Below are 61,936 nucleotides of genomic sequence, written 5' to 3'. Positions count from 1 at the left end.
ATACAGAATATGTACCTGAGAAAAGACTTCGACTCATCAAAATCACATATAGAATTACATCTAAATTAGGTATATAAAATTGATTAAGTGGTTAAGAAAGAAAGGAAAAAAAATAAACAAATTAACATTTATGGATAAAAAAAATTACTTCTAAAATTTTTTCTAGAAAAAAAAACAAAACTAATGGTATCCTTGAAATTTTAAGGAGTTTGATATTGCTAATGAGAAACTATATCCCCCTATCTCTTCTTTGGTATGCCTAAACTCATTCAACTATTGTTCCAAAAAATAATTATATCAAAATCCTTATATTTCTGAGTAACATAATAAACATTGTTTAAATTAAGTTGGTCTTGAAGAAATTTAAGGTCGATTCTGATGCGCCTAGTACTAATGCATCATATAGAAATATATGTACAACTTTAATTTTTCTTAGCAATATATGTACAACTTCAATGAAAATTATACAAGATAGCAAAATTAAGAGTACAGTTTTGATATAGTATTATTTTTTATCAGTATAATCTATATTTTTTTTATCAATTTTTTATATACTATTAATATAAAGATTTTTAAGTTGAGTACTATTTTTTTGGGTATAAGCTATAATTATCTTTTATTGATTTTATTCTAACTGAATTAGCTAAAATCATTATTAACAACAAAGCTATTCTAGATATGACTTTTAATTGCGACGAAAGTTAATAATTTATATTTACATAACAATAACATTAAATGATAATGTAAAAAAAATTAAACTGTTATATTCTGATTAAATTAAAAAAAAAGTTAATGATCTTCTATGTCTAAGTTTCATTGTAATTAACGGGTCGGCAGAAAATTTACCAAATGGGCAGATATGAGATATTATATTAATTAGCCTATTGTCAAATCCCATAATTCATTGGACAAAACGAAAAAAGAAAAAAAAAAAACACTCCGCACTATATATGTTCCATGTATCGTAGTTTAGAAAAAGGAGTGGTAGTAAAACAATATATTATTCATTTGGAGACGAATTTTTATATTTATATTGTATTCTTATTTATATATAAATTATTAATGTAGGCTGATACGCCTAGGAGGAAAAAAGGAAATAGTAGCAAAGCTTAAAGAATTTAGTTCCAACATATTTGGAAGTGCATGCAATTATAGTACTTAGAAACTTCTGTGGCGAATTTTAAAAGTTTACTAGTAATAAAATTGAACTTTGTTGGAGCTTAGGGAACTTACAATAAACGCTATATATTATAATAAAGGAACGCTTCTGTGACACATTGGTGTTTGATATCTATGAGAAAAGGAATTGTCTTTAATCAAATACACTTTGAAAGAATGATTACTTAGAAACATGACTCGGCAGGGTTCTTTAATACATTCTAGTTTAACTTATCAATGAAAAAGTGTTTTTATTTTTATTCAATAATTCGTTTTCGCCATTAAAATTTCTATTTTGGAAAGGAATGATTGTTGGTAGAACCTAAACAACTCAAATAGATTAATGTCTAAGATACTAGTGAAAGTGTCACAATGTCGATCGGGTATCTGCTTTAGGTAATTACTTAAAAAAGATGTCGATTAAGCCACTTGAGATATAAAATCCATCGTTAACAGAGTATGTTTATTTGGTTTCATTTTTTATTCTTTGATTTAATTAAAAACTGATAGATTGCAAGACAGATATAGTCCTTTGGTTTTATATATCACTCTCGTCCTTCGTTGTCCAATCAAAGCAGCTTAAAAAAGTAAAATTAAGGGTTCGATTAGTTATTAATATTATCATATTATTATAATTACTACAAAAATATTATATGAAACAAAACTCATGTCAGGATTGAGATGTATGTACCTGATCATGCAACGTTTGTTTCATTTATTTATAGAATTAATCATATAAAGATTTTTTCTTTCTTGCGCACGATGGATTAGGCTTCTAAACAAAACAACTTACCCAATTCAGGGAATCTGAAAGATGCAGTTAAGTGTGTTGATGAAATGATTAAAAACTAACTATTTAGTATCATGGACATCAGCAAGGTTTGGTTGTAAGTTTACAGGTTGAGCAAAAGTGCAAGACCTTTTGATAAGATTTTCCAAATGCTTAAACCCTAATTCCGAAGTGTCTGGATTAGATTATATAAACTTATAATTATAATAATAATTTTATTGAGGGAACTTTTGACCAAACGAAAAATAATGTTTTTCCAAATTAATCAAAACTACTAAACACTAAACAGACATATAATCTTTCAAGGAAAAATAAAGAGCACCGTATTTATTTAACAAGAATTTCAAATAGAAAATTTTAATATATTTCAAAATAGGGTACTATTAAGAAAATCTTTACAATTTATTAAATATTAATCTTTTAAAAATAAAATAAAATTCGAATTATTAATTCAATTGAAGTGCAAGTGTGCAACTAGCATCACTCAAGTTTTTGTTCTGGTCATCGGTACAACAGAAAATGGGCCAACTAAAGCCCAGCTAAAGAGAGAAAGGCTCGTAAAGCATGGCCCAACAATACAGATAAATCTAAAAATACAACCCAGTACACCCACTGAACAAAAAAGGAGCCAAAGTTTAGCCTAAAAATACAACCCAGTACACCCCATAAATCTTCTGTCAACAACCTCTTTTATTACAGAAAGGGTGATCCAGAATGTAAAAGGGGGGCATTGATACTACAGCAAGTAAACCACAAAAAAATAATCCAATAATTGTTAGCACAAATGATGGAGATTTGTGTCCCTTAATCAAGTGGTTATGAAGTAAACTATGCTGAGAGATGAATACTCATCTTGTGTGCGCTCACAATAGCTAACGAATATTAATCACTGCTTCTAGCATAGCTATTTCATGTCAATACCATGATCAAAAGAAATAAAAACAGTCTAAAAAGTTAATCTGACAACTAAAACTTGGCTAAAGCTTTCTATAACCTATAAAAATCAAGTAACACCTGCTTTTACATTTTAATTGGTTGGGCTTTCTGAAATATAAAAGGAGGTGTTGCTTGATTTTTATGGGTTAGAAGAAACACCCCTAAAACTTTTACATTTTGAAAGCATTTTGAAAGCCTTTTCCAAATTGGTCCATGTCATTGTCACGCACGAAAAAATTAATTGTAAAAATAAATTATATTTCTTATTTGAATTAATTTTGATATAAATTATATTAATGACAACACATATTACTTTTTTAATAGTAATCGAATTAATTATTATATAAATTATCTTTTTATATAAATTTAAATTAATGATGAGATAAATTACTCTTTTTCACTGTAATCAAATTAATATCATGAATTGATTTGGTTACTATTAATAAAGGTAATTCTTATAATAATTAATTTGATTACCTTTATAAATAATAACTTGTATCCAATTAATTTAATTTTAATTAAAAAAGATATTGAGTACTATTAAAAATGGTAAATTATATCACAATTAATTTAATTACTTTAGAAAAAGGTAAGTTTCATTTATAATTAATAAAAAATCATTAAAAAACAACAAAAATATGAATTTGTTGTGTGTCTCAATGAAGATCACAATCAAATCATGATTTTGTTATACAGTTTTTCCATGAACCATTATGCATGTGAGGAAGGTGCCAAAAATAATACAATGAAATCAAAATTTTGTTATATACTATAAAACAAAATCTTGATTATAGTTTTCGCACCCCCTAATGTAGCAGAAGCGTGATTCCATTGTGTATTGTGTGTAAGGGTAAATTTGGAGTTTTGGAATGGTGGTAAGGGCTAATAACACTTTGGTTGGAGCCAATAGCAACTGCCTATTGCAAATGATGAGTGAGTTATAGGCCCAATAAAATTAACTCATCAAGAAAGAAATCACTACATCCATAATATTGAAGAATTCTTTTTATTATGCTATTGGTACGAAATATTTATTGACTTTGTTGATAACTAATCTTTATCGAGAAATCTAGCTAGTCGCCTTTGGTGAGATCTTGCTTAAAGATACCGAATCCAGTACTACTTAAACCAACAACTTGTTGGTATCTATATATTGAAGAATAACATTGACGTTATCAACACTTTTTAAACGAATTTATCGATTTCAATAATGGATAGATTTAATTGTTGTGTCGTAATTATAAGTAGAGCTAACTCAAATTAAGTTGAGCTACATCTAGCTAGACTCCACTTGATAAGAATTAACTTGACTTGAAACTTGATTTGAGTTCAATATGAACTTTTTTTTAGTTCGAACTCGACTTGATACAAGCTCATGAATCACTTGATTCTATTTTAATTATAATTATTTTATATTTATTTATTTCATACAAAATTAAAAATAATATAAAACTAATTTAAAAACTAGTTATATGAATTTAATAATATAAATATATTATTGGCTTAATTGCAAAAATAGTTTTCCTATTTTTTCTAACTTACTAAATTGGTCTTTCTATATTTTAATTCACTATCAGAGTTTTCTATTTTTTTTCAAATTGACCATTTGTGTCTTCAGAGCAAAAATTAGATGTTGACTGTTAAGAGAAAACGTTAACGATCAGGTGTCATTATCTAATTAATGACACATGTCAATCAACGAACAATTACATAATGACATGTGGCAAACAATATTTTTTGTTAAGAGTCAACATTCAATTTTAATCATGAGAATTCAAATAGCCAAATTTTTTTTTAAAAAAAAAAGACTCTAATAGTGAATTAAAATGTAGGGAGACCCACTTAGTGAGTTGGGAGAAATAGGATGACTATTTTTACAATTAAGCCATTTTATTCAATATATATTGGATTGATTCATGAAACAATTGAGTCAAACTATACATGACCGGAGTAAACTCAGCTCATTTATTATATGAGTTTAGTTTTTAAGATGAATTGTGAATATTTAAATAATTTTAATCTGTATAAATGAAATATCAAATAACTTTGTATTAGTATAATATTTATTTGTATGAAATGAACTTTGAATCTAACCATAAGTTTTTTAAAAAAATATTATTTAATTAAAAATTATTGAGCCATATAATAGTTGATAAATATTATACTGTATAATTTGATTTCATCCTTTTCTTAATTTATTTTCTAACCAGTGAATTCTTCACTATAAATACCCTAAAATAACGTGATCTATTCATGCTTGCCTAAGCTACAGTACATAATGATCTATAAAGATGATAAGTTTCACCATGAAAAGATTTTTTTCCATCAATAATAATACCGAAGCTTAATTAAATGATTGGCACGGAGCATGGAAAAACAATTCTCTCTTTGTCCCAAAAATAATTGTAATTTTAACTTTGAAAAAAATTCAAATTAACTTATGCTCTTACTTTTTAATGAGATATTTAAATATCTATTTCAATTTTTTCTTATAATAAATAATATCATTTTAAAATACTTAATAATATGTTTATTGAAATTAAGAGAGAATAAAGATATTATACTAAAATTATTCCTCTAATAAATATTAATTCTCTTAAAATATTTATTTTCTTAATGTGTAAAAAAATCTAAAATATCAATCATTTTAGAACGATTGGAGTATAAAACAGAATTCACAATATTTGGACAATATGCATTCACAGAACACAAAAGAAAAATAAAGACATCCCATGATAAAAATTCATGCTCATTTTCATTGACATCGATTGAGCTATTGAGGACTCCACCAAAGTTCCACGTTTCCTTGGCATGTTGTGAAAAGTGTGGTATCCAATATGACTCGTATGTACTCTTTCAAGGCACAAGGATAGCCTAACAAATTGACATTTTCTTTTTGAGGAATAGACAAAAGAGTCAAAGAGAACAGTGTCCATAACTCTCTCTCTCTCTCTCTCTCTCTCTTTGTTAGATCAAATCATCAGAGTGGGGAGACAGTTTGATAGTGTGAGACAAATTCATCAAATGACATCCACTTGATCACAAAAAAAATCCCAAGGAAAAGAGTGCACATGAAACCGAGATATGAAATCAGAGACACGTGTTCATTCTTCTGTGTACTTGTGATGTCACCCTATAATTTTCCTTGCTCAAAAGGCATTATCTATCTCACCACAAAATGCTTGTTTGAAAAGTAATCTCCTAAACAGTTTATATACAATAATTGTCCTCTAAAGTATTCAATCAACTTAATCAAAACGAAATTGCGTTGCTTAATCAGTCATCTTGCTATTTGACACTCCTATGCAGTACTTCGTGAAGTAAAAGAAAAAAGCAAACAATACTTGCATCCCTTAAGTTTGACATAATTATACACCATAACATAATACTATGCATCTCTCCATTAATGTACACATTTTCTATTTTTTTACATTATTATATTAAATAAGGAGTTCGGGTTTTTTTTAATCAGTAAATAGATAATTATGGGATATCATATATAACTAAATCGTAACTAAAACTAGAGACCAATTCCTTAAAGTATTAAAATTTGTTTAAGCTGATAGTTTTTTTCAATAGATGATTTTACATATACATAAACTTGATAAACAAACCTTTAACCACATACTTAAACAGTATCATCATCTGGCAAACATGTCACATTATGCTATCTTAAGATATGTTGTACAGTGAAAAAAAGAAGAAAACAAAGGAAATAATATTGAAATACAGCACAAACCCATTTCAAGATCTAATTGGCAAGTCCACTTTGCATCATGGATCGAAATTCTTCAAAATCCACGAACCCATCTCCATTTTTATCAACCCCTTTGATCATGCGCTTGCACTCTCTAAGACTACAATTATCACACCCTAGATTGATCAGAACTCTCTGCAGTTCCTTGGCTGAAATTAGGCCATTCTTGTCAGTGTCAAAGATAAGAAAAGCATCCATGAGGTAACCACCACCATGCTCCATGCCACTTCCAAATTTCTCTTCTTCTTCTTCTTCTTCCATGCCATTCATGACAATCATCAACTCATCCAAGTCCACAAACCCATCTCCATTGAAGTCCAACACTCTCACCATGCCTTCAGCTTCCTTGTCAGCAGTGCACTTGTTGTATCCAAGGCATGAGAGCACTTCACTGAGCTCAGTAGCTGATATCTTCCCATCCCCATTAGTGTCGATAAGCTTGAAAACTTGATGAAACTGAGTAGAGAGCTCCATGTGAAGGAAAGAAGAGGTTGACAAGTCAGAACTTGAAGTGAATTTTCTGTTGGATTGTCTCCTCTTGCGGCACGCACTCATCATGTCCTTGATTCTTGGTTTATTGAGGAAGAATTTGGTCTTCCTATGAAGAAAGGTAAAGCAAGTAGTGAAGGGTTGCAACATAATTAAGGGAGATTGAGAGTAAGAACTTTGTTGAGCATGTGTGTAGCTTTAATCTATGACATCTCCTTTACCAGGAGGTCTTGATTGAGCAGGCTGTTGTAAATTACCATACTTGTCTTCGATTTTATAAGGATAAAAAAATCTGACATGCACTTTTGTCACCTTGAAAATTGTAATAATTCTCCAAGTTTTATTCCGAGGTGATCTCAACTCTGGAGGCACTTGGCAAAAGGCTGAACCCTTTCTGAGACATGGCTCTTCATATTATTCTCTTCTCTTTCTTCTTAGTATCAGCTGATTATGAAATTCTGTTGATTGAATCATACACAAACAAGTAGATAAGGATGGATTTAGAGAGACTGATTCATTTTGGATTTGATTAAGGTCTTAATTGGTGGCTGGCGTACAAAAGTCAGAAAATATTTCCCATACTATGTGCTAGCAATTAACTTTCGCTTTCACAGGCCTACAATTATTTTGTTATCTATATGTTGTGATCTCCGCATGGACTGCATCAATGAAATTGACAAAGCAATTCTCATTGGTGGCTGTGTGTTTGGATTTTGTGAACAATAGACAATCCTGTTTTTTTTAGGAACTTCGGTTCCATTATCAATCCTTGTAATGGCCTTGTTATATAATATCCAACCTTGTAACGAGATTGGATGGCATGACACATTAATAATTTAATGTGTAAATAACCACTTTAGTATCTGCATTTTACAAATAGTGACAATTCCGTGCATATATTATGAAAACGATCAATTTAATCTACAAAAATATAAATGTAATGTTAATTTAGTTCAACTATCAAGTTGTATCTATTTTCGTTATTATTTTTTACGACGTGACAAGTAAAGGACAACGTGACAAATACACATGTCAAAAGTGATTTTCCCGCTTTAGGTCAAGTAACTAGGTATCAATTTGTCAGTTCTATCTTTTTGAAGAAAATATCTCCCTTCTTTTCCAACAATCCTTCCATTGTATACCACTTGTGGCGGCTTCATCAAGATGTATCCACCATTGTGGTCACCCACCCACCAACCCTCCTCCACAACTCCACTTCCCTTTCCCCCTTCATCCTTCAATGGTTGAGGTGAATGTTGAGAGTTGCTTGCACACATAGCTCCATTCCAAAGTCTTGAAGGTCTTGACTTAGAGTGAGTTCAACTAGGATAAGCTAGAATTGCAACAAAATTGGGGTTTGAAGAATGGCGTTGGGGGTTATTTGCCGGAATCAATACTTCTTACCGAGTTGTTTGTCGGAATTGCTAAGCCATTGAAGGCAGAATCACGAAGTCATCAAAGAGTGGTAATAATGAGAAAAAATCACTGACATTTTAGTTCAAAACACTATTGATTGATGTGGAATGTTTCCTGCATACGTGCATTTGCCTCGTCATCAATGACATGCCACATCTACCGTCAATGTTAACTAAAACAAAAATAACTTGGCGGTCGAACTAAAATATTAGTACATTTGCATATTTGTGAACCAAATTGATCATTTTTATAATATAGGGACAAAATTATCAGCACCTACAAAATAAGAACTTAAGTGACCATTTACACTAATTTAATATTAGCATTTACTTCACGTATTGGACACTTAGCTACATCAAATTTTAATTGGTTTAATTTCTTTTTTTATCCCTATAGTTGCAATAATATTCTTTTATAGGGAGTCCTCCTAGTTTTATCTCCTTGGAGACTCCTCCTTTCTTATGTTACTGTTTTTTATCGTATGATGTAGTACGCTCTATGCTTACTTAGTTTTCTTTATGTTTCTGTTTTGGGCATTTTGCTCTATAAGCCGTAAAAAAAAAAAAAATCTTTTTTAGTTTTTATAGATTAAAACATGTTTCTATAGTTACAATTTTTTTATCCTTTTGATTTTTATCATTAAGTGTGACTAATCTCATTTGAAACTAACATAAGGTGATTCATTTAATCAACATTCATTTCAAACAAATTTTAGATGACAAAGATCAAAAGGATAAATAAAATAAAGAATAGGAATATGTTGGTATGCTTGCCACAAGTGTGTAGATGTATGAGATTGAGAGAAAATGGATAAGGGAGGGAGAGAGAAAATAGTATGTTGTCTTAATATGATATTAGTTAATTTACATTTGTGAAGAATGTAAATATTTATACAATTGTTAGGGGTCTAAATTGGTGGGAGAATATGTTATGGCACGTGTCATATGTTGATTTGCGTTGGGTATCCCACACTCCCCGTTTTCTTACTCCAATTTTGTATCTTATAACGGTTTGTATTTTATGTTTACTTTAGTCATTCTCGTTTAGTATTATTAGCCGGGTAACCCCTAGAACATGATCAAAATGAGATGTTTTAAGTTAAAAGGAATTAAAATAAAAATTTGTTGTAAGAGAATTAAATAGGTAATTAAACTATTTTAATTTTAAAGGAGATCACTTTATATTTTCTTTTTTTGATAAAATATTTTATGTTTGTATTTTGTTGTGCACAGGTGTAAAATATAAGTATATTTTTGGTGGTTCCATCTCAAAACTTAATTGAGATTGACATTTAATTACAGATTGATTACACCCAAGCACCGGAGGAATCCACCCTTAAAAGCTACCTATTCAAGTGGGGAGAACCATGCAATTAAATACTCCACTAAGCATCTCATATTCATCGATGTGGGACTGAGCATCTCATATTCATCGATGTGGGACTGAGCACCACACAAAACCCAAGTCTCTATCATAGCACTATTCTTGAGAGCCGACTTTTTTTTTAATGTAGAAGGAGAAGAATTACATATTTTCTTTTACTTAATTTTAGAGAAATGATTATTTTTTGCAAAATTTGTGTCAAAAAATTTTAAAAAATATTTCTTCAAGAATTTATTTAAAATATATTAATAATGTAATATTTTTTATATTATATATAAAATATCAATGAGGAATCTAAGTTATTTTGAGAGTAATTTTAAAATGTTAATCCTCATAGTTAAAGAGAACTCACATTTAATCATTATATTACAAGAAAATAAAGAAAAAAGAATGAAAATAAATTGAGGAAATTTAGTTCAATTGATTAAATAATATGTGAATTGTTATAAACTTCTAAATATTTCTCTTCTAAATATTTCTCTTCTATTTCTATGAATAAAAAATAACTTTCTCAAAATTACTCTTTAGAATAACATATCCCTCTTCATAAGTAATTTCTAATTAATTAATAGTATAAAAATCTTTACAGGGATAACACTAAAATTAAACTTTCTTAAAATCATCTTCAGCAAAAACATTATTTTACTAATTAAAACGAATTCAAATAAAAGAACAACTTTATTAAAGTCCATTTAGATCAACTTTTTTTTATAAATAATTGTAAAAGGAAAAAAAAAACTTCTCTTATGAGCTAATTTGTAAAAATTTCCTTATATTAATCTTTCCAAAAACTGATTTTTACTTGTATATAAATTAATTTTAACTTATGAAAGAAATTTATTTCATAATTCCTTATTTTCTTCTCTTATAAATATACATGAAGAAATTTATCCAAACATACCCTAATTAAGACTAAAGCTCTTTTTTTTACAGCAAGATTAACGCTTTACAACCAGAAAAATAAACACCACAGAACAAGAAAATTCCGATAGACTAATCTTTACAGAACATAATGCTGCAAAACTAATTCTTTTAAAAAGAAAAATGAGTAATAGACAAAAATACAACATTCAGCCTTACGGTAATACATATCAATTCTGACCGGGAAAAGCTAGCTTCTAAACTACAGTAGTTAGGAAGGTGTAGCTAAGACAAATTCACTACCAACTTTTCATACACTGACAAAGTATATTATTGACAAGTAATCCAAGGCAGAGGAGAGGAGAAAATTATGAACAAAAAGATTTAAACAAAAAAATATCCTACATCTCAAAATGCAGGGTTAATCTTTACCCAAATCATCAACATGACTGTAACAAAATAGGACCAACTGATAAACTAAGCATGTCACTGAGAGCAACCTGGACATCCTTTGACCCATGTTCACAACGTACCAAGCTAGAAATGAGAGGGAAGAAATGAGACAAGTTCTTCTCAAAAGAAGTATCTCCCAAACTACAAATAGCCTGCAGAGTAGCCACAATGAGAGGTGAACGTGCAGCCAATTCTCTCCTCTTCCCAGTGCCTAAGGGAATCAACCAGTGTTGCTGTCTACCATGAGAAGATTCAGATTTTTGTTCAAAACCTGCAACTTCAATATAAAACTCCAAAACCTCCTGACAAAGCCGGATGAGATGTGATTCAACCTCATCCACCTTGTAACTAGGAGGCTTGTCAATGACAAGGTTTTGTAAAAATGTAAGGCAGGTCTGGTACGATTCATTCTCGAGGCGTAACAGTGGAGGGTCTTGCATTTGGGTCACAGAACCAAACTCTTGAAGCTTTGAACGTAACATAGTATTGCCGTTAATCTGGTGTGCATGTATCGCAACATCGTGCAGAGCATCAAACAGGACTAGCATGGCTTTTGCTGAAAGGTGAGGGCGATACATGTTATAGATCTCCATCACCGCCTGCCAATTTCAGAAAGAGAGTTAACATCATTTTGCAACATCACATGCATCTAATTTGACAGGGAAGAATAAAAGTGAACACCAATGCACGTTGGAATGAGGTGCTGAATAGGAAAGACACGTCTGCTCCCATCAGGTGCATATTTTTAATATTATACATTATTTGAGTAGTGCTAAAATAATAAGAATCTAGCTTAACATAAAAATAAATAAATAAAGGATCTTAATTTTCTGAATAAACTAAATGCAACAGCTACCGTTCTTGGGCTCCTTCATAATTTCTTTCAACAACAAGGCAGATATTTGGAGTAACAGAATATAAAATTACCTGAATCAATAAAAGTTGAACAGCAGCTCGGCATTTTGCGTCAGCTAAATGAGCATAAAGACGACGAATCCTCAAGCTTTCTAAATTATCTGGGGAGCCAGACTCGGCACGATCTCTATCATCTTCAGCTGTTGAAGCATGTTCCTGATTTTTAGTAAAGTCCTCACTTTCAACAAACAGAAAGTTAGGAAGTGTTGCATTTGCTACTTCTTTTAATGAGAAAACCACTTCTAACCACTTTTCATCAGAAAACAGCTCCCCAGCATTACTCATCAAACGAACAAAAGCAGCAATACCAATGCCAGCAAGGCTTTGATGAGGGCGCTTTATAAAGCTAACCAGGAGCATCAGCACCTTTCTTAAAAGTGGATTGACAGTGTCATAAAAGTTAACAAAAAGATCTACAACCAATTGGAGAGCCAATGTGCATGTTTCGTAAAGCCAAGCATCTTGATCAAGCTCACCATCAGCCTCTACTTCATTGATCGGTGAACTACTCCCTGAAGGATCAATAGAATGCCGAACATAATCGAATATAGGAAATAGGATAGACTCAAATACTCTTTCCCATAAAGGTAGTGAAAAAAGATGCCCATGGTTACGTAAGGTTTCAAACAGGACTTCCAAGGCACTCTTCCTAATCTCAGGTCTTGGGTCAAAGCTAAGCTCAGATAAACCTGCAGAAAGTAGACAAATAAGTATATGTACATTTGCAACATGCTAAACTTCTTAAGACATGAAGCAAGATGGTAGCAAAAGAAGCACTAATCATTCGAAAAAGTTAAGAAACATAAATTCATAACTTTTTCCCAAATATTCATGTCTAGATAAACTTTATATCATGTCTTCACCTGCCAATAAAGGAAACCAGAAATAGAGATGATCATCCTTGTCAATCACCTCTCCGTTATCTTTTTTCCCCTCCTTTCCTGTTTGAGGTGAAGATGAAGAAATCTTTCCAGTAACTTCCTTATCCTTATTCCTTGATGATGAGCCAAGGTCTCCTGCTGCTAGTTTTGTTGCACAGAACCGAAGAAAAGCAATGGCATTTAGGCTAATCTCTTTATTGAATCTACTATTGGTGAACGCAATTAGGCAATTCACACAGTCTGTGAAGGTTGTGGTTTCAGTCTCAGTGATGTATGGAAAGTAATCTCGAATAATCTTCTCCATAATTTCAAAAGATAAGAGTACAATGTTTTTGTGGTCATCATAAGCTGCTGTTGTGAATACCTGAAATCAGATCTATGAGCAGTAAGTAGAGGAGAGAAAAAATGAACAAACATATGCATTAATTGAAGCTCTCTATAGACAATAGGAGTTTATCAGCTCTACCATGAACATGCTCTTCCATCCAGATTTGACATTGTTGACACGAGATAGAACCATTTGAGAGACACATCTGATAATTAGTTCTCTAATTTCAACAGCACTACTCTTTCGCATAACAATAACAAAAGGCTTCATAAATTCATTTTGAAAATTATAATTAGCCAGTTCTTCCCGCTCTAGAAATTTCATTGACAACTGACGCAAGGAATCCATTGCAAAAATTGCAATTGAAAGGTTTGCCGAACAGCCAATAGTTACAAAGAAATCAGAGAGAACATGCCAGATGCTTGACCACACAAGCCTGATGCGGTTCATATTATAGTGCCTGTTACATAATATTCGAGTCAAACAACAGGTAGTAGCATATAAACATCAATCAATCATGCAACATAATCATATGCTTGATGCTCTGCCCAAACATTTGTTTTTCAAATGAATTACACTTTCCCACCTTAATTCTTGGGCACACTTGTAATGTTCTTCTCTTCAATAAAATTAAGCACTTTATCCCTTGTCTTACCATCTGAACTGAAACTGGGAGTTAAAAGAAACAGGTGACCCTTTCACATGCAAACATCCTGATATTTTACCGGAGTTGAACAGAAAAAAGAGTTCAATTCAACAATTTCCTCAGACTACAAAAAAGTGAGCATGAGAGTTGGGGATATAGAAGGGGCAATGGCAATCAACCAAAAAGGAGAAAAACAGTTGTGTCAAATCAATTTATAAACAACAAAGCTTGTCAAGTGCTATTATGTATGTTTGTTTTGTAAAAATCCCCAACCAATGAACCACAAGAACCATGAGGAAAAAGAAAAATTCAGAGGGAAGGCAAAAAGAGGTAGCATGTTTGAAGTGGTAGGTGAGTAATACATACGCAATCTCAACAATCTTTGTAAGGCTGAAAACACGTGGATCAGATGGAGACCTCAATTCCTCCATGGAGACCTTGCATAGAGCCTTAACAAAATCTATTATGGCCTCACTGTTCAACTTCTGGCTCCGAGTGAATATGCGATTCATTTCAGAGCTTCCAACTTGTTCCAACATATTTAAATTAGAGACTAGATTGTTCACCTGTTCTGATGTGACACCAGAACCATTACTGCCAATTCCAGCACTATCATATGAACCCCGCATCAAAGTAGCAGCTGCATACTGCATCCTCCCAGGTCCCTTCTTCTTCAAAACAGGAAGAATGGTTGACTTTGCCGGCTTTGTTTTTTCTGAATCATTCTGAGGAAAGGCAAAGAATGTGGCATCTGGTGGAGCCCCCTCTCCAAGAAGATGTAGATGCTCAAACCGGGAAACACAAGTCAAGATATGTTCCCAAGCTTCTTGTAAGTAATTTCCATCCTCATCAGCAATAACAACTATTGCCTAGTAATAAAACAGATGACACGTTCAGTCATATAATGTAATCAACAAAAACTGAACACAAAGTTCAGGTACCAAGAATACACTACCCAAAACTTAAAAAAGATCCAACAAATAACTACTATCATATGCCTTCAGATATTGTTCCAAGAATCATTTTCAGCAAATGCAGCAAAACTCCCCAAAACCACTACATTAATTTGGTAATTATTATATTTGTAGAAGGGAAGTCCAAACTAATTTTGTTTATATTGGTATGCATGTAGCAATGAAAGCACTTGCAGAGAGTGTAGTTTCGGATAGGATAAAAACATCCATTAAAGGAAAAATGTATATGTGAACTTGAAATGATAAAAGATGCCATGGGAATGCAATAATACACAGACAATGAAGCATTTTGAAAGAGGGTATTAACATTATGAGTAGGAAGTAACATAACACAGAATAAGAATTGCTAATTGATAATTGATAATCACTTCAGCTTATATGATGTTCATAAGCCAGGTAGAAGAGAAGTTAAATTTGACTAACCTTAATTGCATCGACATTTTTCTGCTTAATATCTGCTGGTGAATGTAGTGAGGTAAACTTTGCTAATGAAGTCACAAAAGCATCTCTATGAGTCTTCATCGACATTACAGAAGTAACATGAATAGCATAGCGGAAGCCTTCAAGACACAGAGATATTACAACCTCATCATCACTTCGATCAAGAGGAACACTGAAAGCGACTAACATCGGTGCCCAACACACCTCAATCATGAATCTCAGGATTACAACATCTGTTGCTGCATAATAGATTGACCTGCAAATTGCAAGCAAATGCATATCAAGAAAATAAAATATCTAGGAACTATTTTTCTTTGACAAGTCACTTAAAAAAACTGCAAACTAGTGTGAACATTTTTAGATCGATACCCATCACACTTCAAATGGACAAGGATCATGTACAAAGCAGATAAATACTAGTAGACATGGTAGGATCTATAAACAGGATGAAGTCAACATAAGATTCTTCATGCCAAAAACAACATCAGGTAAAATGTTTTCAGCAACCCAAGAAATAAATTTGGAAAGGAAATTATCACTTCTAGAGAATGGAAAAAATACATACTCAGATTTGCGAGCTTTTTCTTTGAATTGTTCTTGCATATGACGGATAAGATCATCACTGGTCTCCATGTTCCCTTCCCCGCGTTTACGGATCACAATATTCAATATACTATCCAAGCCTGAAAGTCTATTAGGGTTCACAGCCTGTTTTTGTTGAGGAGCCACATCATTTTCTTTCATTTTGATCTCATTTCTAGATATTCTCTCAAACAAGGCCCTCAAGTATTCCTCAGGCAAATCTTTTCCATCATCAATGCCACGATTGTTTCTTATGAAATCATCAGCAGACATCTGCATAACTCAACAACCAATAAGAAAATAAGTCATCATTTCTATCATAATTATTTGTAGGCTTAAATATGTTTTTAGTCCCTGTAAGTTTGTACTTTTTAAATTTTGGTCCTTGTAAAAACATTTGTTCATTTTTAGTCTCTATAAGTTTGCGCTTTTTCAACTTTGGTTCATCTAAGATATTTTGCTCATTTTTAGTCTTGCAAGTTTGCATAATTTTGATCCCTGTAAGCGTGAACTTATGAGGACTATAAATGAAAAAATTAAAATCTTAAAAGGACTAAAAATGAACAAAAAAAACTTACATGAACCAAAATTGAAAAGGCACCAACTTACAGGGACTAAAAATGAAAAAACACTAACTTACAAGGTCCCAAAACATATCAAAGCCTTATGTGTACATCAATTTACAGAACTATAAGATTGTGAGCACACCTTATTCTTCACCATAGGATTGTGAGCATCTGTATTAAGCATTATAACAGAATAGGCTAGGACATATGCAGTGTCAGCACTAGAAAAGGCCTTTGGATTACATTTGCAATAACGTTCAGCAAACTTTTCCATGATCCTATCAATTTTCTGCGCCTCACCAGGCAGTCTGAATCCTTGAAGAAAGACCCTGATTGCCTCATCAAACTCCATCCCTTGAAAGTTAAAGGAATCCACATAGGCATGCATTACCTTCAAGGATAACTCTTCCCTTTCTCCCAGATAATCACCAATCAAAGTCTTGTTCAACCCAGATGCATCTTTAAGAAAAGCAGCTATTTCCTCTGGCGAATCACCCACCTTCTTGGCATTGATCAGAAACTCAATTCCTTTCTTAGGCTTCCTATTAAAAAGTGATATACCTTCCTGCCATACACTTGCATTAGCTTCATTGGTAAAAAAGCTACAGCAAAGATATACTTTATTAACAAAACCTTGTTCATTTGTTTACCTGGAGTTCCAGTTTATAAGCCCGTCGCTGCTCAATAGTTGAAACATCAGATGCATCATTGGAGACTTCCGATTGGGAGTCAGAACCATCAACAGGGTCTTCCCCATTCCCATTTACCATGGTAAAACCTCCACTTTCAGGGCTATTATCTGTTGCTTCAACTTTCTTGGCTGAATGAGGGTCAGGAATGCGCAATTGTTTGTTCATCCAGTCTCCCATTGATTTTAGAACGGCAACCAAGCTTTTCATGGCCTCAAGTTTTAATGTTGCTTCTTGAGGTGGCAAAAGTGTGGTCATTACACCAGGAGGGACACCTTGAGCAGTTTTAAGAAGTCCATTGACCATCTTATGAGGAATATAACAATTAGATATAAAATATAAAGAGTATATTAAGTGACAATCAAGACAGCCTCAGCCACACCAGTATGAATGCTGTATGAAAAACACTCCAACAAAATGGAGATGCTATTAAACTTAAGATCCATATTCTAAACATGAAACTGCACATATTATTTATACAGTAAATCAAATAAAATAACTATAAAAAATTAAATAAAATAATAGCACACCTCTCAAATATATTTGATGAATTGACATCACAGTCATAGTTGATAAATATGTCAACCAATATCTGTGAATCAACACAAAGCTTATCCAGAAATCGAAGCACTGTCATCTTCTGCTGAAAATTAGGTTGAGAAACATTTTCTAGGACCCTCAGAACAATCATAGGGAAAAAAACCCCAATTTCTGCCTTCAATCCAGCTCTAAATCTTGACACCAGACTGATAAAAATGGAGCATGACAGCTGAAACACAATCAAAAGAGTTGAAGCGCTGTTCTTCAACAAGGATAAACATAAGTACTGCTTGATGGCACCTAAAAACCTGCTCATCCACAACCAAATTTAACCATCAGTACTATTTTTGTCATCTGGCAAAATTATGAAGTAAATAGTGTCAAGTGGTGTATAGAACAAAGGAAGAAAATGTTACTTTGCATTAATGATGAGGGACAAAAAGTCATATGTTAAATTCAAGAGACAAACACAAAATAAATAAATAAAAAATAAAACACAGTAATAGTCCACACTAAAAAAATATAATAGCAGAAGATGAAGTACATTCAATTCATAGATAGCAGGTTCACATAATTTAATCAATTACTCTACCTGTTCCAGCTGAATCAATTATGAGGACAGAAGCCAGAAGGGGTATTCAAACTTGTGTATGGCACAACTAAAAATGCTAAACTAAATTAGTAAAAATAATGCAAGATCAAAATTATAATTTTGTGCATTCAATTATTCATTTAATTTTAGAGGAAGCTCCAAATAGGAATACCTTGCTAAGACACAGGACTTTCATGGCCATGTTAGCCTAGGAATAATTCTTAAGCTGGAAATTCAAAAACCAAGACATGCATAACATAATTTATTGTGAAGGGAAACAAAACCCTGACATAGTCATGTAACCTTGTTGTTATAATTTGCAAGAAACTGTAAGGTACAGAAGAATCCAAAAAAACCAGAAGCTAGTATCCAGAGTAGGTATTTCAAATGGCTCCTAAATTTCTAACAGAAAATATTCTTCCTACTTTATATGTCAAATAATCCCAAATACCTAGGAAAGACAAACAAATCATGATTACCAGACTAACTTAACTGCCTATCTACAAATTGGAAATGGGGGAAGGGGGGGATTACATTGTCAGTGACAGTGCATGCTAATTGCATCTACCTTAAAGTTCTGAAATTCCAGATTGCAGGTTCCCAAAGGCACAAAGGGCAGGGAAAGGAACAACTAAATAAAAACAATTTCATCTACAGCTGAATCCAGGAATAGCAAAAAATTGACAAGTCAAGATTAGAACAAAGTTTTTACTACAAGAATGGCATTGGTATTCACTCCCATCAAGATTGAAAAACTCCAAGAGTGAATACTGGAGAGAATTATTCTTCAATCCAAATAAAATGGAAAAATGAAAGCCAAAAATTGAACAAATATTTTCAACATGGAAAAAGGACCTTGAATATTGTAGTTTGCATTGGGATTCAGATTATAACCTCTAAAGTAAGGAGGGGAAGATGCAGAAAAGATCAAGATGTCAACAGCAACAAAGAGCACAGTGCACATACAACGACCAAATTGCTTTAAATTTTAAAATGAACAATGGCCACTGCCCTTATAATGACCATATCAATCAGCTTTATTTTATATATAGTTGGGTATCCAGCAAACATAATATTTTTCAGACCTAAATTAGTTCTCAAAGGAAAATGTTTAATTCTAGTAGAAACCATATAATATCCTGCCCAAAGGAATTGCTGAGACTAGACTGGTTGTAAAGATAAAAATATTCTCAAACTTGTGAAGCTTAATCTAACAATTCCCAAACACATCATTATTGCATTAACATATTTCTCTTTAGATTATCTAATAGATAACTTTATGTGTGTGTAATTCAAATTTATTCTTATTTCTGCAACCGTTGACACCAACATGATTAAATTCATTCTTACCCTGGAAAAAAATGGTTTTTATAGGACGATTACTTAACAAAAGCTGCCACTAGATGAAAAGTATACTTCCAGCATATCAAGCCTGAAATGTTTTACCTTAGTCCAAGATTTTTTTTAATGTTACCTTATATTAATATGAAGGCATAAACTGATTCCGAAGAAAGTGAAATATGCGTGATGCCTGGGTATATCAGAATGGTCAGATTGGCTAAAATCGTTATCTACAAGGACAAGTTGTAACATGTAAGTAAGCTAATTCTTACATCAGAACTGCTTAATAGTGTAAATTGATTATGTATGAAATACATACACATTATCACTACCACATGTATCTTGATGTCCCTTTCTTAAATCTACTTTGGGTGAGTATAAGTATTTTTATAGTGCATGTTTGGAAAGCCAGTGAGCAGCCTCCAAAATTACATTTGGGACAAAAGTAACACCTTTGTTACTTCCAGCAGCCTACGGTGGCCACCCACAATCGGTTTTCCAAACAAGCTGATAATCTGCCATGTCAAAATTCTAAAAGACTATTTCATCCCATATAGCACGTCTGTTCTTACATTAGTGTCGTCAAATTCTAAATCCCTAGCCATATAAAATATAATGTACAAGTGAGAAAGTAATAGTTATGACTTATGAGTTAACTCCTAGACAGAACATCCAGACAATGCAATCAAGTCTACCCCACCTTCACTACTATGTTTAACTTAGAAACTACACCTTCTTGTCATCTACCAGCAAAACTAAAATAGCACACATCTTCTCCCTAACTGGCAACAATGCCAAAGTTTAAACTTCAACCTAAAGAGGAACATAGTAAAACATGATACCTTTCACTAGTCTTGAACACAGCTCCAGCATTCTCCAGCAAGATCTTCAGCAACTCCAGAGCCACAATCTTCCCCTTCATCAGCTGCGGGTCCCCGGCCGCATCCTTGGGCGGTGTCTTCATGGACAACTTACAAAGCGCCCTAAACACCAAGAAAGCATCCCTCCTCAACTTGTTCCCAATCTGAACCTCCAAATCATCGTCCCTCTCCACCACTTCCCCATCCACAAGCTCCCCCTTCCGTCCCTCCAACGCCGTCTTATACATACTAATCTCCCAATACTTCTCATCCAACATGTCCTTATCAGTAGAATCCAACAAATCGGTAGGGTTCGTAGTCTCAACCGTGGTTGTCTCAAACGCACCGTCGTGTCCACCTAATAAAGAAACCTTCCCACTCGGCGTCGTAGGGTTCAAAACTCCGTCAATGTCCTGCATTATCTTCGTTATGAAACCTTGAACGAACTGCGTCATCGAATTGTCCACGTCGGATTTCTCCACCGGCTCCATCAATTCCGCCACCACAATCGGCTGAATAGGCACCGTGGAGGAATCCGCCTCCATTCTCCGGAACACGATCACCAGCATTTGAATCAACGAAGCCTTCGCCGTTGTTTGATTCACAACGTTTTTGCTGACCAAATATATGTCGTAGCAGGTTCGCACTATGAGGAGCAATGAATCGCCGTGGATTCGCAGCGAAATCGACGTCACAGCGGAGAGTAAGGTTTTCAAGACGAGCAATTCCATCGCATCGTCGCCGAAATCGTGGCATTTGCAAACCGATTCGATTAGGCTGGAGAGTAGCTTGGCCTCCGGCGCGGCGGCGCCGGAGTCCGGGTCAGCCTCACCGCGGAGGTAGCCGTGCGCGATGAGCTTCTGGATGGCGTCGACGGCGGGATCGGCGATCTTGAGAACGCCGGAGCCGGCGGCATTGATGAGCGGCGCGAGGATGGACTCCGACTCCGCGAGCGAGAATTCCACCGGGCCGCCGTCGTGGAGCGGACCGGGGGCGGCGGTTTCCGGTTCGTTGTCCGACGGAGATCCCGGCGGCGGCGCTTGCTGGTGGTTGAGGCTCTCGATCACCGATTTGCACTCGTGCGCGAGCTTCGCGTGCTTCCGCCACGACGCGTTCTTGACGATCTTCTCGAGCGCGGGGACCACGACCTGTCTCAGCCGGGAATCGGCTTCCGAAGAAGCCATTCCCGAGTTCGGAGCGAGTTGCGACTCGGCAACGCGGCTGAAAGTGAGATCTTCGGGGAAAATCAAATGCGGGCGCGTCTACGCTAGGATCGTGGTGCCATGAGCTGCGAGAGGAGCGAATTGACTCGGTGAATTTTCAGTTTTTCACTGAGTTGAGAAGGGGAAGAGAACGAGTTAGTGAGCAAGGTTTGAGAGGGATCAGAATTGCAGAAAAAGAAGGTTGCTGGAGTTGAGTTTTCTGAGATCGCGTTTCCGGGTTTGGCACTTTGCTCACTCTGAACGTGAATTGACGCAAGAGCCCCTGCATTAGTTGTGAAGTGACGACGTTACTGGATGTAATGAAATGGATAATGTAGGGGTAGTTACGGTTTTAAGTATTGCAAACGCCGGAGAAGTAGAAAAGCTTTTTAATTATTGTTCTTCTTTTCTTTTTTTTTCATACTGATAATATTTTAAAAAAATTCATTACTTTAAAAAAATTTCATTAGTGATTTAGACTTTCGGATTCATTACTTTAAAAAATTTCATTACACTCTCTCTGTCTTTTTTTTTTTTTCTTATCAATACTGTCTGTAAAAAGTTTAACATTATCGATCAATTAAAAGTTATTATAAATATAAAAAGTGAGATCTTTGACATACGATTTTTTTTATTGAAAAATCGTATATCAAAATATGATTTACTCATTTTCATACTTTTTTTAAAAAAAAAATATTCATTATAGTAATTTTTTAAAATTCTAACCATTTCCATAATTAACCCGTAAATAAGTTCCCTTTAGAGACAAGCTATTACGACACAGTAAATATAAATTAATGTTATAAAGATATTAATTAAGAAATATAAATCAGAAGTCTTTGTTAATGAATATCACCCGTTAATCGTATTTTGATTTCTATTTTTAATGGGATTTGCAATGTTTTTATTATTGATTATTTAGCTGATATTTTTAAGACATTGGTTATTTATTTAAAAATAAGTTATTTTGACAGTTGTATTTATTATGTGGAGTACAGAGTAAACATGAAAATTTTGGTTCTTATTCGTAATGATTGCCAAACTATCCTTGTATTAAAACTTGAGGGTCACAACATGGCACTTTTATTTTGTCATTAAAGCAGACATATGTGGGCTACCTCTATGGTTTTTCATAATTCTATCCTTCATAGGATTTAGTACGTGATGACAGAAAAATATCAAATAAAAAAAAATTCAAATGACACTTCTGTCTTTTATCTTTTATTTTTTTAATTTCATCTTTTATCTTTTAAAAAAATTATTTTAATTTTAAAAAAAAATAATTCAAATTGATCTGTATTTCCCTCAAAATTAAAGTCGTTAATAATTTTAAAAATATCAACAACTAAAACTTACCCCAAAACGGGTTTCTCTATTTTTTCCATCCCCTTCCCTTCTTTTCTCCTCAAACCCGCTCCAAAATGTGAACTTTATGCAATTCCTCGGTACCCATTTCCCTTTGCATTAAGTATGGCTCCCAAAACCTCTACTTTTGGGCACTACCCCGCCTTCATCCGATTTGATGGAAAATTTTGGCTTTGATCCGAAATAGGTACGGATAGTATTTGACTTTTGTAATCGGGTACAGGTACGGATAGTATTCGATTTTGCATATGCTTGTTCAAAATAACACATTTTGCAAAACCCCCAATTGTCAAAAACTAAAATAGAACGCATTTGTAATGAGTAAAACTTACGATTTTTGTTGAAAATGCAATGTCTCTCGATCGAAGAAAGTAACCATGCATTTATCCGAGAAACAAGAACAAGTGGGAAGGAAGGTGTGCGCGACATGATGATTGAGGCTGTCTCCAACGGTGACCTCCCTCCACCGCCGCAGCAGCACCACCCTCTGTCGTCGATGCCGATTATGCTCGGCGAGGACCCCGAGGTCGAGATCAAGGCTCTGAAGAAACTTCTTTCTTTTTTATTTCTATCTATTCATATATTAAAAAATTTATATTTTTTAATATTTTTTGTCTTATTTCTTTCCTAATTCATTTCTCAAAAAGAGAGAACGAACACTCTGCAATAATATTTACCTTCAAAGAGAATTATTGCATAATACATTTAAAAAGTACACACTCTTGAAGAGTAATGCTTGGTTATTAAAAAAAATTGCTAGCAACACACTTCTAATATACATTCTAATATTGGTTAAAATCTACTAAAATTATAAAATTAAGAATCTAATATATCTATATGAAAAGAATAGTTTAGCGAAAATCCCTTTTTGCCCTTTGCTACTTTGTTGACACGTCGCACATTTTAGGGTTTTATAGTCTTTGCGCTACTCCATTTTTCCCTCCATTCCCTACTGATAGCTAAAGCCACCTGTCGTTGCCTCTAATCTCGTTCGATCTTTTCAGCGTCCACGTTGCAGTTGCAGACAGTGGCGGTGGCAGAGAGAGACCCAGTGGCATGGCGCCTGCACTCTGCGGCATGCCTATTCCCACTTCCTTCCTGTGCTCTCCACCGAATTGTCCTTTCGAAGATGCAGACCAGGACGAAAATAAAGGTGTGGCCTGTGTTTCTCTGAGGTAAGAAGAAAACCCCATTGCTTCTTGAGTTTTGGATCTCTGCAATAGCCATTTTAATTTCCTTCAACAGCGAAAAAGAATCCAGCGCCCACGGCTTTAGTTTGTTAACAACCTCAGTTTTGGCCTATAATACGGTATTCTTTTGTCATTCAATGTTCTTCTCTTGATTATTTTTTTGGTTTTGTTGTTCGTTTTAATTTTTTTTTGCATGTTTACTCAACAACCATTGCTTATGTTGTGATTTGATCATGCTAAATTTGGCTTGCTGTGTAGCTAGTGATAAAAAAGATAATCATTTTCCTTTTAGAAAACGTTAACTGTCATGTGGTTACATTGTTGGTGAAATAGGTTATAAGTTATGTGTTTGCTGAAATGTCTAAATGAAGTTTTAGAAACTAGGCAAATTGTTCACCTTTGTTGGTACAGATCACTATAAATGATGAAAAAATTATGAAGTTGTAATCACAATGACTGGCAAACACGTCTTGGGTGAGGGTATAGTGTACAAAGTAAATAAAAGCGAAACTTGATTAGATTGTGAATAAATATGCCTCCCATGGCCTAAACATAAAGGTCCATCTAAGAAAATGGGCAAATATTAAAATATCTTCTGTTTTTTGGCTTGATCCATCTTGTTGTTTAAAGTGTTAAAATATGTTTTGCCTAAATGAAGTTTTAGAAACTGGACAAATTGTTCACCTTTGTTAGTACAGATCACTATAAATTATGAAAAAATTGTGACGTTGTAACAACTATTGAGATTCAATATCAGCTATGATTGAGTATGCAATGATGGGTGGCCCTTGGCTTAGTTCCATTGGCTGTTGTTTTATGTTTTTGCCCTTCAAATCGTGTAATGCTATTCTGTCTGTCTTTTTGATAAAAGAAAAATTGTTGCTTCTCATTTTTACATGCTACAGTGTCAAAGAGAGAAATAGAGAGAAAGAGATAGACACAAAGACACAAGTTTTGCAGGAATAAACAAGTAAATTCAAGAAGTCACCACTGTTCCAATCAGCCCCTTTCATTTTGCAGTTCCTATTTATTTTTTCGTGTTTCCATTCACCATTCCACAGAAGGGAAAAACATTGCTTTGTTCCATCTTTTTCTGTGGTGTGTCTCAAGATTGGTGTGTGTCCTCAAGATTAAAGTTCACTCAACCATAGCAGCAACAACCCTTTTACTTAACTCTTGAAAGTTTGTTTAAAATTTGGATTTTCAGTGATCATGATCTAATGAAGGAGTCTCAGGGGGCAAGGAAGAATAAGAGCACACAAAGCAAGTGTTGTAAATCACACTTTGTATGCAGAGTCAACAGAGAATGATGATTCAGACTCAATTTTAAAACACAATCTATACCATACGTTTTGCAAAGGATCATTATTGTTGATTTTTTGTACTTTAGCACCCAAAAATAGTTTATCCCTTGACTTAGTTCCACTACCTACTGTTAGTTGTTATCGTATTATCATCCGGACTCAATATTTAAACACACAAATACCAGCCGTTTGGAAAATGACCATTATTCTAGATCTTTTGTACTTGAGGTTACATATATTTTTCTACATTTTTTCCACAAAATGATGGCTCGTATTCTAGACAAGATACAAGACATAAATGGATCCAAAGAAACCCTGAAACTTGCTGTCAGGATAACTGATCTTTGGTTTGTGGGAACACCGAACAAGCCTGAGCAAGCTGAGATGGTTATAGTGGATTCCAACGTATCATTACTATTTTTTTTTTGGGGTGGGTTTTGTCTTTTGTTAATTATTTTCCTGACTAACCATTTGTTACATTCTTTGCCATAACCAGGGAGACCAAATTCATGCGGTTTGTAAGCGAGACCAACTCAAGTCTTAGAAGCCGATTTTGAAAGAAAAATGCACTTATATGATGCACAATTTTAAAGTGGTCAAGAATGATGGTCAATAAAGAGTTTGTGTGCACCCGTATAAATTAGTATTTACTGGAGTTACTATTTTTAGACAAACTAATTTGGTTAATGTGCCTTTAAGAATACACAATTTTATTCAATTTACCAATATCATTGCTGGTGACTTTTAGTATGGCCTGCTAGTAGGTCCAACTATCATTTTACCTTCCATTTTAAAAAACTTTATTCCAACCATTGCAACCATCTTTTTATAACATGTTTTCATATTTTATCCTTCATTAGACATTATTGGTGTCATTGATGAGGTCGTCTTCCAACAAGTTTCATCAAAGAGTACAAGGATTGTTTTTAAGCTGAAGGACTTGAGGTTGTCTTATTCATTTTGTTCCTTCATTTTAAATTGTGGTTGTATGTATGTTTACAAACTGCATAGTATATGGTTGACTGATATATTTCTATCATCTTTCTAATCTTATGACCGTCTTGGATTATATAATAATGTTATGAGTTTCATTTGTTTATGATAGTGGCCAATTGTTATCCTGCACTCTGGGAAGATTATTGCTTGCAGTTCTTGGAGTACTTAAATGAGTGTGAAAGTCAGGGACCAATAATTATTTTGTTGACCCATGCTAGGATTAAAGAAGCCCAGTGTATTGTGTCATGTGCAATTAGTCCATTATTCTACTGCTTAGATCTCATCTTATGTTCCTCTTTTGCCATTTGTAGGATCCTACCCACCAAGCATAAGTAACTCTTTAAAAGCTTCATAATTGCATAGAAATCAACCAATGCCAGAAATTGAAGAATTCAAACAAAGGTATTGTGGTTTAATGTTTCCTTACTTTGATTATCTTTGTCATGGTCTTTCATATGAATTCTTGATGTCAAGCTTCAAAATTGCATAAAAATCAAACGATGCCTTAAATTCAAGAATTCAAAAATTCCGGTTATTGTGGGTTTAGGGTGGCCTTGGTTTGATTATCTCTGTCATATGGATTTCCTTTATGTTCTAGGCTTACCGAATTAGGCATTAAAGTCCACTCAGTTATAACACCTCACAGTCAAACAACTTCACAAGTTTCAGGTTCTAGCCAATTGTCATCAAAGGATGCATTTTTTTTATAAGGCTGAGGCAAAGAGCCTTTTTGAGATTAACATGTTAGAGGTACTGGTCTTATTTATGTTTTCTATTAATTCATCACACCAAGCACTTACTCATCAATCCAATTACTGTGTTGTTTTGGCTAGGAAATTGTTTGTGTAACAGTGGGTACCATTACCAAAATAGTAATGGAAAATCATTCATGGTGTTATGTAGCTTGCATCCATTGTTACAAGAAAACTGATGTAGACACCATTCCTTTCACATATGCATGCGGTAAATATAATCAACAGGTTGTGCTAAGGTCATTAACAGTCTGTTTTTACTTTATATTTCTTTAATTTGCATGTCAATTTTACATTGTTATTTATGTTGCCAAGTATAGACTTGAGGTCATGGTTACCCACAAGGAGGAATGCACGAAATTTCTGCTCTAGGACCGTGAATGCACTGAGTTAATTGGCCAATCAGCTAACGAAGTTAATAGGTTAAAGATAGCAGAAAGTTCCTACATAATCAAACTTCCAATTTAAATGTTATTTTATCTGGATTTTTTGCCATGTGGTCAATGAATTCAACAATTAACCTATCTTACATGTTGTATGCAAGGATGGTGATGTTGATTTGAATGCTTCACCAGAAGCACTTGATAAGCTCCTGGGATATTCACTTGCGTTTAAAGTGAAGGTTTGGCCAAAGTTTAGGAATTTTGTTGTTCTAAAATACTTATCTGACTTAGATTTAATTAAGACCATAGTAGACTTACTAGTCGATGCCGAGGTATAATTTTGTGAGCCATATTTCAGCACTCATTGGGATACCCATATATTGTACCTATGTTCATTTGATTTTTTTTGTTCCCAATCTATTCCCATATATATGATGCAGGCATCTTGCAAGATCCATATTCCACTCCCTGATTTCAATGATCCTTCCTACTATGAGACTGTGACTGCAAAATCTGATGTTCCAGTTTTTAGCTCATATTTGTTGAATGCACCAATGTCAACTTTGAATGCAACTAATTAATTGCTCGATCTTTTATGCAGAAATCCCTATCTGCAACAGCAGATCATGATCCGCTTCTCAGAGCCCCCTTTACACCAACGAAGTGACAGACACTTTAGGGATGTGACGATGAAGCACTAAGTTCTCAGATTTCACCTACTCAGCTTTCATCTAACAAATTAAGAAAACATGCTAAAATTGAATGAAGGTGGCTACTTTCAAGATGTCCATACACTTTCTAAGGAGCCTCTTTTTGTGTAGTATGCCCGTCTATCGTTCATGAAACCTTATCATATACTGCCTTTACTAATTACTATGTGACTGTTATGCAATTTAAATTGTATTTTGGATACCCTATCAAGTTAATTATAGCAGTTCATCACCAAATTGTGTTGGATTTGAAACCCATAACTATACATTCATTTATCATTTGGGTTGTTGTCATGTTCAAGATTATGTTAAATTTGGTAAAATTTAATAGATTGATTACCTCAAAATTGAAAAAAAAAAACACAGGAAAAAAATGCCAACAGATTCCACAGGGATATCCTTATATGGTTTTTTATATATTTAATTAGTGCAATCATACGCAACAAAAAAAAATAGCCATTTGCAACTGAATTAGTCAAATAAATTGAGCAATGTTATGTTTTAGAAAGTAAAAAATTAAACTGCATAAATTTTATGTTGAGTATTTCCGTTAATACAATTTTTCAAAATTACAATTTCTATATTTAAAAAATCTACAAAGTTTGATAACAGAGTATGATAAATAAATTTATGGCTTTTTGGAAGTTTATTGTTAAAGAAAAAAGGCACAATGTCTCTAGATGGAACACCTACTCCTGTCATGCGCAACACCTGACATATCAGCTTTTCTTTCAATGTCAATGTCAACAATCCAATGCCTATACATGCTTATGTCATTACCAAAATGTATAATGCATTAAATACCTGTCCATTCTCTGCTGTAGCTACCTTTACCTATGCACTAGCCTCATATCATTTCACTTTCCCTTATCTTCCTTCCTTTTGTTCCATACGCAATTGCAGCAACAAGCCATCATTAGCAAAATGTATAGTGCATTAAATACCTGTCCATCATCTACTATAGCTGCCTTTATCTATGCAATAGCCTCATATAATTTCCCTTTTCCTTTATCTTCCTTCCTTTTAATCCATGTTTTTCAAATCTTCATCTCCCACATCATTCCAACAGCCATAATCTATCGACCTTTCAACATGCAACTGTAGCAATAAGACACATTATGACCATGGATGACCACGAATATACAAAGAAGTCAAATGCAGCAAATGCCAGAATGAAGAGAAAATGTATCATGCAGCAAAAACGCCATACTTATTACTGGTTCCCAGTACAACCAACTATAACCCTACTCCACAAAACCAACTATACTCAGATGCGAATCTATGATCAACTAACTTTGATATAAATAGAAGCACAAGTACGCATCATTTGCCTCCAGCCACAGAAGAACAGAGTAAGAAACTCAATATACCATTCTAAATCAAATATAAGCTTACATTACCTAATTACTATCTTTTAAAATGTTTTTATTTGGGTGGAATATTTCTTCTATCAATCTATTTGTACAAATTCAATCAAATACAACCATAATATTAAGACACAGTACAAATCTAACTGGGACTTGCATTAAATTAAAAACCTATATTATTATAAACAAAATATTGATATTACATATAGGTAACAACATATGATTACTAACTCTATTTCATTTATGATTATATATTGTATTTAACTTTAATTTATTCCTATTCCTAAGTGATTGATTTTGATTCATCAGAGAATAGCAATTCTAATTCAGCAAAAGGTACTACTAAAAAACTTCTCAAATCCTATTTGCTTCGCTGCATTATCATGTAATAGTTACATCTAACTACAGCTTTCACAGAATCAGATTCTACTGCTTTTGTTAGGGACAAACATTGTCACATAAAAATTAATGACCCTACTATTAACACACAAGGTAACAATTCTAGCTCATATCATTTGTTCCCAACTTTAGATAAAATTACGACTAACTCATAAAACAATTTCAGGATACTTTAAACTTGGCGATCAAGTCATGCAATGTAGACACTGTAATGCAAAGATGTGGTATGATGAAAGAATATCAAAACATAAGGATAGCGCAAACCCAAAGTTCAACTTATGTTGTAGTGATGGTAAAGTTAAACTCCCATTATTACAAAATCCCCCCAAACATCTACAACATCTTTTGTTTGATCACAATGTAGTTGATAGTAAGAATTATCAACAACATACGCAAACATATAACATGATGTTTGCCTTTACTTCTGTGGGTATTAAAATAGAAAAATCAATTAATAATACAAAAGGACCTCCTACAATTAGAATCCAAGGACAACCATGTCACATGATAGGCAATCTATTACCAATGCTTGGAAAAGAACCAAAATTTGCATAATTATATATCTTTGACATAGATAATGAGGTGCAACATAGAATTAACACCATGAGGTACTGATTAGTTTTTTAAAAAAATTAATTCCCATCTTTTTTTTTTACTAACAGTGGTGCATTCTAGCTTTTTTCCTTAATGTTCTCTAAATTTGGAATTTTGATGTTCCACTTTACAGCCAACATTCTGGAATTGAAGCAAACATCGTTTCAAATTTAAGTCAAATGTTAGATGAACACAACACTCATGCAAAAAGTTTTAGAATGGCAAGAGATAGACTAACACAAAATGAAGTACATGATATCAAACTGAGATTGATTGCTAACCGTGAAAAGGATGGTCGCATATATAATGTGCCTACTATTCCTGAAGTTGTTGCCCTTATTGTAGGTGATGTTGATACACATTCAAGAAGAAATATTATTGTTAAGACTCACGGTGGTCAATTACCGAGGATTGATGAATTACATTCTAGCTATCTAGGTTTACAAAACCCTCTATTGTTTCCTTATGGTGAAGAGGGATATAGACCTGACATACTTCATCGTGCTACATCAACTAGCCAAAAATGAAAGAGGAATCGTGTTACAATGAGAGAGTGGTTTGCTTTCAGACTACAATGCAGATCAAATGAAGCCCAAACTCTGTTGCACTCTAGGAAATTATTCCAGCAATTTGTAGTTGAAGGATATACTATGGTTGAATCAGAAAGACTTTCCTTCATTAGAAACAATCAAAACAAACTTAGAGTTGACAACTATTGCAATTTACAAGAGTCATTGGATACTGGTTCCACCAGAGGCTTACATAAAGGTAAAAGAGTCATTTTACCTTCAACATTTGTTGGACATTCACGATACATGGATCAACTCTACTTTGATGGCATGGCCATATGCAGCCATGTTGGCTTCCCAAATCTTTTTATTACTTTAACCTGTAGTTGCATGTAAGTTGCTCCAGATTATTTTCAACCCTGCTTACATGTTACAATCTCACTGCTTTTAGTACATTTTTCCAGCCAAATGGTTTTCTAATGATTTTTACCAAGCTAAACAATTTGTTAATCTTTTTTTGCAACTCATGTAACATCAAGTCTCAATTTTGATGTGCAATTTTCGATACTTAACACATAAGGCCCAAAAACACTTTAATAGTTGTCTATTAACCTTTTTTTTTATGCCAAATATGTATACAATAGAATTCCAAAAGCGAGAACTTTCTCATGTTCATTTATTGTTGTTTTACATCCCAACAATAAATATCCATCTTCAGATGATATTGACCAAATTATATCAGCAGAGATACCTTCCAAGGAAGATGACCCCAAACTATATACGTTAGTATAGAACCATATGGTTCATGGCCCATGCGAAATACTACGAAAAGAATCTTCATGCATGAAAGAAGGAAAGTACAGTCGTTTCTATCCTAAAATGTTTCAACCTCATACTTTTCTAGACGTGGATGGTTATCCAATCTATCACAAAAGAGACAATGGTCAAACAATTTCCAAGAATGGGGTTATAATTGATAACATATATATTGTACCTTACAATCCAAAATTGCTAAGAAAATACCAAGCATATATCGATATTGAATGGTGTAACCAAAACACTTCTATCAAATATTTGTTTCAGTATGTAAACAAGGGATATGATAGAGTTACTGTTGTTATAGTTGATGATGAAAATGATGCAAGCTTGCATGTTGCAAGCCATCATGATGAGATCAAAGAATATCTAGATTGCATGTATGCTTAATTTGTAATATCTAATTTATATCAACTATATAATTTTAATTGATGGTTGTCTTAATAACAGATACATTTCTCCCTGTGAAGCTACTTGGAGGATCTTTGGTTTTCCAATTCATGGCAGGAAGCTTGCTGTTGAAAGACTGCATTTCCACCTTCCAGGACAACATGCTGTTTTTTATCAAGACCATGATGATATTGACGATGTTCTATCCAAGCCAAGCATTTTCGATTCAAAGTTCATTTCTTGGATGAACACTAATAAAAGTTTTCCTGAAGCAAGAAATCTTACTTATGCTGAATTTGTTTCTAAGTTTGTCTATGATTGCAGAAAAAGACATTGGAAACTCAGGAAAAAATGATACACTATTGGGAGGCTAATATGGGTTGCACCAACTACAGGAGAATTGTTCTATTTAAGGATGATGCTTACTATTTGCAAAGGCCCAACCTCATTTGAGGATAACAAAACAGTTGCTAATGTTCAATATCCTACATATAGAGAAGCATGATTTGCCATGAGTTTTTTACAAGATGATAAAGAATTTGTAGAGCAATCCAAGAAGCAAAAGACTGGGGCACAACATATTATTTGAGAAAGCTATTTGTTTTGATGCTTTTAATAGGTACTATGAGCAAACCTGAAGAAGTATGACAACAAACTTGACATTGGTTAGCTGATGACATTAGATATCATCTAAGAAAAACAACAAGCAATGCAGGTTAGTACCATCACATTTTTATATCAATTCTAATGAATAATAATCATAATCTAACCAAATACTATTTGCCCATTAGAGATTCATCTTAATGACGAATATTTGAAAAATTTGACATTGCTTGAAATTGAACAACTGTTGCAAGCCAATCAAAAGACACTTAGAGACTATCCTTCATTACCATTTCCTAAAGAAGGAAATTGGGCAAACAAACTAGACAATAGTCTAATATTATGAGAACTCAACTTCAATACTGATGAGCTAAAATCAGAATTTTGGCAACTTTTTGCTAAAATGACAGGTAATGTACCTAACCATATGTTATCCCTATATTTGACCAATAAACATTTAATATGCTTCTTACAACATATAGAAATAAAAAAACAATTATACACTTGACTACATTTGCTTTGCTTTAAAATTTTAAATATTTTAAATTGATTAAACTTTCATCACTTATAATATGCATATCTATAACTACATATCAGCAAGCATCAATTTTCAAAACAAAATTATTCAAGTTGTCAACAAACAAGAAGGTGGAATGTTTTTCCTATACGGATATGGAGGTACAAGAAAAAACATTCATTTGGAAAACGCTGGCCAGTTCATTAAGAGCAAACAAGAAAATTGTTATTATGGTTGCTTCTAGTGGCATAGCTTCTTTATTATTTCTTGGAGGCAGAACTGCACACTCCAAATTCAAGATCTATGTTCCTATTTTTGAAGACTCAACATGTAATATACACCAAGGAAGTCAACTAGCTGATTTATTAAATGAAGCAAGTCCAATCATCTGGGATGAAGCACCCATGACTCACAAATTATGTTTTGAAGCACATGATAAAAGTTTGAGAGATATCATTACAGGCAAATCAAGTTCAGATCATATCTTTAGAGGTAAGGTCATTGTATTAGGTGGTGATTTTTGACAAATCCAACCGGTCATTCCTAGAGGCAGCCACTCTGACATTGTTCATGTAAAAATAAATTCTTCTTATCTATGGGATAACTGTCAAGTATTAACTCTTTCAAAAAATATGCGTTTACAAAGCAACATGCAACCAGCAGATAAGGAAGAAACTGCCAAATTTGCACAGTGGATTTTAGACATTGGAGATAGAATTATCAGACATCCTAATGATGGTTATGCCACAATCAAAATCCCACAAGACCTACTAATCACAAAATATGATGACCCGATCCATGCTATAGTGAATTCCACATTTCCAGATTTATGCCAACACCACAACAACACAGAATTCTTCCAATCTAGAGCTATACTAGCTTCAACAAATGAAACAGTCCAACAAGTCAACGATACATACTATCATTGATTCAAGGTAATAACAACATTGCTTTCAAAATCAGGTTAATTTTAACCTAACTAACTCCACTTCACTTATTTAGATATCAATTATATCTCAATATTTGTACGCTTCATTAACATTTGATTTACAATTATACAAAACTAGCATCGATGTTTGGTTCACCTATTAGTTTAATTTATATTTATCTTTTTCTTCATTGATTAATTACTAACATGACGCTAGGTGAACATATGGAATATCTAAGTTCCGACTCAGTTGACAAATCAGACACCATAGAAAGTTGTCATTTCAACTCATTAACTACTGAATTTCTTAATTCATTGGCAACATCTGGCATGCCTAATCATTCTATCAAACTTAAGATTGGATCACCCATTATGTTGTTAAGAAACTTAGATCAAACTCAAGGACTTTGTAATGACACTAGATTAATTGTTACAAGACTAGCCAACCATGTGATTGCAGCTGAAATTATTTCTGAAAAAAATATAGAACACAAAGTATATATTCCCAAAATATCCCCATCTCAATCGCCATGGCCCTTTAAGCCTTTAAGGAGACAGTTTCCAATAATGCTCTCTTATGCAATGACAATTAATAAGTCTCAAGGGCAGTCACTATCTACTATTGGACTTTACTTACCTAAACTAGTGTTTAATCATGGCCAATTATATGTTGCATTATCAAAAGTGAAATCAAAGACTGGATTAAAAGTTTTAATACATGATATAGACAAGAAAAACTTGACCTTTACCACCAATGTGGTTTTCAAGGAGGTTTTCAAAAATCTTACAAGGTAAATATAATAACTATACACTAATAATTATCATTCCCCATTATGATGTATTTATCACTAATTCATTTACATTCTTATATGCAGCTAAAATTAAAATCATGTTAGAATATGTGGAGTGCGGGATTTTCCACCGCTCACCTGGCCTTTAATCGTCAACTCCCCTATCATCAGGTTAACATTTTTTCTATATGTTATGCTATTGCACAAATCACTAATTACCATACTAATTTAGTTTTTAATATTTTCCCTTATATTGTGCAAAACAAAATTTGTTATTACATATTGATTATTTTAAAACTTACTCATTACTTATACTAAAATAATCTAAAATTATACTAGCTTATCGATTTTACTGGAAATTCCAATATTCAAAAATTATTATCCTAATTCTATACATTTTCAACAAGGAATATTTAATATGCAAGCCCAGGTTATATAATAGATGGATAGTAGATTCATTACTATTTAATTTTTAAAAAGAAAGTTGACTTGTTATTTTTCCATAACATTAGACAAGATTTACATATGTATTTATTTGAAAATCAAGATATCAATTTTACTAATGGATTATAAAATCCTTCTAATGCGATCTAAATTAAAAACCTACATTTTCTATTACTTATTCGTATGCATTATATAAAAATACATGCATATGCATAACATAATTTAGTATCTTTAGCATAACTGAAAATAATGGTTGAACAAGTATATATTCAACACTTACTCTTTGATATTAATATTTTCTTGCCCCCTTTAACAACATGTACAAGAAACAATGAGTGGAGGCCTAAAGATAAAAATTAAATGTATTTTATTTTTAAGAAAAATATGTTTTATTTTTTTATAGGAATCAAATTAATATAATTTTTTTTATGAAGACGAAATTAATAATTTTTCAAATTTTACAAAGACTCCAAATATATTTTACAATATAGTTTATAATGAAATTTTAATGAACTACGTCAATACACAATCAATTTTTAACATATTTTTTAAAAAATAATTTAAAACACTTTTATAAAGATAGTATTATAATTAATTATGTTAAAATTTATGAAATACTTATTGAATACTCTTTTAGTCTCTAATTATAAGTCATTTTTTATTAATTTACACCCCTTAAGAAAAGTAGTTACTTTAGTTAATCATATTAAATTTATCAATTTTCTGCACTATCATTTTCTTATCTTTCTATCTATTTAATTGTTTCTCATAAATGTTTGAGGAGAGAATAATTAAATAAGGGTATGGAGAAAAAAATAATTATTGGATTTAGAAATTAGAAAAAAGTCTTATAAAAATGGGACAAATAAATTTCTGAAAATTAAATAAGGGTGTGGAGAAAAAAAATAATTATTGCATTTAGAAATTTTTAAAAAAAGTCTTATAAAAATGAGAGAAATAAATTTCAAAAAAAAGTTTTATAATTAAGAACCGAGAGTAAAAGATATTAGTACCTTCTTTTTATATCTTTTGATATTTAAGGTTAGTGCACATAGATTAAAAAATATTTAATGGAATTAAATATTATTAAATTTAAACTAAAATATCTTTATTTAACGTCTTAATGTTTAATAGTTATTTTTAAATAAAAGTATATTTGAGAAAAATGTATTGGGAAACGTTAGAAAGTTAAAACATCAAAATACATGGGAAAATTTAATACACTGTAACACATAAGGCTCTTTTACCAATAATAACGTCTTATAGCATTTCTCTCAATTTTTTTGAGATATATGCCTTGCGTGCCGTGAATCTTCCAAGCAATCGAGTGCCTTGTAGGTAAGGTAGCATTTCCCTTTAACCTTCTAATTATCACAATTTGTATTTGAAAATCAATTTGAAAAATAGATGAATCTCACATACCTGAGATGATAATTAAATTAACTTCCTTTCTCGTATAGCAATATCGCCACGCTCAAATTGGTCAAAATAATTAGTTGCATTCATAAACCACGTATTAGATCACTAGCATTTAAAACACAGTGAATAAAGAGGGAAGAAGAGGAAAAAAAAAAAGATACTATAAAGAACATTACATTAATTACTTTCTCATATGAAACATTGAAAATTTAAGATCTCTTCAATTCCTAGTCTTCCACAAATCAACTGAAGACAAAGATTAGTTGATTAATTAGGTCAAAGATTCATTTGGAAATCGGGTAAGATGAAGAGGGATTAGAGCATGCAACAACTGGGGCAGATCCATGTCTATGCAAAAGCTCACGAGCCAATGCTTGAAGATCACCACCACTAGCAATAGTGGCCGATGGGCCACTAGGCCCGCTACCCACATATTGACGTGACTCTATGGGCCTAGGCTGCACAGCCCACGAAGGAGTCTGGGCCATTGGATCAAAAAGTGAAGAGAGGTCATATGTGGGTGGCACGGTTGAAGAGGCTAAGGCTGATGATGGGATGAACTCAGCTATTGAGATCAATGGAGGAGGTGCCATGGTGGTTGCTTGTGGTGAAGAAGGTGGTGGTGGTTGGGGTAACTCTAGGGTTGCAAGGTGGCCTTGTAAGTAGGAGAGTTCTGCTTGTAAACTCATCACCTGTGTAACAAAGAATTGAAGCAAGATAAGTAAGAATGCATTGTTAGAAAATGTATTAAAAACCATTTTCTTTTATCTTATGTGCTAGATACATAAATGGAAAACACCACTCACTTAAACATTTTTTTAACCAAGGTATTCCTCACCACTCGAAACTAAGGGTTAATCTCCTAGTCAGAAATCAAACTCATAACCATATATTTAGGAGATAAGGTGATTTATTGGTCCTACTTAAATATTTTTAATTATTTAAAAATAAGTAATAAAATTAGTTTAATAAGTACAATATATATATATATATATATATATATATATTTGTTATAATCAAGACAGAAGGGAGTAAAACCTAAGACAGGGGTGTGTTCTCTGCACATTTCCGTGATCTTATTTTTAATAGGACCTTGAACAACACAAAAATGTTGAGTTTAATGAAAGTGAATGAACTTAATAAGAATGACAAAGTATGAAAGCGTGACTTCAAAACAACTTCTCGAGGTTATAAAACAAGAGTTTAATTTGTAGGAATTGTCATTTGGGGGAAATAAACAAATTTATATGATTAGACTTGAAGGAGAGAAAATGTCAGTTTGAAAATGATACAGATCTTCAACATATATTTCGAACATGACTTTGGTTTAAAATTAAGAATTTCTGACAATGACCAATTATGACGGCATAGGGATTAGCTAATTAGCATTTGTATAATTACTTTTTTTTTAACTAATATCCAAGATAGGAAGATGAATTGACTATTAGTTAAACAATCACATGACAATATATAATTATATATATAAACATTGTACAAAGTCATGTGTGTTCATAACAATTCTTTAACTGCTTATAATCTTTTGTGTTGTTGGAACTTATATATACTCACATAATTTTCAACAATATTTTTTTATTGATAACTACTAATTTATTAATTTTGTTAAAAATATCACTTGAACGATTTGAATCCACAATTTCTTTTCTTTCTTCTTTTCCTTTATCATTTTACCACCACTAAATCAATGTTATATCTCTAATTTTAATTGTTGAACGATAACAATGACAAATGACAACAAAAGCTAAGGAGCAGGTGCATATATATAATCACCATTGATGTTACCATATAGCTATTAAGGGGAGAGTGAATATTGTTTACCTGTTTTATAATTTTTTAAATGTTTAACTTTTAATAAATAATATTTTTAAAAATATTTATTATTTTTATACATAAAATTAAAATTAATTTTTATTTTAACTGTTATGATAATAACAACAAATATAATTAATTTTATATTGTCTAATCTTAATCATTATTATTTAATATTATATAACATTAATCTTATATAATTTTTTAACCAACTTAAAAATATATATGTATATACACAACAAATATAACAAGCTAGAGAGAGGAACTAGGTCCTTGTTGCACTGTCTAGTTCCGTCGCTGCCTAAGTTTATTAAGTAGCAATATATAAACTCTTAAAAAATTGACAAAAAAGAAAAAGAAAAAGAAAGTCCACAATTTAAGGAAGATTGCTGGCTTGATTTGATGGTGTAGTATCTTTCTCACAGATCGATCACCTCTATTCTATTTTTTCAAAAATAAAATAAAAGAAGTGTGAGATTGCACAGTGAATTTCTTTATTAATCAATCTCATTAATTTTTGTTTATATATTAAGAAGATAGGGACAGAAACACGTACCATAGTGATTTTTATAAGAATGATAATAATAGGGACAGAAAAACGTACCGCGCCTATGAAATGCTAGCCAAAACCCAAGAAACTAACCGACCAATTCCCCTAAAACCAGCGAAAACGAAGAAGTTAATGGGTTGGTGGAGGCCATGGATGTTTTGATGACAAATACTAATGAGTGATTTTAGAGTATTCGTTAAAAATATTTTAAAAATTATTTTATTGAAATATACAAAATAATATTTTTTATAATTTGTTTTATACTCTTATATTTTACATAATAAATATTTTTTTAACTAATGTAGCAAAGACACTGGTTATATAGTTTATCTTATTAGAATCTACACATTTGTGTAACCGCCGACCACATCATTTGTTAATCAATTAAGCGTTTGTGGATTTCAGCAAAAAGGTTTAGAAACTGTCCCCTATGTAATTATATATGTTCCATGGCTCCTTGCATGCCCTACCTAGTTTCCTCTTTCCCGAAAGGCCCCAACCCCAACTTTTGTTCCTCTTTCGGAGGGCACAATACTCTCCTAGCATGTATGTAAAGGCATTGCTTTTTTGTAGAAGATATATATGGAGATGGAGATTGCCCCCCCTTTAAAAAATTATACTTTGTACTTATAATTAAAATGAATGGATTTTACATTCTCTTTGTGTATGTTGAAAAAAGATTGATTTTAAAAATTAAAATAAATACTTTTTAAAATTTCTTTATAAAAATAAATATTTCTTTAAAAAAAATAAGTAGAGTGAAACATTTGATGCATGCTTGTTTTTCTGTTAAAAACCATAAATGGACATTGAAAAAAAAAGTAATAAATTAAAGTTTCTCACAAAATGTACATTAGAATGTGTGTTCATCCATCAAACTGCAAATCAAACACATTCTTAATTTCATTACAAACTTTAATTATAAAAGATCACTCCTTGACAATCAAATTAAATAATAATAATAATTTAATTGGAGTGTATTGATAATTTTTATACTGTTATATAAAACCATATAATTGAAATAATATATAAAGTCATACATAGTAGTTCAGCTACTTGCGTGAACAATATTATCTATTGTAGTAAAAAGATATACATGTAGCTAGTATCGTATTAAAAAGAATAATAAATTGTCATCTAATTGAAAATGATTATTTTTGTAATAATTATTTAGTAATCATATTTAATCAATTAATAATGTACAACTTCTACATTCACAGTGAATAATAATAATAATAATAATAATAATAATAATAATAATAATAATAATAATAATATTTTTCCTTTCCTTCTTGTACCAGTGTGAATAAAAATTCAAAACCATTCAAACTTGATGTAGTCATCAAACTGGGGGTAATTAGTAACCCCTTGTCAATGCTTGGCTAAAAAACAAAACAAAAGCGGGGTTGCTGTAATAAACATATATACGTATTTTCTTTTTTCAGTTTATGGCAAGTACAATGTATATAAGTTAAATTAATATATATATATATATATATATATATATATATATATATATATATATATATATATATAGGAACCAATCCACCATCTACAATCTACGACCTTCTAATTCTAAATGCCTAGAAATCCATACAAAGCTTCACATATTCTCAAGTCAAGAAAAGAAAAAAAAAAGTTGAGTCTAAAACAGCTGACCACATTCTAAAATTCAGCTTGCTAAAGCTACTATAGCTGGCAAAAAGCTTGGGGGGAAGATACTCAAAATAAGACAGCCAAAGAAGCAAGCAAATAATATTAATTAACAAATATGCAAAGAACACCTTCAACCTTATCTCTATAGAATCACATGTATAAGATCATTAACTATTAATAAATAATAATCAACCTACCCATCAATTAATTTAATGAATTATTATCAATATTACCTGTTGCTGAAGAGCGAAGATATGAGCAACACAACCATACACGGGGTCTCTAAGCCTCGCTTGAGCTTCATAGCAAATTGTGACCACCGCATCAAGCCTCTTATGCACCGGAATGTTAAGCAGTAACTTGGAAATGTTACTAGCACCAAAAACCTTATGCACCGCGGCAAAGTGCGTGGCACCTTCCTCCGAATCAAAGTACGGAGCAAAGATGCAACCGGGCATGCACTTTCGCCTCAAAAACTTGCACGCCCCACAAGGGCTACCACCACTACTATTATTGTTTCCACCGCTACTACTCCCACCACTTATGCTACAACTAGAGTTTATGCTCATCTTTGAAAAAGGGTTATACTTCTATAGGGTTTTTTTTTTCTTTGGTTTGTCGTTAGTGTGAGATCATGAGTTTCCAAGGAGTTCAGAGGGAAGTGATGATTAGGTTTAAGAAAAAGTAGAGTTCGTGGGATTCTTCATGGAAGGAGGACGAGAAGAAGAAGAAGAAGAAGGAATGAATGGTACGGTGGTGTTTGTATTGTAGGAATTTAGGGTTTGGTGGGGTGTTAGTATTTTAATGATGAATTTAAAAAGGATATATAGAAGAAGTCTTTAAAGCCACGCGAGGGAGCAAAGGGTTAACCCCCACATATTTAGTTGTTTGCGTGAAGCAAACATGCGATAAGCCCCTCTTACTATTATCCTCAACACAACCTTCTCTTTCTTTTTGTTGTTTTTTTGTTTTTCCTCTTTTGCCTTTCCTTCATCATCTCGTGAATTTTTCCAACAAAACAAAACTCATGTGCTATTTATTATGCTTCGTTTTTCTCTCTCTCTCTCTCTCTCTCTCTCTCTAAACACAACACACACACACTCAAAATATAGTCATGATCATGTGATGCATGTATGGGAAGGAAGGAAGGTTTTGATGTGGAGTTAAGAAGGGTGATGTAAATGTTGAAAGAGGCTTTTGTTGCAGACCCCAAAAGGAAGGATAAAATAAAGAAAAGAAAAAACTATGAAAACGTGTCGAGGGGAGTGTCTATATTTGCCTCAGCTGCGTGTTTTAAGCGGCGTGGAGGGCAAAAGACGCTAACTCTATCTACTTTCTTTCTTTCAATCACCAAGGTTGAAAATGACGCACCCTTTTGTCTTGCTCTTGGTTACAAAATGCCAAAACACTTTGGCCTATGACTCTGAATTGAAAGAGTTATGGACACTTGAGGCAAGAAAATGACGTGAATGGATCAGGGGTCTCTTAAATTGGCTAATTAATTTGTGTTTTTTACTATATTGGATGTCGGTAAGGTAAGGAAAGAGTGGCTTCTGAACAAAATGTGTGTGTGTTTGAGAAGAAACGCACACCTAGCTATACAGCTCAAGTACACCCAGATAATAGAGGCGTTTTGAGTATACGGTAATATAAATTTCAAATTCAATATATTTATTATTTGATTTAAAAAAACAAACTCTCAGTTAATTGACTTTTTTATAAGGAGAAACTTTCAGTTAATTGAATCAATTATATTTAATTAAATGAAATTGAGTTTTCTTTTAAGAATCTAATTCGAGTATTATTTGAACATTCAACTTTAATTTGCATATTAATCATCTATACTCAATTGTTTGGTTAGATAAAATTGAGTTTGTTTTTTGTTTCTCATGACCACATGCATGTATCATCTTAGATGAGACTCAATCCAATATTAAATGTGAACATTTTTTTAATGAGAATTCAAACTTTAATTTGTCTTGTTTCAAGAGACAAGTTTCTCTCACTAGACTCGATTCAAGTTAATTAAAATTGAGTTATTTAAACCTTGGTCATTTGTGATAATTTTTAGTTGAGTTTTAAATTTTATAAAAATAATATAATAAGTTTTTAGTTTTAAAAATCTAATTTTAATTTTTTCTCTAATTTTTAGTTTTAAGATAAATTCGTTTTGAATTTTTTTATCCTATTAAGATTATTTTAAAGGTGTTTTAGTGTAGTAGTAACAACGATGACAACATTGATTACAATGGTGGTGGAAATGTCAGTGCCAATGATGTCGATAGTGAAGGTTGAAGATGATAGTGGTGACAATGGTGACATTGACAATAGTGATAGTGGTGGTAGCAACAATGACGATGATGATGATTGTGAAGGCAATAGTACTAGCTAGTGATGGTGGTGATGGTGATAACAATGGTGGTGACAACAACAAGATGGTGGTGGTAGTGACAACAAGAGAAAAGACTACTGTCAAATGTAGGGAAAGTGTGCTTTTGATAACTGTGAAATTTGAGTTAATTTGATAGTCAATTTTGGTTAAGAATGATTGCAATTTCTTTACTTTATTGTTGTTTTTAATGAAATAATAAAGAAATTAATATCTTTGTAGTTTTTGATTAACAAAATTTTTTTTAAAAAAAGATTTCAAGTGTTTAGAAGGAAAATTTATGCAAAAATGTGAAGAAAAAACTTTCAAGAAAAAGTTGAAGATTGAGATAGCTCGCTTAACGTGCAAGACAAGCTCAACAGTCAAATGTCCTTGTAATGTAATATTTCTTTATTATCTATTTGATGCAATGCCATTTTTTATTGTTTCTTTCCTTCGCTTTATTGTTATTGTATGACCTGATCATCCATGTATTAGTTTTATGGGTTATACATTGGAAGGTAATTTCTGAAGAACTTGGAAAGGACATCTCAACAATTCATTATCAGGATCGAGGGATAGAGTGACTTTGTTGTGCTCTACATACATCTTCATACTTACTTAATTCAATTTATTATTCAATTTTTGCAAAGAAATTTGGAAGAAAGAACATAAATTAGACTCTTCATCGCGAGGGATGAGAGTTGAATATATTAGTAAATGTGGGTGAAAATTGAGATAACATTAATTATCTATTACTCATCTTTATCTTCTATTTTAAATTGGGTTGAGCATGTTAGGTCCCAACATATTTGTATTCTGAATTATCTTCTTATTATCTTTTACTTTTCTTATATTTAAATTTTTTATCTATTTTATCTTCTATTTTTTATCTTTAAATCTTTTATCTTTTCTTTTAAATTTTTATCTTATCTATTACTCCTCTATATCTTCTATTTTAAATTCTCTCTTCTCTAGCTTACAAATTGGGTATTTATCAAAACAAATACAAAAAAAGTTCATGTGAACTCGACACTTCTACTTTACTACTTCTGACAACTTGGTGCACTTACCAACTAGTTAACAACTTTTTAAAAGTAAAAACTAAATTTACACATCTTTTTTTAATTATGAAAATTGTATTAAAGTTGAGTAAAAAAGTGTTTCAACTCCATATTTTGCCAAACAATTTTGGTTTGAAAGTTACATTTAAAAATAAAAATAAAAAATTTGTATTCATATGGTTCTTTCGTCCATTAAATAAAAAAATTCATATTAATCCTTTATCTTTTTAAATTAATTTAAAATAATTCTTCCGTCCATTGAAAATTGATGTTGTTAATAATTTTAAAAAAAATATTTAGTGATCACAAAATGTGTTTCTCAGTTCTATCCTTTTGCCTCTTCTCTAATTTAAAAATATTGGAATAAAGGAATTCTCAACCCATTCTTTGTCGTTGTGGGTGGTGAGGGGGGAAAGTCATAATCGGAATCTTCTGATGATTCAAAATTAGAATGAGGCGGCCGAAGAATAGTAGTTATGGGTGCCAAGGCGGCGTTAGATGAGTTGATAACGACGACGACGTCAGGGTGAGACGATTAGAGGGGATGTAGAGGGCGTAGCAGATCAATTCAAAGGAGTTAGGATGTAGGATATCATAAGCATATTAAAGAAGTTATATACACTAATTAAACATATATAATTAGAAACAATTAAAAATCATGTGCCAAAAAATAGAGGCAATTAATAATATTAGATGAGAAAATCAAAATATATAGAAGAAAGTAGATAAAAGTAGAGTTTGAAGACAAATGAATTGATTAACTAAAATAATTTATCGTATAACCAAATTTATCATATCAAGTTATCAACCGAATCTCATGAAGGCTTTTACTCAACGTACTTTCCACTCATTTAACTTAAACATATAAACAATTGATACGGGTAGAATTATTCGTAAGATATATAGGTTAGCTTTTCATATTTTGTATTCGTAATATTATAACCTAATTTATTCTTTCACTATTCTTATTTAATTTTAATTAAGTTAACTCTTATATCTTGTCATCCTTATTTTCATTTATATTTTCATAGTTTAATTTAGCAAATTTTCCATTTTCTTTAAAATTTTAAATAATTGACCATGAATCAATTTTTAATTCTATTAATAAAAGAAGGCAATTTCATTTTTGAAATTAATGTTCTGAAACAAATTACATTATTATTGTTGTTGTAAAAAAAAAAAAACCTAACATATATAGAAAGTACTTTAACTAAATATTCGGCTCGAGTTTGATAGAAGTAATTTTTCATTGAATAAAATTAATTTTAACTAAAATAAGGTAAAATACAATAAGATAAAAAAATAAGAATAATTAATTTACAATAAAATTTTATTTAAAGAAAAATTAAAATTGTAAGAAATGTAAAATTAAAATATATCAACAATGATTAAAGCATAAAATTAAAAAATATATATACAACAAAATTTATAATCCTAAAAAAATAATGTTACCTTTATATAAATTGTTATGGATAATAACAACGGAGATAAAGAAACAAAAGGAAACGCCACTTTTGGAAATTGGAATCGTACTTTCCAACTTTCAAGGTGTGTTTTGTTTATGGGATGGAAATACAGAAGTGAAAATATAAGAATTTTTAAAATTAAAGTAGAGTCTAAAAAGTGTGAATTATATAAAAAAAATATTTTTTTCGTCTCCTTATAATTATTATGGAAGAGAAAAAAATTATTCTAAAATAATTATTATTTTAATTTTTCAATGGAATATTTAATACTTTTCTCACTTATATCCCTTATATTATTAATAGTAAACAACAAATTCTATAAATAAATTAATAATAATATAAGATTAATTTTATAAAATTATTTTATTTATTTATTTATTATTTTTTAAATATGTATAAAATAACGTAGGATGCTGGTTATTTTAAATTAAGAAAGTATAAAAAAATTTCGAATATTTATTTTTATATTTAAAGACAAACACACAGCCTCAAGAAAAGCTGTTACAAAAACAATTGGGGCGGTCAAAAGACAAAAGCTGTTACAAAAACAATTGGGGTGTCAAAAAGTAAACAATCGAGGGGAGGACCCACTTAGATGCGATGGCGCCACGTGTGATGGATGATTCTGAACGTAACGGCTGGGTAAAAGTTCAAAGTGATGATGACCTTCCTTCTCTCAAACGGGACGGGACGGGACCCATTCGCCGTTTCTCTACAAAGGAAAGAAAAAAGTACTAACGTTTTACTATCTCCTCCTTCAAAAAAGTTTCTTCCTAATTTTTTACGAAATTAATAAGAGTAAATCATACATACTTTTCACAAGATTTAAGAAATTTAGCGAGCTTTTTTCTTTTTTAAAATCATATATATATATATATATATATATATATATATATATATATATATATATATATATATATATATATATATATATATATATATATATATATATATATATATATATATATATATATATATATATATATTCTAAAATTTAAGAAAATTATATGTTTCACTTTTTTTATTTTTAAAATATACACAAATATCCTAAATGTCATCTAAGCATATTTGACAATAATAAATAATGTAGATGGATAATTTTAATTAAAAAAAACTAAAAAATAATGTAAAAAATCAAAAAATTTAATACTTTTTATAATAACATACATACAGGTTCAAATATCAAATCTAATTTTAGATAAAAAATAACATATTAAAATTTTGTAAGTAAAAAAAATAAATAAATATTTCTATAATAACGAAAAATTTTGAACATTTTCATATTTATGAGAACCAAAAATATATTTTAGTATCTTTTAATTAAAATTGTCAATATACATGATTTATCAGTGTTAAATATTTAGACGATATTTAAAAGATTTGCATAAGTTTTTAATATCAAGAAATATATGTATAATTTCTTTAAATATTAAGGGAGATATATATAAATTTTACAAAAGAAAGAGAAATATAAATATATGTAATTTTTTTAAACCTCATGGAAGACATGTATAATTTACTCAATTAATAAAAGATTAGTTTTTAATGAACAATAATAAATATTAATAAAAATAAAAATAGTCAACATATTAATAATTGGGTGATATTTGTTACTAATTGTAGCGATTTTTTTATTTATGAAAATGTTGAAAGAACCAAACCAAAATTAAAAGAAAGATACTAGTAATAAACGACAGCGTTGACAGAGAGAAAAAAAACAACATATACTTCATTTTGTTCATTTGAAACGTAATTTAGAAAGAAGTTATTTTTTAGTATTTCTTTAAATTATTTTTTTAACTGTTCTTATAGAATTTTATTCAAATTACTTTTTTATATAAAAGAATACATATTTGTATTTTTATATTCATTTAAATTTAAATTTTGAATGTTTTACTATTTTATTAATCAAATTAAATGGAAATTAATCTTTTACATGTATTTATTTTTATTCTTTTTTATCTTCAAGACTTCTTAAATAATCATGACCAAATTAATTTAAAATGAATGTTTTTTTTACTTGTTTACTAAGCAAATTTGATGATATTTATTTATTTTTTCCAATTACGTATTTCAATTTTAGTTTTGTGTTTATGTGACCCTAACTCAAATGCTGAAAAAGAATGTTCAATAAACAATGATGAATTGTGGCACTTGCCAACTTACATTTATTGTTGGAAAGAAGATATAGACTCTCATGAGATGTAGACACTCAATTAAAGATAGGAAAAAATCGATATGAGTTTTTCTTTTTACACTCACATGTATCTTTTATCGATATAATCTTATTTGAGTAAGATAATGACAAATATGAGATATATGATATGTGTTATGTTAGATAAGAAGAAAAATATACAAAAAGAAAAAAAAATGAAGAATGTGAATTTTGTGTTTAAACCATTTGCATCCAAAAAATATAACCCATTAACTCTTGTTATAAACATTGTGGAGCTTGAGCGATGTAAGAAATGGCGTAAAATTTCGCTTTTAAAAAAGTGTCTGCATTATTAAATGCAAATGGGTCGTATAGCCTTCAAAATTTCATGGAAGAAGATTTGTCAACGCTAAAACTCACGTCAAAATATTCCATTGGTGTCAGAAAAAAAGAGAGGAGAAAAATGAAATAAATGAACAAATGTCCGTAACAGTGTTGACCACGCCGTCCGGTGTGCCACTACTGTGGAGACCGAAGAAGAAGCAATGACAGAGGCTTTTATTAAACACAAAACTTTGATCGTGAAAGATATGGCTATATGGGTTTGATCGTGGATCCACTAACTAGACCAATTTGATTTCAACTAAAACTTTGGGCATTTAGTTGAATTCACAGATTGAACTATTAATTGTTTGGAAAAGTAGAAAAATGTTTGCAGTACAATTCATTTTTAAGTTGCATGATTTGGACTATAGTTTGGAAAAAGGCAAGTACAGAGTATTGTCAAGTGATGAATATTTAGATCGTATTTATACAAGTATTGCACATTTGATTATTAATTTACTACAATGCAATTAAATTAAACAGAGAAAATTGATTTTGAGAAGAAATTTATTGACAATTTAAAGGAATAAAGGTGAAGATGAAAGAATCAAATACCACCAATGTTTAACATAAATGGTAACTATTTGTGTACTTCAATCAAGGTAATCCAAGGTTGAATCATGACTAATCTTTGAATATGAAATAAATCTTATTAGAAGGGAAATATTTATTTGTGTACATTTTTCGACGGGAATTACTTGGTACGAAAAATATTAATCATTGATTTCAATAGAAATTACTTCATATCAATATGGTAGAAAAAAAATAATCGAAGAATGAAATCATCGAAAAAAATATATATCATATCAAAATAATTTTCAGGACCCGCTACGAACCATTCACATCATATCATATCAAACTGTCTTAGATTCACACAATGACAATTAATAGTCTAATTCTTGACCTAGCGAACCATTCACATTGTTCATTAATAAGAAATTTCTAAAATTATTTTTAGTTTGACATCAGCCATTGCTACGAAAAGCGCATTTTACGTTGGTTATTTTAGACATTAAACGTTGGTTATGAATCGTTGTCGTAGTGTGCATTGTAAAATATATCAGTCTCTACAACGACGATTCCTTGCCCACATTCTAAGATGACTTTGGAAACGAGACCGTCTTAGAATGTGCTTCATTTTAAGACGGTCTCGATTGAAAAACCGTCTTAGAATGTGCTTCATTCTAAGATGATATCATTTCAAAAACTGTCTTAGAATGTGCAACATTCTAAGACGATCTCATGTCGAAACCCATCTTAGAATGTTGAAACATTCTAAGACGATTTTTGATAAAACCGTCTTAGAAAGTGTTTTTTTAAATGCCATTTATTTTCATTGTCCACTATACACAATTCAGAGAAATACATTATTATTAGTTGCCTGCTAATAATTTGCAAAATGTAAAGACATTTTAGTCTTAGAATAACAAAAGAAAACTCTTTCATATATATATATATAGAACAAGCTTTTCATATATTAATTAACCCAATGAACAAACAATGTGCATATATATTACTACTATATATGATTTAATTTAAACTCAATTTGCAAAGTGAGTTTGACTTTGCAGGGCTCAATAAACCAGCCCAATAAGCTCTAATGACCTATATCTCTATCTCCATGCATCAACTGTAGACTTGGAGGAGGTCCATGTCGAACCAACACAATATGTTCCCCTCTTTGTTACCCACAATTAAATTATAATTCGCATTCAATGTGTATCAAAACAATTATGATGAATAATGTTTTGTATTAACGAGTAAAAGAGAAACAAACTACACTATAATTTCTTGTTTAAGAAATCCTCCATGACAAAGAAGTCATAACACAGATCTCCCACACATTTCTTTCTAACTTTAGAGTACTACAATTAGAATAACAAAATATGTATTAGTTTGTTAGTATTGCGTTATTTTAATTCATCTTGGTCATACTATTGTTTTTCTATATCTTAAATTTACATCATAAGTGATGATCATGATCCGATTGAATATCTTATTGAAATCATATAACGAAGATACACATGTTTCTTCAATTCCTGACAAATGGAATGCAAATTAAAAGTGTCAATGAACACAATTAATATCTGTCTAGCACAATAAATTGGTATATTTTTGTCCTGGTGAAAAAGGAAAAGAATTGAGGAAGTTATTCGCAAGCTTCTATGGCCTGCTTGCATGGTGGGATCAACTCGTTGATGTTGTCATAATCAGCCTTTTTAATTAGTCCCCTGTCTAATTAGTCTGTATATGCCTGGTACTGAATTTCAGGATTGGTTAACCCATTGCTAATAGCAAAACCCTGTTTATTATATGGGATCAAAGGAATCAATAATAAAGAATAAAAACAATAATTAACCTTTCATAGTTATACTATAAATTATGAGATAGTAATTAAAGACCTTTAGATTTATATATATTAATTCCTTCTTTTTCTTTGTTTCCTTAGTGAACCCTGGATGCAAGAGCTGGACTGTAGTGTCCAACATATGAATCTCGAAGCAGTTGTTGTCATATGTTTGAATCTCGAAGCATTTGTTTTCTAAACCGCGGGATCGATAGGCTCCGAATATCCAGTTTTTGGATCTCTCTAATGGGACTGGAACGGGCGAGGCCATTGGATTGATTGGGCGAGTTAGCCTAATAGGAATGTGGTCGTCTAGATCGTACCTGTGGAAAGATTTGGTGGACTCCTATACATTGATTAGCCTGAAACCAATCGAAGCCATGTATGTGATCGATCGAGGTACCCACATTTTTGTTTTGCTTTATCTACCAGGGGCTTAGCTGCTTGTTTGTATTTCTTATATTTCTGGTAGCATTGGAAAAAAAGAGAGACAAAACATCGAATGGATAAAAAGCCCTATTTATGTATGTGGAAAGTCTATACTTAACACACTCAATTGGAAGCTGAATCCTCACAAGCTTCAAAACCCTTTTACTACACCATACCTGCTACCCACTTTCTTTGTTATTGGTTCAAAAAAGCCTAAACATTCCATTTCTTATTCTTACTCTACTTCATCCTATGGTTGCTCTTTAATATGTTCTAAAACTGCCAACCCTTGTTGTTACTTATTCATCGGCGGAGGATAGATCTTTTCTTTTTCTGCTTTCATATGATATGAATTTGGTTGATTCTCCTGTGGTATCGACTACCTTTGTTCGGCTGAGACTTCAGTGTCTGTGGATTCTCTAGTAGCTGCTCTAGCGTCTGCTTCGTCGGGTGCTGAATCGAATGCTTTATCTACGCGGTTTGAAACTCTTTGGAAAAGAAAATGCTTTGCCCAAGAATTCTAGGTTGAAAGCCCTCTTTTACCAAAACTAGGAACATAAGTCTTGATCCTAGGCTTTCGAATCAATCAAAAGAGCCTAAGCCGAGTAAGGATACAATGCATCAGTATAAGCTTCTACAACATCATTTATGGCAAGGCAAAGGTACTTTCCAAACCTGAATCTACAAAAGATAGAACCTAAATAAGAAGCCAGGTAGGCCTTCTGGTAGAAAAAAGGTATGCAGGGGTTCTGGGTCTATTATAACCAGAAAGGGGGAGAACAGATTTTGGGACGTGTCTGTCCCACAATTTAGTGAAATGTAAGACCACCTACATAACCTAGCCCAAAAGAGTGTAAGCGAGGGATTAAAAACCTAGTTGATCACTTATAAAGTCAAGTAGAAAATATTATTCTATTTTGATTCCCAACATGCAGAAGTACAAAACCAATTAACATAGCAACTAGAGTGAGTTGGATGGAACCTGATGATCTTCGAGGCCAAAGGGAGCTAGAGTGGAAGTTGGCGCGGGAATAGTAAGAGCTTTTGCTCACTGAATAAGCCACCGCAATATAGGAAAAAGAATAAGCAACAGGAAAAGGATGTGTCTCAGGTGCAGAGACCTATTTCGAAGGTGAACCAGCAAAGTAAGATGCAATCGGGCATGAAGCAGCAAATGGTGTAGATCTAGTAGAACTTCTTCTCAGAGATATTTCAGACACATCATTGACTAACACAAATTACTTATCATAACTTCTAGTCTTGGCATTTGTAAAATCATGACCATCATGTATTGGATTCCAGTATGCTACCAAAATAACCAATGTTTTACAATTATTGTCTTATATATTTTTGAGCTAAAAATATCTAATTTTAAAAATGCTTTTTTTTTCTGCCTTGCTTTTGTCCTCCTTGTTCCTTGCAACTCTTCTTTCCTTAATAATATTACTGTATTTATATCATTAAAAGGAATATGATATATCCATAAGAAGGTAAAATTGTGTGATTTCAAAGAATATTAACTGGCAATCTTGACTACATTGGATAAGACAATCCAAGCCTGTCTTTTGTTTTTTATCCCATCAAATTTCTGCTACTCGTTTTTTTTATTATCTTTAATTATCTTCTTTGATTGCGCCATTTCCATCATGGTTGCTGCTTCTACTATGGGCTCCACGTGAAAAGTGGCTACCATGCGAAACCCACTTTGCCACTACCATAGAATGGTGGCCGGTTAAAAAGCCGACACCATAATCTGCCATGGTGATTTCATGACCACTTTTTTAACAACACTGACTCTGGTTATAGTAATGTTTTCCTGTAGAATTAGGTGATGAAGTGGTGGTAGGTAAAATGAAAGTGAATTTTGGTGATCTGCAGCACCTGTGATATCCTATTACTTTATTGATACATTATGGTTCTATAAAAAAAATTACTACTAGGATGGGTATTAAGAAATAATATTTCTACGAAGTGAATTTAAAGTGGATGTGTAGTGACATGGAATGAATAGATGTGTGGTGAAGTGTAAGGGATAATCTCAATTGAAGGTGGGATGACGTAGAAAAATCTAATATAGACTATATGTATAACATAATGCAATTGAACATGTTGGGAGACAAATTGAAAATAAAAGAAGGTGGAGATTGGAGAATTATCCAAGTAAAAGTTATTGGGGTGATACATTAACAAGAAAATGAGTACTTTGTAGAACATTATCACTTAAAATAGTAGTTAGTGGCAATAAAGAGTTAATGCCTATTATTTCATATAATTTCTTAAGCATATTTTTGCTAAACCCTAGCATTATGGGTTGAATTGATGTTGCTGAAAGTTACATTCTCTTCACCTGTGTTAACTTGTACGTCATTCCATTTTCTTTCCTAAATTCCAAATAAAAGATTTTCGTTATTGAGAAGCCTTTTGAAAATCCAAATTTCACAGCTCCCTCTAAAGTGGAGTCATTTGCTTGTAATGTAGCACTAAATAGCATCAAGGCTCATAATTTCTTGTGGGTTCTAGACCTAACAAGATTTTTTTTTCTTGAATCTTAATGTTAATAGATGTTTAAAGTGTTGTTCAAATTCAAAGACACCTTTTTATGTTGACCTATGACATGTCTTATGCGCTTACATTACCATCAACTTGCATAACCCAGGTCAAGGTGTTTGTTTACTCTTAATAGATTTTTTTCCCTACAACTCTTGGATAACTGGACTCAACTCAGTGGCCTAAATCTTACTTACACCAGGAGTGTCAAAGTGACTCGTGTTAAGATTTTTCTTTGTGAGATACAAATCCAATTTTAAACTGCTCCCCCCTAATTCATCACAACAACAAGTTAAACTTCTGGAGCATTTGAAAGAAGAGCTTATATAAAGCTTATTAAAGTTTATAAAAGTACCTTATGGCCTTCCTACAAAATTTAACTCATATTTAATAATCTTCATTTCGAAACTTTTAACAAATACATGGCATGGACATGGGGGACTCAAACAATTTTGCTTAACCCTTGAATTTAAGTTATTCAGATTATCACTCTAAAATCAGTCATATAATTAGGATTTTTTCCTTGGTTTCATTCATGCTCCTCCAATAGTCACTACGCTATATGCATATAAGGCCCTAAAATTCAAGGTAAAGACATAAAACCTTAAGGATGCAACGTCCTCAAAGGACGGGAACACTTGTTTGTGTGCGAACAGGACTTGATGGTACAAATGTCAATAATAACCATGCAAGTGTGGAATAATCTACAGTTTGATTATTTCAAATGATTACCTGTATGACGACCTAACACAATGTACGGAGGCACGCCAGGGAACATTTTTGATGGTTGCTCACTTAGCAAAGAGAGTGAGGCCACCAAAACACTTGAGAAGACAAGGATAGTCACAAAGGCCAAAAGGGCACGACAGAGGGCGGAGAGTGTTTGAGGGAGGTCGTTCGAGAGAAACAGGTCATTCGTCGGGGGGATGAGAGTCACAATTAATTATTTACAAAAAGAACAAAGACGATCTTACGTAAAAACCGTCGTTGTCTTTATTCCTCGTAATTACAAGATTGCCATTGAGTAACATTCTAAAACGATTCTTTGTAACCATCTTAGAATGTGCAACGTAAGAAATAATTTTAATTTTCCTAATTACAAAATTTTCACCACGTCATATTTTAAGACGATTCTATAAAACCGTTTTAGACGATTCTATAAAACCGTTTTAGAATATGCATCGTAGATAAACATTTTTTTAGTAGTGAACATTATATTTATCATGTTACTACCCACATGGCCACACGTATAATCATATGCTTGTCGAGTGAAGAACCACTTCTTTTGGTCATCATCAAGTACAGATTTTCTTCTATTCCTATATGCGTCTTTTCTCAGTTTTTTCACCTGCCTGTTCTCCACTTTTCTTTCTTTTTTATATGATAACAAATTGTCCATTCCAGCAATTAACAAATTATGCACAGCTTTATCCGAACATAAAATCAATCCTTTCAAAGTACATTGCCCCCTATTAATCTATAAACTAATTAACTTCAGTAAAGCTTAAACATTTAAACACAAAGTAACCAATATTAAATATCGATCTGAAAAGTCATTGTCATACAAAATAGGTACTTCCAAACGAAATTGTCAAGTATTTGCTAATAATAATAATAATAATAATTGAATGAATGGATAAAAGAACCTACTTGTGCACTGTAGTATGCATGATACAAGATCCACAATTTAATTCTTTGAATTGACCATAAACTTGTCTAGGAAATATCCTCTGATTAGACCTGCCTAAGCTTCTGCTTACAGCAAAAATGCACCCATGAAGAGGTTGATAATCTATTCTAATTAAGGACCCCACTAGTTCCCCCCACTCGTGCGGTCAACACCTGGGGATGATTAAAATATTAATACAATCAATTTAATTATGACTATTTTCAGGAATTTCAGTTTGAATATGTGTGTTTTGAACCACAGGATGTCACCTGAACAAGCGGCAAATTATCGCTTAAGTGCAATTATTTATGTAGCTAAGAAACCATAGGCTAAGAAAAAAAAAGGTGATATTAAACTTGAAATTAAAAGGGGTCAAAGAAAGAACCTGGACCAGATCAATCATGACATCAAAGAATCACTTTTATGACTTTCTTAATTCATTATAGTCAAAGTATCTACGCATCTAGTGGCTATAGGCCCCATATGATCTTATCACCCCCTCTTGTGATCACTAGTAGTTATGCTTCTATTGCATGCAAGAGCCATTTTCCCCTCATGCGGTATCTTATTCTTGTCGATGAAGTTTATGTATTTGTTATTTTTGCATAAACTAATTAAGTGGAAATCAAACAATTTATATCTATGCACATGGCACCTTTCCCATAACGGGGATACTTTTTAAAGATGCAACAAAGTGGCAAAACCGGTTTGACCAAAAGTACCAGTCATGAACTAGTGAAGAAGGCAGCTTTCAAATTAACGGGAAAAGAATTTGACTCTCCTTTTATGTACAGAGGATTTTCTTGAGCCTAGCTAAAGTAATCAACGTGCTTAAAAATCATTAGGTTTATGAACCTTCTACAACGAACTAAAATAAGTGATATATACTATCATAGTTAATTTAAGTAGAACTGAAGTTGAATTTCTTATTTCTTAAATTTCATTTGGTAAGTTTTTAAAATTTGATTTTTAAGTGTAATTTTTAAATTAAAATTTGTTTGACAAAAGAATTAAAATGATTTTTAACTTACTTTTAAAATATTTTCTAATTTTTTTTTACAAAAATTATGAATTTGATTTTAATTTTACAAAAACACACTATCCTTACATTTAACTTATACTGCATGCATATCAATAAATATGAAAAGATAATTATTTTGTTTTCGAATACGTAAACACACTTCTCGAATCCCATTAAATCTCTTTATGTTTGTGTAGGCGTGTGGTTGATTGCTTTATATTGTCTACAAAACCTTCATTTACGTAAACACACTTGTCGAATCTCATTAAATCTCTTTATATTTGTGTAGGTGTGTGGTTGATTGCTTTAAGTTGTCTACAAAACCTTCATTTACAAAAGGATTCAATCATAAACAAAAAATGTCGCACAAGCTGCTAAATAGGAAGGTGACACAAAAACGTGGAAACTCAAAGAAGACGCACGGCACAAACGACACTAAGTGAGTGAAAAATGGTGCAACAATGGACTCAAGGGGGTGTGGTAGTGCTCGTTGGTTTAGCAAGAAAAATATCATGGCTCCTTTCTTCTTGTCTCTTAAGACTATGTATATCATCTTGATCTTGGACACTAACATAACCTACAATTTGCATGAAATATGAAATGAACGAGAGTCTGAGTGAGGGAGCTAGACCGTTAGATTAAATTTTGATCGTGTGACCACATTATTATATAGAATTTTCCTCTGGGAACAAATCTCCAATTTGAGTGATACTTCTTTTAACACCTACCATTAGATTAAATGTGCGACTCGGATTGGATTGGAGATCGGAGAGTCTCTTAAACTCTCTATTTCACTAAAACCTTTCAGTATAGTGAAGACGAAGGTCGTTGGGAAAAGATGAATCCTCAGTAGCCATTCCCCTTAATCATACAAAATTAAAATAAACAAAAAAAATTATTAATGGAAAAAGTATCTTATATAGCCTTGTGTCATCAAAGAGAAATTATGTGTTGTTACAGTTAAGAAATATGCTACTTTATGTTTTTAATTTGGTTTAATTATATTGTATCTTTTATTCTTAATTTTTTAGTTTTTGATGAATTTTATTCCAGCAAATTAGATTTGCGCTTTTTACCCTCTATTTTTTTTTTAAAAAAAACTTACAAATTTTATCTTTTTGTTATTGAGCTAACTTGACACGCTAAAAAAATTATATTTTTTACCACCCAATTTTTTTACTTTTTTTGACAAATTTTACTTCCAAAAAAAAACTTTTTCACTTGTTAGCGGATTTTACCCAAACATTTTAATTTTTAGGCAAATTTTACCCACAAAATTTGCAAGTTTTTAAAAAGTTGGAATAAAATGGAGCAAATTAATTTGTTAGGAGTAAAATTTGAAAAAAAATATAAAAAATTAAGAATAAAATATACAATTAAACCTTTTAATTTAAAGAAAGTTAGTTTATGATATGCATGCCTTAATAACAAGACTTAAGTAGTCCCAAAATCAATACTTCTTTCGCAATCGCCATCATTGAACCAACTTGAATCTAAACTATGATTCAGATCGAATTTTACCGAAATTAGATTTCCTTTTAGTGTCATATGCACACTTTGTTCTCAAAAGTCTTTATTTTTGTGTAGAAGCAAACTCCCAAATTTGTCATTTTTGCGATGTAAAAAATTAAGAATAAAAAATATAATTAAATCTTTTAATTTTTTAGAAAGTTACTTGATGACATGGATAACTTAATATCAAGACTCAAATAGTCCCAAAATCAATACTTCTTTTGCGATCGTCCTCATTGAACCGACTTGAATCTGAACTACGATTCAGATCAAGTCTTACCGAAATCGAATTTTCTTTTCATCCCATATGAACACTTTATTTACTTTCCCCCCCTTTTTTTCTTCCCCGTTTAATATTTGTTCTCAAAAGTCTTCATTTTGGTGTAGAAGCAAACTCTCCAAATTGTTGATTTTAGCTCTCATTTTTGCGATGTAAAGAATTGAATTTTTAAAACAAGCTAACAAAGCCTATGAATTTTCCACGCTTCAAGTTCATAAAATTCTTGCAAGGACTAGGAATGTGTCAGATGCAAGGTTTTTAAAATTGTTTGTAACCACAATTTTTGTTTCAACATCAAATTTTTTTAATCTCTACGATAATAATTTCTGTCTCTTCTCTCATCTATTATAGCATTAAATTTTTAAACTCTTTTATTCTCTCTTCTCTCAACAACATTAAATTTTTAATCCCTCTCATTTGTCACCTCTCACCGTACTAATATAAATGTATTATAAAAATCTTTGAGTGTTATAAAATAAATACATATTCCAATTTACTTCCATTTTTGTGTGAGCAAAATAATATATCTTAAATGGTAACTATAAGAGCATGTAAAATGCATGATTACTGAGATGTTTTATTTTAAATTTGTAAGTCCTACAAAGTCTCATAAATTTAAGAATTTTAGACAAAAAATTACTTCAATGCTAAAATTATTAGAGTAAATACTTAACTTTAGTTACCATAAATTTTTTATTGAAAAATTATTCTTTTTTATAGTAATTAATTAAGCAATGATTGTTTATATATAAAAAATGTTAAATTGTTTAACTTTAAACAACTTATTTACGCATCCACGTTGAAGATGCTCTAAATCAAATGCATTTACATGAGGAAAATGAGGAAAATCCAAGTTTAGATTATATTTCAAATTTCAATCATGACAGAGATAAGATATTAATTAATCCATGGATCATAAAACCATAGCAGCCCCATAAATCTAGGAGTCCACAAGCAGCTATTTATCTAAACCAACAATCGAAAGATAATCTTGTTGTAAAAAAAAAAAAGTTAATCAAATTTGGACTATTAAACCCACCCTGATACAATACAAAAAAATACGTTAAATAAATATCTATTGTGTTAAATTAGTAGACATCGGAAAGTGTATGTTATTACATCCCTTATAAACAATATTATATATAAACATAAACTTGGGATATGGAAGCTAACCCTTAGGTAGCTAGATTGAACTTTTTTTTTTACTGAAAAATATATACTTATCTCATTTCATTAAATATTAAGTACTCAATACAAGGAATAAAACCATTTTTTTATGGGCAAGGAATAAGATGATTAAGGGCATAGAGATTAGACAAAAATGGTGTTGCCCTAGCTACTTCATAAACCTCAGCATTGACTTATCTCTTAATAAAACCTACAGTAATGATCGGATTATGGACTAATTAATACCATACTACATTGCCTGAACAAACTGCAACGTTAACAATAGAGCCCAAGCCTTCCCTTCGTAAACCTTCATGCACGGCTCTCTACACACTTGCCATTCTTCCATAATTATAGCGAATACATATACCAGCAGCACCATGTCGTGTTTAAGTAATTTTTTGATAGCATGTTTATCAAAAAAAAAAAACTAAAAGACAATACTTCATGGATAAACATGCTATAAAAAGAATTATTTAAGCATCATTGTGCACCTTGTAAAAAAATAAAGGACCAAATTGCAACCTAAAATAAAAATTAGGGACCAACTAAATAATTTAGCTTTTTTATTATAATATACATATTTTCAGGGATGTTTCAAATATGTACACTTTTTATGATGAGAAATGAGAACAATCAACTCAGTCTTTGAATTACAATTAAAATATGAGAAATGCTAGCTAGCATTACTTCCTCACATTCTCCTCCTAACACTTCTTTTGTGATTAGGTGAAAATCATCAATTTTTAGTAGAACTCAATTATCATCCAATGATTCTCTCTCTTGATTTAGTAAAATTGATAATTTTTAACAAATTCCAATAGCCACAAAAAAGTGTGTTTGGATTTCAATTTTATCTAATCGAATCCTCACTCAACCTAAACAATACTCACATTACTTCTCCATTTATGCATTGAAAATTATAAAACTTCCGTTCAACGTCATTTTAATGGATTTCCAACACACTCTTCAAGATCAATATTGAAAATCATTTATCGTTTTTTTAAGCTATGTTTCAATCAAAGTTAAAAATTTAGCTTTTAATTTGCACAATGAAAATTGATATCATAATTCGACATTAAATATTAAGATAAACTATAATTTTAATTGTTATGCACTCACCAATCTTAAAGATTTATAGAATAGCAACCCCTTCCCCCCTCTTTAATTTTTTAGCACTTAAGACTAAAAGGAAATTGCACAAGTTGCAACTTCCAAAATGAATAGCAAGCCTTGGCAACGGATGAGGAAGAAGATATATATAATAAGTAGGACAAGAGAAGAAGAAAAGAACTGGGAAATAGAAATAACCAGCTAATTGAGAAATTAAGCCTATCATCATGTAATTGTATCCACCCACGTCCAACAAAACGAAAATGGGCCAATGCTAATGGAACATTAATTCAGCAAGATTATAAAGAAGGTATATAGACCAATAAAATAATTAAAGATCAGATCAACGCGTACAATTTAAGTTCAAAACTAATGGTTTAATGGCCCAAATAACCAACATCTCTATGCATTATGCACTTATAAAAGTTAAGTATCAATTTAGAATAAAAAATAAGTTAAGGAATCATTTGTATATTTTAACCTCTAATGTATTAGGTTAGCTAGCATGCACTTAATTTCTGAGTGGATGAGTTGATGCTTTATATATATATGTATGTATAAAATGAAAGTTTGTGAATAGGAAAGATAAACCTGCTCAAAGTTGTCACAAGTTCTATTGATAAACTTCATGTAATTGAGAAACATTAATGGGAATCAAGCCCAACTTGTGAATCCACTTGTTTGATTATACTGCTTGACCAAATCTTAGTAAGTGAGATACTTTTAAATCCAATGAAATGATTGAATCAACGTACGACAATTGGCCATCTTTTAACAATTGCAAATCATACCTTTCATTAATTAACAAATTTGAAAGAAAATTTATACAAAATACCAATTAAACAATTGACACAGTTTTTAATTACTATTAATTAAGTTTTCTTTTACAAATGCTGTAAAAAACAGTTTCCTTTTACAAATAATATACTATGTTTGTTTGTCTAAATATATAAAATTACAGTAAAATTTATTTTCAAACAAATTATATCTAATTCGTAATAAATCTAGAAATTAATGTCTAATATGTCAAAATTAATATTATAGATTATTACAAATTATAACAAAGCATATAAAAAGACATAAGATTAAATATTGGTGAAGGGC

The 61,936-nt window shown here is 31.7% G+C and overlaps 3 protein-coding genes and 1 long non-coding RNA gene across 7 annotated transcripts; 1 reads left to right on the top strand and 3 right to left on the bottom strand.

Moving 5' to 3' along the window:
* Positions 1–6,527: 6,527 nt before the first annotated feature.
* LOC100799475 (calmodulin-like protein 7) lies at positions 6,528–7,793 on the bottom strand. The gene has a single exon (XM_003517011.5). The coding sequence runs from the start codon at positions 7,278–7,280 to the stop codon at positions 6,636–6,638; it is 645 nt and encodes a 214-aa protein (XP_003517059.1). The 5' UTR covers positions 7,281–7,793; the 3' UTR covers positions 6,528–6,635.
* Positions 7,794–10,945: 3,152 nt separating this feature from the next.
* LOC100798955 (brefeldin A-inhibited guanine nucleotide-exchange protein 2) lies at positions 10,946–23,713 on the bottom strand. 2 transcript variants are annotated; one of them, XM_014775216.3, is made up of 12 exons: positions 23,498–23,696; positions 20,581–22,083; positions 17,796–18,113; positions 17,227–17,572; positions 16,719–17,141; positions 15,994–16,283; positions 15,411–15,684; positions 14,380–14,882; positions 13,506–13,827; positions 13,022–13,403; positions 12,171–12,847; positions 10,946–11,842 (listed from the first exon to the last, which is right to left on the bottom strand). In XM_014775216.3, the coding sequence occupies exons 2-12, from the start codon at positions 21,780–21,782 to the stop codon at positions 11,231–11,233; spliced, it is 5,349 nt and encodes a 1,782-aa protein (XP_014630702.1). In that variant the 5' UTR covers positions 21,783–22,083; positions 23,498–23,696; the 3' UTR covers positions 10,946–11,230. The 2 variants fall into 2 exon arrangements, with proteins under 2 accessions (XP_014630702.1, XP_025984179.1); XM_026128394.2 differs by lacking the exon at positions 20,581–22,083 and having other exon boundaries at positions 23,498–23,713.
* Positions 22,100–28,709, top strand: LOC113001629 (uncharacterized). 3 transcript variants are annotated; one of them, XR_005891635.1, is made up of 5 exons: positions 23,216–23,352; positions 24,170–27,057; positions 27,325–27,829; positions 27,952–28,029; positions 28,392–28,709. It is a non-coding gene; the product is annotated as an uncharacterized lncRNA (long non-coding RNA). The 3 variants fall into 3 exon arrangements; XR_003266999.2 differs by having other exon boundaries at positions 22,100–23,352; positions 24,170–26,604; positions 26,967–27,057; positions 27,325–28,709; XR_005891634.1 differs by having other exon boundaries at positions 27,325–28,709.
* An 8,695-nt stretch (positions 28,710–37,404) lies between these two features.
* LBD3 (LBD domain-containing transcription factor) lies at positions 37,405–42,555 on the bottom strand. The gene is made up of 2 exons (NM_001353946.1): positions 41,544–42,555; positions 37,405–37,969 (listed from the first exon to the last, which is right to left on the bottom strand). The coding sequence occupies exons 1-2, from the start codon at positions 41,877–41,879 to the stop codon at positions 37,562–37,564; spliced, it is 744 nt and encodes a 247-aa protein (NP_001340875.1). The 5' UTR covers positions 41,880–42,555; the 3' UTR covers positions 37,405–37,561.
* Between the last annotated feature and the right edge of the window lie 19,381 nt (positions 42,556–61,936).

Source organism: Glycine max, chromosome 1 (genome assembly GCF_000004515.6).
Source record: "Glycine max cultivar Williams 82 chromosome 1, Glycine_max_v4.0, whole genome shotgun sequence".
NCBI classification, from domain to species: Eukaryota; Viridiplantae; Streptophyta; class Magnoliopsida; order Fabales; family Fabaceae; genus Glycine; species Glycine max.
Note: the sequence above shows the minus strand (reverse complement) of the source record. Positions and strands in the feature narration are given on the sequence as shown.

Excerpts from the sequence above, each read along its gene's own strand:
- LOC100799475 (XM_003517011.5), bottom strand. The coding sequence starts at position 7,280 with ATGTTGCAACCCTTCACTACTTGCTTTACCTTTCTTCATAGGAAGACC.
- LOC100798955 (XM_014775216.3), bottom strand. The coding sequence starts at position 21,782 with ATGGCTTCTTCGGAAGCCGATTCCCGGCTGAGACAGGTCGTGGTCCCC. Across the intron at positions 17,573-17,795 it reads TCATCAAATATATTTGAGAG|GATGGTCAATGGACTTCTTA; the intron begins GTGTGCTATTAT and ends TATTCCTCATAA. Across the intron at positions 15,685-15,993 it reads GAAAAAGCTCGCAAATCTGA|GTCAATCTATTATGCAGCAA; the intron begins GTATGTATTTTT and ends TGCAATTTGCAG.
- LBD3 (NM_001353946.1), bottom strand. The coding sequence starts at position 41,879 with ATGAGCATAAACTCTAGTTGTAGCATAAGTGGTGGGAGTAGTAGCGGT. Across the intron at positions 37,970-41,543 it reads TCTTCGCTCTTCAGCAACAG|GTGATGAGTTTACAAGCAGA; the intron begins GTAATATTGATA and ends TTTGTTACACAG.